The sequence below is a fragment of the Phoenix dactylifera genome, chromosome 8 (genome assembly GCF_009389715.1).
Source record: "Phoenix dactylifera cultivar Barhee BC4 chromosome 8, palm_55x_up_171113_PBpolish2nd_filt_p, whole genome shotgun sequence".
Lineage (NCBI taxonomy): Eukaryota > Viridiplantae > Streptophyta > Magnoliopsida > Arecales > Arecaceae > Phoenix > Phoenix dactylifera.
The window spans coordinates 22,964,823-23,036,911 of record NC_052399.1 but is presented as its reverse complement, the minus strand read 5'-3'; the positions used below and the strand labels follow the sequence as shown (position 1 = coordinate 23,036,911).

Below are 72,089 nucleotides of genomic sequence, written 5' to 3'. Positions count from 1 at the left end.
AAAGAGTATCTTGGTCGGACTTTGTATAGCCAAGTTATAGCTTTTAAAAGTTTAGTGCATGATTCGGCTTTCCGATATGACAGATCTCGCTTTTGAACTTTGATACTCTTTTCTAATGACTAAAATGGTTTAAATTGACTCTAGTGATCATCTTGGATTATAGATCACAAAGAGATTGTAGAATTATAATTATAATAATTTTGAAGCCTTTTTTTCCTCCTTAGGTATAGTATAAGCTACAACATTCAACATTTTAAGCCATAAACCTTAAGGTTATGAGTGGATCATTTATCTATATGTGCCGTGCACGTGTGTGCATGCATGCGAGCATGTGTATCCAATCTAGGAGAAAAAGGATATGGTTAATGTGAATCTAGTTATCATGCGTAGATGTCACATTCATGATCCATCTCACATGCCAAGTGCTGCTAAGAATCAAGATTTTTGTCTAAGAATGAGAAAAAAAAGTCTGCTAGCATTCTATAGCAACAAGTTTCACATTCAACGCCTTCCAACATACTCAAATCTGTACACGAGCAGTGAATGGCCCTTCACCCTAATTAATTATTACTTCAGAACTTTCTTTGCTTTGTGGAGTTGATTGCAGGGTTCCTTGCTCATTGCTACATCAGTCATTTCTCCTAGTTGGTACTCTTGACTGAGATCATAGTAAAGGTTTATCTAGCATAAAAGTTATATTATTATTTTTTAAATATCAATTGAAAGTAAAAAAATATAACTAGTAAAACAAACTTTATAATTATACTAAAAAATAATTTTAGTGGCTTTTTTCAGGTAAATATCGATCGTTTCTGGGGATATAAATGTAAGTTCGCTCAGCCTGTCAATTCAAGAAGATTTCCCGTTCGAATAATCCCCCGGCCCTCCTCCCGGCTCTATAAATACCACCGCGCTGTGCGCCCGGGCGGGAACGGAAGCGAAACATCGCGAGAGGGCTCTGATGGCGATTCCGAGCGATCAAGAAACCCTAGAGGGAGCCCCAGAGCCATCTCCGGCGTCGGACCTCCAATAATCTCTCCGGCGGAGGCTCCACTCCGCCGCCACGGCCGTAGTGGTGCCGGATTCCTCGTCCAAGACGAGCTTGCCGAGCGCCGAGGACTTGACCACTGATTCCATGGAGGACTCCGGCGTGGATACGAGCTCAGGTACTGATACGAGGGATCGCGTGGCGGATGGGTTTGATCGGGAGGAGGAGAAGAAGGCGGGCTCGGTCGATGATGGTGTGGGGTGGCCGGTGGGCCGAGGGACAAGGAGCCTGGGTTGCGGTTCCAGCGAAGTCCTTGTACCGGGCGTCTGCTTCCGCTCACCGGATGGTGAAAGAGAGCCCACTCAGTTCTGATGCTATTTTCAAACAGGTATATGCGGTTCTTTCTCATCGTGATTCTTCATGGGTTCTTGTGCATCTTAATATGATTGCAAACATGTGCTCAGTTTCTTGCCGAGCCAGTTCTTGATAATATTTTCTGAAGTTTGCTATGATTGAAAACACGATCCCCTGTTTCCCTGATCGTCGTTCTTGATCCGTTCTTGCTAATTTTACTATGAGTTCGTTTTCGTTTTGAGCTAGTTCTTGATAGGTTTTTGTGAATTTTCTATGATCGAAAACATGATCTCTGTTTAAGCACAAAAAAAACATGATCTCTGTTTTTTTTCCTGATCGTAATTCTTGATTGGTTTTTGCTAGTTTGCATATGATTGAAAACTTGAGCTCCATTTCCTTTTGAGCTAGTTCTTGGTCAGTTTTTGTGAATTTTTCCGTGATCGAAATATGATCTCTGTTTCCTCTGGATTGTTCTTGATTTTGTAAAAAAAAGTTTTTCCTATTACTGAGACGCTTATTAAGCTATTTCTTGATCGGTATTTGTGATTTTTTTATGATAAAAGACATTACTTATTAAGCTATTACTTATTAAGCGATTCCTCCTGATTGTTCTCTCCTAATTGTAGTTCTTGCTTGGGTTTTCTGAATTTTTCTATGATCAAAGACATAAGCTCCATTCAAAAACCTTTGCATATTAGTAATTTTGGAGTGCTGGAGGATGGAAAGTTATCTACAGTTTCTTAGATCAGCTTCAAGCTATATCTTTGATTTAAAGTATTATAAAATTATTTCTGCTCATTTAATGTAACTTAGGATTTCTATAATATTTTTTTCTTGGGTGACCTTGCATGTCCATTCAATATCCTAGTTTCAGTACTGATTATTATGTCTGCAAAGTCATTGCTCAATATGTCTAATTTCTTATGAAACTTTATTTTTCAGTAAATTTGATAGTTCATATATATAATATTATTTAATTGACATCCTTAGAATTCTGCAGTAAATTGTTACTTAGTGGTCACTATGAAATCTATGCAATAAGTTTACTTATTGATCATAAAGAAATCAGCAAGAATAATTTCTTAGATCATTAAGACATGAACCAACTATTTATTTGTTGGAGAGACTGTTCCTTACTTTATGCCCGTGCAATTTATAAAGCACAATCCATAATGGATGGAATCAAATGGGCTTTTTCTTGCTTTATTTATAGAAATTAAAATGCTGATAGGCCACGGGCATCATATTTTCTATATGAAAACTTTACAAACGGGGGAAACTATATTCATTAAAAGAACGGTGAGGCTTAGAAAAGTTGACAGTAGTTCAACGTTCAAGATTTCTTAATGAAATACAGCACAATAAATGGAGGCTTAGAAAAGTTGACAGTAGTTCAACGTTCAAGATTTCTTAATGAAATACAGCACAATAAATGGTGGACTGAATTACGTATATCAATGAAAACTTACTGAAAGCATCAAGAGTCAGTATGCTAATGGATTAGTTGCTTAAGATGTAACTTTTCCACTATACTATATAACATTGCTGTTAGCTGCAGAGGCACTTATTTTAATCTGGGATTGTTCTAAAAGCTGCTGATCTCCTACATAATCTTTAAAAGAAGAAATCATTCATATTCTAAAACGTGGACTAAATAACTGATATTGCTTTCCGTGTCTTCCTTAACTAGTTGTCTTGTTATATGCTGATGTCCCTAACCAAATGTATATACAGAAAGGAATTGTAGAAAATATTATCTGATTTGACAGTTTTCTTGTAAGTTATAATGATATTTGCATAAACTCAAATAGTGTTGGGAGTTCTCTGATATTAAGACTTGATATTTGTGCCAATATTTTAGAGATTAATTTGCATCCTTTTGTCAAAATCATTTGTACATTCATGATGTTTTTATGTTCATGTATTAAATTTGGGCATTTCTCCTTATATTGTAATCTTCTTAAGCAGCATTGACATCCACTATTTAATAACATCTAATGAAAATCATAGCTAATGATTCATAGTCCATTCATACTGTTAACATGAAAATCATACTGTTAAATCACAATGTTCTATTCACTATTAACACAAGCTCTATCTTTCTATCATGTAGACAATATATATGGTTAAAAGGGAATAGGACATGCATTTATTTGGAGTTGCAATCTTCTTAGTCGGTGTTAGCCTGGATATCAATAGAGTGACTTGCGTATTTAGGGAAAGTAAATTTTGAATTTGGCTGTTCTACTTGAAATTATAATCATTTGCATGAAAGAAATATGATCATTTACCTGAAAATTTGATAGATATGTTTGATGATAATCATGTATGCGTGTGGGTAGGAGGTGGTCGAGATTGATTATTTGCTTTATTTATTGGGGTATAGGATGCTACCATTCACCACCTTCATGTACATTCATTTGTGTGAAATTTATGGTTTTACATATGATCTCCGTTTCCCATAGATAATGGTTTGTGCACAATAAACAATTGTTGCAGTAGTATTCTTTGAATAATTGTGGATGGGGATTGAAATTACAGCCCTGCAATCTAGGGTTTATATAGACAGTTGGATGTTATTACTTAATCATGGCAAATTGGTTTTGTTATTGCAACTGTACCATAATTATGCTGGCTTATTTGAGTCTATTATTTTTATTTTCATAATCATCTTTTTTCTTCTTTATGACAGTCTTTCACCTTTTATCTCCCGATAAGGAGAGCTCTAGAACCATACTTCTTTTTTCTCCTTGAATATGATTGCTGATTTTTTTAGTGGAAATTTTACCATTCAACATAAAAGAAAAATGGTGGAAAAACTGATTGTAGACTAGACTCTTAAGCCACTTGTATTATTTTCCTGAAAGACTTCAAATTTCTAGATTTGAGCGGTTCTCTTTTTAATTTTTTGTCCTTGAGCAACTAGGAATCTAAACATATGAAGTTTTATCAACCTTATACTAGAAAAACCTCTTGCTTAGAACTTTTAAAGAACGAAGTAAATATTACAATCTGCTAAGTACTAACGTAAATGTTGAAGGTTTATGACTGGTTCCCTGATAATTTATATGCTTCTAATTGAATTTAATGCTAAGAGAAATTAGAAGTTAGAGGACTTGTAAAATACCACAACCCATTTCTTGTAAATCCTTATGCCAGAGCGGAAATCATTGATATATCATATATGTGTGTCTGTGCACATACATTTATGCATATATATGGTGTATGCATGTTGTATGATAATGTATTCCACGTTGGTCTAATAAAAGTTGATACTATTGGCTCATTGTTGACTTGCATGCAAGTACAGCTGGACCTACCAAAGTCAGTAGGTCATTCAATGACTCCTTATTTTTCTTCTTATGGATCTTTGGAATGTTTTCTGAGTTTATTTCTTTTCTTTTCTTTCTTTCTTGTCCCTCTTTTTTTTTTTGCGGTAATCTTTGTTTGATCTATATAGTTGCTTTGTGTAGACTATTTCAGAAAATGTAGAACTTGTTATTTAGGATCAGCAAGTTTCAGTAGAATTTTAGACTTCACGGTCTCCTATGTCTCCCCACCATGCTCTGACAAAAATATAACCAACTATTAGACCACTTTCTTTGAAGTTAAACCTAGAAACCATAAATTTTTGTCCATTCCTGCGTCTAATCGGTATTGAAGTTTCACAGACTATATATGTTGTATATTCGCATTAGCAAGCTATATTATTATGACTTTTTATATAGAGGCCTGCCACACAATCTTGAAATGATGGCGAGCCGAAAACCAGAACTTAAAGTCATGGATACCACATCATATTCCTGGAAGATATTGACAAACAAAGAACATAGTTATATAGTTCATTAGCCTGCTAAACTCGGTGTTGAACGCAATGTTCAAATTGGCGGATACACTGATATATCTGGCAGATAAATCTCGTAATAAAAGCTCCAATTTTAATTAAATAAAAGAAAAACGCATAATATAGGGCTGGGAAGGGATTTTTTACATCCTTTCCCGCTGTCGCAAGTAATGAGCTGGAAATGTGATGCAAAATCTCCTCGACTCCCTGACAAGAAGACTTGACCCGCAGCCAGGTGATCCAAACTCATCACCTGTAATGTATCATAATAATTGATTCAAAATTCCAAACATGCTTTGGAATGCAATCAATTGAAAATTCAAAGTCATGAATTCTGGTTCTTCGCCTGGAAGTCATAAGAACCTAGTAAGAGCAAATGCAGATTGCGAAAAGGATTTCTCAAACCTAGCATTTCTAATGTCCTAGTTATGTTCGATGAAGCTAAAATCTTCTTGTTGCAAGTAGCATTAAGCTGAAAAAGGGCCCACAACCAGCACATTCAAAAGCTAACATTTTGAATACAATGCCCACATTTTTCTTTACATATCAATCCCCCAAAATTTCATGTTATAACATTGTTGCAATTTCTATGCATGATCATCAGCATCCTATAAACATACAAGAACACATTTATGGAAAATTAATGCTGTTACTGCAGAACAACATCATTGGAGCATGACACACCGTTTTAAATGAAACCGATCAGTGAGCATTGTTACTAGTTCAACGAATCAAGCTGTCACTTTTTATCGATAAAATAACCATTAAAAAAAGAGCAAAAAATGAAAAGAAAGGACATAAAACATATTGATGCCAAATGCAGATATGAATAAAAGCAACTCGTAGAATGATCATATACAGGTTACACAGTTCAATCCTAGATAGCCAAAACAAACCAGCAAGTTTCACCAAAAATGTCCAGACCAATTTATACGATGGATAGACTTGATATGACTAGAATATACCAGATCTGATTTGCTTCTGGGGCTAGTTGGCCTTTCGTGATGGCCAAGCCCATTCCTATAGTATTACAAAACTGATACAATTGCTAATGAAAAGAAAAAAAAATATAAATAACAATCTTGAGATAATCAGAGTTCCCTCGATGCATTTGCACGTAAGAGAGGTAATGGTGATGTAGGAAGCCATGGTGCAAAGTTTCTCTCTGATTTCTAGTATCATAAACTAACCAGGACCCAATTATTAAAGACTGCCAACACAAACGAAACAAAAACAACTCCATAACTTAGGTTACTTGAATACTCCCTGATAGTTGTGTGTTCTTTTTAAGCAACATATATGCTCTGTGCAGTATTAAACTATAAGCTGGAAAAGAACTTGTCGACAGAAAACATAACCATGACCGCCATGCCTTGTCCTAACCATTTGGGGTCAGCTTCATCATCCTTTCACCAAAACCCATGAGACCTTATTTATGGGAAATAGAAGGCAAAACCCTTGAATACTAAAAAGCAGAAGAGTACGAATGTATGCAATTAAGAAGTAATCATCCCGAACCCCCCACCCCCCAACCCCTAACCCAGCAGCTTAATTTACCTTGGTAATAGAAGTTATGTTCCTGAAATCACTATGTTGAATATATCTAATGAACAAGCAGCGCAAAAACATACATCATGACTTAACTGCCTTATCTAATCGATACATGAGAACGACAAAATAAAGATCAAATGATGCACCTAACTTCTTGCAATACAATCTTCATATCACAAATATTTGCCAGAGATACCAACATGCCCAAAATTTTTTCTTAACAAGTTTGGCTTTATAAACCCACAGAAGGTTGTAGATAGACTTCCTAAGAAAATCCCTTGTTGCTCATTGAGTCATTTCTAAAATCTCCAAGAACCCTATTATTTATTAGTCAATAAAACGAGATGTCGATTGCCTTACAGCAAGAACCAGATCAACAAATAAAAGGTCAAAGGTCATATGAAAGTAAGAAGTAAATGTGAAAAGGAATGAGACAAAAGAGACCTAGTCAATAAAAGCAGAGAGGCAAACAACAAGATATCTCAAGCATAGACTTCCAGTCATCATCTTAAAAGAACAAGACTTTTGACACTCATCAATACAGATACATCCCAGAAACCAAAACAAGAGAACCCCCCCAAGACGAAATCTTCTAGAGTCTTTCAGAAAGCATTCCTATAACACATGTCAACAACTATTCAAATCACATAGAAATAGATAATCCCAACAAGTATCTTACATAAATTTATATCATGTACTTCAGGATTTTTGTTCAGTGAGAAACAAGTACATTGAGTATGGGAAGAAGTAATATAAAAAGCGCTGCATGGACTTCCTACAGAGTGTAATGGAACCCAACTCAGCTCCGCCGAGCCAAAGCCAGAGGCGAACAGTAGAGTACAGCCAAGAGGCTTTCACCATCATAAAGAACCTAAAGGAAGACCATGCCCAAAGCTCACCTGGAGTTTTGTTTTAAGAACATTGGACCTCCAAAAAAGGAGGAGAATGGAAACTGGCTGCACAAGATTGCATTCCATATATGTGCAGAAATAGTTCCGCATAAGCAAATGGTTTTGCAAGATATTGGCTTCTCAAATAGTAGGATAAAGAAACTACAATCCAAAACTTATGATGACATAAGCTCCCTAGAAATACAAAACATATGAAAGCAAGACCGATTAGATAGTTGCTGGTTTCCCATTACTCTATTATAATACCTAATAAATGCCAATGAACTACAGTATTTTTTTGCCATGTTTCACATTCGACCAGCCATGATAAGGCTTAATCAACCCAAACACAATGTCAGACTAATCACACTCCAATCATTTTTTTTTGGTTGGGGGGGAGGGAAACCTTTCCTGAAAGATATATAACGCTAATTCTAGGGATATCTTTGTTCAGAAAATATAGATTGCTATTTTTAGATCAATTAGGATGTATTAGCTGGTCTTTCCAAGCTGACTGTATAACACAAACTAGCAGCAGGAGCAACAAGAACAGCAACAAACTGAAGAATTGATAAAACGTTTTAAGTTCAATTTCTTAGTTTTAGCATTCTTTTCAAAAAAATCATTGTGTCAAAGTCCAAAATGAATAGCAATGATGATATCAACTCACAGTTTCATATAGGGGAACAAATCATGCACCCAATATGAATCTCATAACTTGTACTGTCCATTTATCGAATTATGGAACCAAACAGATAGCAAACAACAACGTATACCTCGAGTTGCAGAAACCCATAAGGAAGACATTATGTCTAATATTCAAGAAATGCATAAATATTCATTTCTTTTCTTTGACTCTTTTATTTACTTCTGGTCATGTGATGTATCACATATATCTTGACCAAACAGTATACAATAGAAACCATGAAAACACATAAAAACAAGGGATCTCTGAAATCAATCCTCTTTTCTTTTATTTTTTTGAAAAATCTGAAGCTGGAAGTAGCTGATAGGCCGCTAAGAAAAATGTGGCAATTTGCGAAGTCAAAAAATCAACTAAATAATATATGTTTAGTGAATGTGGCCGATGACCAGCATATTTCAACGGCATCAAACAGTACTAAAACCTTAAATGCCAAAAGTTACCAATTCTTTTTCCAAATTTCCAGTCGAATCTGGGGCTTCAAATCAGGCCCACAAGTAATGAACTGCAGATGAAAAGATACACACGATAATCATCTTAATAAGAGAAACAAACCACAGTGTTTGTTTGGGTCTTGCTGCAACAGAAAGCACAGAATACACACATAACGTAACCAATTATCCTCAACTCCAGAACAAAGTATTCACGCAAACCATGATTATTTACGAAACATAGACTCCAGTTAAAATAATGGAACTCATCGTTCCAAGAAATTGTAGCTACGAGAATTTATTACTTCATGCGGAAGCTTATTAAATCATGAGGACTTAATAAAAAAGGAGGAAAAAAGAGAGCAAATGATCCGATGATCGTAATAAACAAAAAGGCAGAATTTTTTTTTTCAGAAGAAGCAACTTTTGTGATGAGATCAGATTCGGGGACCTGGATCAAGGCCACATCCAGCACATGATAGCAGGAGAGACGAAAGAATTCCTTTTTTTTTTATGAGGTCAGATTCATGACCCTGGAAAATGGTTGCGTTCAAAACAAGGCAGCTGAGAAAGAGTTTTCTTTTCATTTTTTTAATGAGGTCGTATCGATAGAGCGGAAAAGAGGAGCTTTCTGAGAGCAGAATTCAATAGATGGAGTGGGGGAAAGAGAGAGAGAGCGTGATATATACCGAGAGAAGAGGAATCACGACCAGCCGTAGACCGCCTGGGTGTATCTCTCCTTGAGCCACCTGAAGCTCTTCCTCAGAGACCCCTTCATCTTCCCCTCCACAGCGTAGGCCTTGTAGCCTACCACCCTCTTCTTTCTCTGCAGTTCCGGGTCACTGAGGCTCCACCCACTCTTGGAGGAAGACGAACCCACGGTGCTCTTCCCCTTCTTGAACTTGATCTCCTTGGGGACCTCGTAGCTGTTCTGCTGCGACGACGCATAAGAGGCGCTGTAGCACCGCAGCTCGTGGAGGCCCGAGGCCGGAGGGACCGCCCGGCTCCCGTAGACCTCCAGCTCCATCCTCCCGTCCCCGCACGACCTCGATCTGAATTCCTCCATGGAAGCCAAAGGTGATATCTTCCCCCCCTCTCTCTCGTTCTGTGGGTGGAGATTGAGAAAGAGAGCAGGGGGAAGGGAGGCAGGTGGGGCTCGGCTCCTGTTTTTTGCTCGATTGCGAACAGCTCACGGTGGGGTTCGGCTTTTAATTTTACCGTCCTTTTATGAGCTCTCTCGATGGTCCCACCGTGAAGGTGAAGGGAGTGAGCTTTTTTTTTTTTTTTTGGTTTTTTTTATGAATATTTTTTAAAAAAATTAAATTTGCATGACCATCCCTTCAAATTTTTTGGGGTAATTAATTCCCCATCTTCCAAAAGACCGCGCCATAACAAAAAGTCCCGGTTGACCAGTCTTAAAATCTTCCGTCCAATATCTTTATCAAGTTTAATTCTCGGTCCTTGAGCTCTTGCCCGAGCTCCCTCCTGCAGCCGCCGACGGCCCCAGCTCGCCTCCTCTCGAACTCCCTCCTACGGCCCCGCCCCCTTTCAAGCTCTCTCTCGCGGCCGCGCCGCCAGGATTGCCTCCGCCCCTGCCCCCCCAAGAGCCCTCTCCTGCGACCGTCGCTGGCCGCAGCCTGCCTTCCTCCTGCGTCCGCCACGGCCCGGCCTCTTTCCAGAGCCGTCGGCCTCGCGAGAGGGGAGATGTTCTCCGCTGCAGCCGCGGCGGCCGCTGGCGGCGGCCCTGCCCCCTCCCGCAGCGCCCTCCTGCGGCCGCCGCGACCCGACTCCCTTCCGGCGCTGCCGGCTCGCGGGAGGAGAAGAAAGAAGAAGAAGGGAAGAAGAGAAGAAAAAAAGAAAAGGAGAAAAAAAAGAAAAGAAAGAAAAGAAAAATAAATAAATAAATAAATGCATCAATATATATATATATATATATGAATGAACGAATAAATAAATATATAATATATTTTAATAAAATAAAATAATTATAAATAAATAAAGCTGCCGCGGCTGGACCCCCTCGTGCGGCCGCCACGGCTTGGTCCCCTTCTGGCGCCACCGGCCTCACGGGAGGAGAAAATAGAAGAAAAAAAAGAAGAAAAAGAAAAAAGAAAAGGAAATAAAAAGAAAAAAAGAAAAAAAAAGAAAAAAAGAAAGAAAAATAAATAAATAAATAAATATATCCATAAATATATATATATATATATATATATATATATATATATATATATATATATATATATATGTGTGTGTGTGTGTGTGTGTGAATGAACGAACAAATAAAGAAATAAATAAATATATAATATATTGTAATAAAATAATAAATAAATAAATAAAGTGGCCATGATCGGGCCCCCTTCCGCTGCCACCATGGCATGGCCCTCTTTTGGCGCCGTCGGCCTCACGAGAGAAGAAAATAAAAAAAAAGAAAAAAAGAAAAAAATAGAAGAAAAGAAGGAAAAAGAAGATTTAAGTGTGTGCAGAGAAGAAAAGGAAAGAAAAAGAAGAAAAGGAAAAAGAAAAAAAAAAGAAGAAGAAAAAGGAAAGAAAAAGAAAAAGAAAGAAAAAGAAGCGAAGGAAGAAAAGGAAAAGAAAAAAAGAAGAAAAAGGAAAGAAAAAGAAAAAGAAAGAAAAAGAAGAGAAGGAAAGAAAAAGAAAAAAAAGGAAAGGAAAAGAAGAAAAAGGAAAGAATTGAAAAAAAAGAAGAAGAAAAAGGAAAGAAAAAAAAAAGAAAGAAATGAAAAGAAAAAAAAGGAAAGAAAGAGAAGAGAAGAAAAGAAAAAGAAAAAAAATAAAGAAAAAGAAGAAAAGAAAAAAAAAATTAAAATATTGATTAATTGTGTGCCACACTTATTTAAATGTGTGCCATACTATATTACCTATATACCAAGTTTACTAACCTAACTACTACACACTCTTTTTTTTTTCTTTCTTTTCTTTTCTTCTTTTTCTTTCCCTCCCTTCTTTTTCTTCTTTTTCTTTCCTTTTCTTCCCTTTCCTTTCCTTTTTCTTCTTTTTCTTTCCTTTTTCTTCTTTTTTTTCTTTCGTTTTTTCTTTTCTTTTTTTCTTCTTTTCATTCATTCATATATATATATATATATATATATATATATATATATATATATATATATATATATATATATATATATGTGTATGTATATATGTATATGTATATGTATATATGTATATGTATATATATGTGTGTGTATATATATATATATATGTATGTATATATGTATGTATGTATTTTTTTTCTTCTTTTTCTTTTTTTTCTTTCTTTTTCTTTTTTTTCTTTCTTTTTCTTTTTTTTTTTCTTCTCTTCTTTCCTTCTTTTTTTTTCTTCTTTCTTCTCCCCCATGCAATATCGCCGGCGTCGGAAGGGGCTCGAGCCGTGGCGGACGTAAGAGGGAGCCATGGGAGAGGGCCAGGCCGCCATCGGCAGTGGCCGTGGCCACAGCATTTGCAGAGAATTCTTCTCCTCCTGCAAGGTCGTCGGCGCCGGAAAGGGTTCGGGCCGCGGCGGATGCGAGAGGAGGGCGGGTTGTGGCTGGCAACGGCCGCAGGACACCACGGCCGCCCTTCTTTCTCTTCTTCGGCGTCTCCCCACCGTGGGGCTGGGGCGGGAGCATTCTCGGCAGCGCGGCCGCGGGAGAAGGCTCGGGAGGGGGCTGGGGCGGGGGTATTTCTGGCGGCGCGGCCGCAGTAAGAGATTCGGGAGAGGTCGGGCCGTGGCCGACCCCCTTTTTTCTTTCTCTTCTCCGATGGGATTGGAGATAAAGCAATAGAAACTAAAATATCCTTAGGGGGCGTTTTCGTCTCATAATAAAGTATTGAAATATGGCTGGACTGATTGTAAACAACCAGTCAACAGGGATTAAACGTTAGAGACTAGTCAATAAATGTACCGGTGATTAATTACCCCAAATTTTTATTTATTTTTATTTTCTTATAAAACACTATTTTTCATAAATATACCTAATACAATGATCCTTCTAACATCATTAATAAAAATTATATTTATTTTAATTAAAAACAATTAAATTAATTTTTTTTATCCTGATCGTTTTATAAATATTTTCTTACACGTCTACTTATGAAAAAATTTTTAATTATTTGAATTTAAAATTATTAATTTTTTAACAATGGTATATATATACAAAAATAAGAATAAAAAAAATACACTAGTAAAATAAGAATTTACGAGAATATATATATAAATATTAATTTGAAAGAATATGTATGTAAAATTCGATATTTAGAAAGTATTTATGTTTTTTTTTTTTTCCCACAAGAGCAACGAGAGGGAAGTTTAAGCGAGAAGAGGCTGGAGTCAGTAATTTCTGTGTCTTTTATTTCCCCTTAATTTGAGCCCCAGTGAAGGTGGGCAGAGTATGAATGAAAGGAAGAAATACGGATTATGAAATGCGTCACTGGTGTACCTTCCTAATTTTTATTTATTTTATTTTACTTTTTCTTTTGGCTGTCTTGAGTCTTGACTCTCTTAAGGTAATTTTTGATTACCTAAAATTGCGGGCTAAAAACTGCGGCAAAACTTTTCTCAAAAAGATTATTAATTAAATAAATTTAATATTTAAAAAATTAAAATTGAAATTTAATGTACGGTAAAATTTCAATAATATCTCAAATCTTACATTATATTTTAAAAAATTCTAATCTAGAATGAAAAAAATCAAACTCTGCTTCTACTCACTCTTTTAAAATAAAACTCCATGCTAACTTAGTTCTCAAGGTCTATAAAAAATATATCAAATAACGAGCTAGACGACCTACTAAGCAATGAATACTTTAACTAGATTGATCAGATAATAAGATAAATAAAAATTCTAAGTATTCATATGTTTATCATCTCCCTTGAGTGGCACATCTTGCATTATTAGATATAAAAAATGTGAAGAATCTTAGCACTAGATTTGTGCTATATATATTATGCATGTTGATGATTATATTTATGGGCACGTTTGATTCGTGATCAAAATTGGAATTAGGATTAGAATCGGAATGGATTGGAATAGAAATCAGATGATTGTATTTCAGACATGTTTGATTTGTGACTGGAATCAGAATCAGAATCAGAATGGAATATGAATATTAAAGAATAGTAAGAATTGAGTTATGGAAGATTGCGATATTTTCATTCCCTCTAGAATCAGAATAGATATGAAACTCCCATCAACTAAATGGTTGAAATAGAAATCATTTATTTTTATTTTTATTTCAGAGTTCAATCCCTTCCAACCAAGCATGCCCTGCATTTCTTGCTTTTTGATTGCATCCTTTATTCACCATCTTGGCATCTACCCGGGTCTAGGAGCCAGGGTTTGTAGGAGGTGCTTTAGTGCTTAATTCATTGCTCGTGAATTGCTATTGCAGGCGTTCATATCAGCGCGGTTACTTCTGGTTTACGTCTGAACTAGTCCCGGCAACCGCATTGCCGAAACGAGGTTAAAGTCAGTACGCGCAGCTTGACCGTAATATTTTTATGGGTTCCGACTTCGGTGAAAAAGGTTGGCGTCGTTAACCTCTGCGGCATGAGGCATCGGGCGTCTCGAGTTTCAATAACATGTTTACACAAAACCCCTCACAGAGATAAATATTTAACGTGCACTACTGGCCTTCTTCCGTTCTGTCCCAGACTCCCAGTCGATCCAACTCCCTTCCCCTTGCGAGCGCCGTCCCCTCCTCCCCCGGTTCCGATATCTCCGGCGTTGGTCCGCTGCTCCGCCGCCGTCGCGCCACGGCCGCGAAGTTCCCCGCCGCCGCCGCCAAGGCTATTCTCCTCTCTGCCCTACCACGCCTGTCTCTTCTGGAGATGGGACGAATAGCCGTTGCAGCGGTGGTGAGCTTGTGGGCCATTCCCATCTCGATCTTGGTCAATAGAATCGTTCCCGATCCCTACATGGTACAGCCGTGGCTTTCTTGATCTTGTCTTCCTCTTGGCTGCTGTATTGGTTTCTGGCATCACTGTTAATCCGTGATGTAATGGTTGGCAGGATGAGATATTCCACGTCCCTCAGGCGCAGCGGTACTGCAGAGGAGATTTCACATCTTGGGATCCAATGATCACCACTCCTCCTGGCCTGTGAGTTTCCACGCTCCAAACCTAAACCTTTTCTCTATTGATTTCTTGTTTCTTGTTCATCTTAAATACCCTCCGTGCATGGGAGAAGACAGAAACATCAGCCATTTTTTGGCATTGGTAACAATGGGATGAACTTGATGATCTAAAGAGAAGTATGTTAAGCAAATCGGTTTTGATGGCTTGTGCCATGTTCTAATAGTGGAATGCATGAACCCAGTGGAAAACTATGGAGAGTTGTTAAGTAATTAAAACTATATATGGGCATATCCGTAAAAAATATAGATCTCTAGTGTATTCTTTTTGATGTGAATCGGAGGAGGTGAGCAACTTCCCCCTTTTTATTACATTAGTAAAGAATGTACAGATCTCTAGTGCAAACTCTGAGGTTTTTAACGTTGAAACAAAAGAACATTCCGATATGATGCATTGTTTGACAAAATTTAAGCTTCAATAAGTATATAAGTAAATATTCATGTGATAGCACAGATCAAGATTAGGTAACTGAGGGCCCTTTAATAAATTTAAGGGATTTATGCATGAAAATCCCCTTCAGTTTAGGTTGATGGTGAAATTGTAACTCATAGGAACAACAGGGTGTTCATCAAAGATTGTGTTTATGGCCTCATGATTGCATCCATCAATGAAGGTGTTTGCCATAAACTTAACAGAGCAAAAAACAGCTTGCAAGGGCATATCAGAATCCACATATCATTTTTGTGAGATTGTGTTTGAGTTTCTTTTTCTCCTATGCATGTTGCAGTGTTCCAGTTAGTAGCATCATATCAATAGTAATATAGTTATATCCTTCAGTAGTCCGTATTATCCTGCATTCTAAATTGGCAGTGCTTTTGCTTTCTTATTTATCTCCAACAATTATGGCCAATGACCATCATTTTTTTTTGAAACATTATTTTAACATTTTGCTGTTGTGCAGGTATTATCTTTCACTTGCCTATGTTGCTTCTTTGTTTCCGGGCATGTGGTTTGCTAAGGCAGTCCAATCTTTCCCTTTACTCTGTTCGACCACAATTCTTCGATCTACCAATGCTGTTTTTGCCATTATTTGTAGCATTCTTGTTTATGACTTGCTTATCCTCTTGAGACCTACTATGAGCGAAAGGAAGGCAACGTTATATGCAATTGTGTTAACACTCTATCCAGTTCACTGGTTCTTCACATTTCTGTACTATACAGATGTTGCTTCACTAACTGCAGTTCTTGCAATGTACATGGCCAGTTTGAAGGAGGAGTATTGGATCAGTGCAATGGTACGCATTTCATCTGACATTCTCATGGATTTCGTAAAAATATTACTTTTTATTTTTGCCAGGACTGGTATCTTGCCAGTGTACTGTATCAGCTGTGTAGAGTATATTAATATCAATGCTTTGCATGCTTTGTATACGAACCTGTTCACCGTTTGGCTATATAAATTTGGTCAAAAAATCAATAAGCAGTTGGCATTTCCACTAAATGATCAGGAACTGACATCCTTAAGCTATGTGATTCAAAAAATAGTAGTAGATTTTGAACTTCTCACAAATACCAGCAACTGTAGAAGAATTTCATACATGTTTAGGCTGGACAGTTGATGTAATTTAAATTGGAAAAGTCATACCAAAGGGAGAAAGAGAGGGAATTTCCATATCCAGATCCAAGAAAGGAACACAGATTTCATGTGACAAATTAGAACTCTGATTGTTTTCATATTCCTGTTATCTGATGATTGCAAAATTGTATGAAGAGAAGGAAGAGAGATATCAATAACTTTGCTATGAAAATCTCAAATATACATAATTAAATCTCATGTTATCTTTGGAGCTCCATGGCACCTTAAAGATTCTTTGGCCTCTCCAAATTCTAATCCTTGTGAGTAAGACCTCCTTGATCCAGTTTATAACCACCCTTGGATTCCCCTAATAATACAATCTTAGGCATATTTATTTTTCACAACAACTTCTCTAACCAAATAATCACTCTATGAATATTGAGGTTACATTCAATGTGATTGTGCCAAGTGAAAATATTTTTCATGTAATGTCTTTTATGCCTACCATGATCAGGTGAAAAGGGAGATAACCCCTTTGCTTCGCTCACTTTATCTCTGGAATCTACACATAGCCACTATGATGCATCTTTAATTAGTGAAGACAGGAAGCTGGTGGCTGAATCCATCCAATTTTGCTGCCCTGTTGCCATACCAGCGGATAATTAATCTTACAGCATTCACTTATTTGAGATCACTTTCTTACCAGTAATTGCATTAGCAAATAAAAGTTCAAACCCCAAAGATGGCCAGATTAAATAGTTCAATGTTCAAACCTTCATATAATTGCTCCATATATTATCTTTTGCACCTTGTGTCTCATGCACGTGGTTGATCTCACTTCTTTATCTCACTTTGATCTATTAATAGGGCCCTGCCAATTATCTGTAGCATTCTTACTTCTTTTTTCGGTCAGACACTTAATTCCTGCTGTTATCAAAAGAAGGGCACCTATATGCAGTTTTATTAGCAGAGATACTTGTTAAAGTTTTTCCAGCTTTGACTTGTTGACCCTGGATTTCTATGTCCATCCTAATGTGCCACCTCCACCAATTTCTAAACTACCAAAGGAAAACCCTAAATGCTATGACTTTGATACAAGGCAACTACGATGAATGCATATTAGGTGAGCATCTGCCTCTGTGAAGTTTTTGCATGTTCAATTTGAAACATATTCTTGCACAAGTTATTTCTATGGTCTGTGTATCTTCTTGTTATATGAAATATAGCAAAACTGGAAAAGGGTTTTCTAAGTGCTTTTGTTCTACAAACAGTCGTCTTACATACATCCTCTTTTTGTGCAGCTTGGGGCATTTGCCATACTTATTCGGCAAACAAATGCAGTGTGGATGGTTTTTGTTGCTGCTAATGGTGCTATCACATATGCCGAGAACTCATATGAAAAGGTTTTTGTTCCAAGGAACCCTAAGGGAATAGTGTTTGAGGGCAATAATTTGCTATTAGACAGAAAAGACATTCCAACAGATCAAGGATTGAGGAAGCGAAAGATGAGTAGCTCCGTTAATACCACTGACCTATCTAAATTCGAGACTAGTGGACATTCCTTGTGCCATGCTCCAGGTTTTATATCAATCTTCGAGAACTTATGTTTGATCTATACATTTGGGTGTAGTTTGTCTTGCATGAACAGTTATAGATCATTCTTTCTAACTTCAGGCAAAAGGATATGATAGTTCATAGCATCCCATGCCATTTTATGAGTTAAAGTGCCGAATTTTTCAATATTAAGCAGTCTCAATCTTATTAGAACATCAGCATCCTTTTGCAACAGAAATGCCCATCTGGACTTGTTATTTTAGATGATGGAAAAGAATATTAGAATATTTATTTCTTTTCATTCTTGCACTTCTGTTTGTTTAGTTGCAAAATTTTGTTTAACACTATATAACGAGAGAAAGTAGATTACAGCATATATATTTCTTTCCATCCAGTACCTTGTCTAGCAATATTTTTTATCATTTTGTTGGCATCACTTAGTAAATGAGTTGGGGATGCTACCACCTACAAAAAAGTTTCCCACATGTAGAGGTGCATCTGTAAGGAGCCTTTCCATTGTTAGACCAATGAATAAAATTATTAAAATTCTTCAATTTCCTCAGTTTCATCGGAGCATGTATGTTATCATCAAACTCTTCAATCGAGCAATGTATGAAGTTAATATCGCTGTGACATTATGGTCCTCATTTCTGTGCGAATATAACTATTTAAGATTGGCCTTGATTTCCTATTCAGCTGCCTCAAATTTGAGTTTGAGTTGCTGTATCTGTTGTCATATCTGATTTGGGAATTATGTGTGATGAACAAGGAAACATGAAAAAAAATTTCCCTTGTAATTTTCTTTGTGATTGTACCCAAGACATGATTTTTTCCTCAAACTTATTTTTTCCTTATATGTGCTATTTATTATTTTCCATGATATTTTTCATCTCATCATTAAAATTGTACAATATTACCCTTCAAAAGGGACCTGTATAGATTACATGATAATTCCCAGGCAAGCCTTCTGATTATAAGTAAAGGAGCTTTCCTATTGGGCTGTATCAATTGATAACAGTCTTTTTCAGTTTATTCAGTCCCCTGTGTTTTAACACTCCTTGTTTTAGATCTTTAATAGGTGGTGCATTACAGCACACACGACAGCTGTTTGTATTGTTTGTATTGTTAGTGTTGCTATAAGGTTAGTGCTGAAGTTTATTTGTTATTTTGAAAAAAAAAAACTGTTAAGACCTTCACCTGTCACCTTTAATCCTTCACCAGCTTTCTTATTGAATTTAATCAAAACCCTCCACTTACTACTGGGCATAGTCTTTTTTACGTTAACTCTTTAGCCAGATAAAAAGTATATCCAATTTATTCATGCAACTCATAAAAGTGTAATTATAATCTTTGTTTGATATTATGGATCTTGCTAATTGAAGGGTTTTTATCAGCTAATAGACATGTGGCAGGTTTTATTGACGAAATCCTGGATACCACTTTAAAGTTATGGTGTTCGAAGTGGAAAGTCTTGATTTCTTTTGCACCATTTATCATGGTAGCATTGGCTTTTTTAGCTTTTGTCATCTGGAATGGGAGTATAGTTCTTGGTACCACATCTTATCTCTCTTTACTTGTGAATTGATGAGCTTATCCATTTTGAAATCTGAAAGCAGTGTATAATGGTTTAAAGAACTAAAAATGTACCTCTCATAATACCGCAGGTGCAAAAGAAGCTCATGTAGTTTCTCCCCACCTTGCCCAGTTGATGTATTTTGGTCTGGTTTCTGGAGCTGCCTTTGCTCCCTTGTACTTTAATTTAGGCCAAGCTGCAGCTCTGTACCATTCATTTAGGAGGAATAAAGTTCTTGGTTCTTTACTCATATTGGTGGCTCTTACTGTAGGCTTTACTTCAATACACTTTTTCAGGTGAGACCGATTTAAGCATCTTAAAGAAATGGAACTTGTTGTGTGTTATAATAGTGGCTACATCCAGTTTTTGATCGCTGAGATTATTTAAGTTGCTTCTCTTGAACAAACTGTTAGAAACCAATGGAATTGATTCATTCTTGAAATCCATGACATGAACTTTTTTTTCTAGCCGCGGCGAGGATTCACTATTATATATTGAAAAAGACTGAAGTAGTACAGGAATTTGCACAAATAATAAAGAAGAGGAACAAGAGCACCAATAATACTATTTATACAAAAATTAGTTTTATGATCATATATTAGTGTTGATGCTGATCACATCACGCACATGATGACTCCTATCCCCTGAAAAATGTGCAAACGCTCCTTGATGATCTGAGTCAAACATATAGCTCTCATGTAAAAGCATGAGCCCATGAGATCTCGTGCTATCTTTGATTCTTATTATCTCCTTATCAAATCTGGTATTTCCAGTGGTAAGACATAGCCATGAGCCAAACTTATAAATCTCTTGTTATACGTTTTTCTTCAGGGTAATCCAATTTGTTTGTGGTTGTCTTTAACATTTCAATTTGTCAATGCAGCATAGCCCATCCGTATCTGCTGGCAGACAACCGGCACTACACCTTCTATATTTGGCGAAAAGTGATCCAAGTTCACTGGATGATGAAATACCTTTTAGTCCCACTTTATGTATATTCATGGTTTTCCATCATCAGCATACTAGGTCTGCAGCGAAGCTTATTCAGTGAACTCATTTCTGTGTTGCAAACTTTCGACTGAGACGCGTCTTTTGTTCACTTTACAGGGAAAGCTCAGAATAGGATTTGGGTGTTCTCTTTCTTCATATCTTGCGCACTGGTTCTCATACCTGCACCACTTATTGAGTTCAGATATTATACTATACCGTTCTACTTCTTGATTCTTCATTCTCAGGTTACTGATTATGACCAGTGGCTGACCGTTGGTACTCTATATGTGGCTGTAAATATCTTCACAATGACTATGTTTCTGTTCCGTCCTTTCCATTGGGATCACGAGCCTGGAACTCAGAGGTTTATATGGTAGTCTAGTGGCAGATCTGAAGAGACTGACTAGTTTGTACAATCACACTCAGAATAGTACCGGCTAACCTGCATGTCTGCTTATCATGATTCCCAAGCAAAATTTGCCTGATCTTCCAAGAACGTGGTAGATCATAAATTCCAAATCACAGTTTACAGCAGCTAGATTCTCACAACTTTTCATCATGATGGATCATGGGAGGATATCTTGTAAATCAGGTTTTGCATCTTTCCTTTTCCAAGTAATGCTTATCAACTAACATCCTGAGTTAAAAATTAAAATATTTATTACTTATTCCTGTTATAACATAGAATTGTGTCATTAATCTTCTTATTGGCTCTTTTATCTTCCAGTTAACACTTATTTTTGCTTTAAATTTTCTAGTAGTTTGTTTGTTAAATGGATATTTGAAAACAAGTTTGTCCAATCCTGGCAAGTGTTGATAAATTTTCTTCCTCAAATGATTTGTTGATGAATTTGCTTCCTCAAATGATAGGCATTCACTGCAAATTGTTGTTTATCAGCAGAAAAAGGCTGAAGACTTATAGAACTGAATTTTATTCTTCGAGAACTATGAACAAAAAATGCTTGGATCAGACAAGGAATATTAAGTAACTTAACCAACATTCAGGGCAAGCACGACAGACACGGTCTTACTGTTCACATGATTGTTGTTGTCAAATACGCTATTTTCGTTTATTTCTTGAGATGCCGAGCTCAAAAGTAAATCTTAGACTCATAGACGTCCAAATTTCAATGTTGCAATCACTATGTGTGTAGTTGTCTACTTAATAAAGACATCTGTACACAAAGTCCCCGCTTCAAACCTCGATTGCTGCTTCATGATCTTTATCATAGGTGAAGTAGAAAATTAAGATAGTTTGTAGTGAAGTTCTCTCAAACTTTTTATAAAGCCTTCTCAACATGAAGTTGTACTTAAACCAAATATGTGATAATTTTTGAGGCTTGGATGATGATGGACTTATATGTGTTCATAATTTGAAGAATAGCTCTCTTAAAAATCTAAGGCTATGTTCAGTTCAAGAATATGACAAATGGAAGTAGCGAAAATTGTGCCCATGAAATCCATGAGTTATACCAATTTTTGTTTGATTGCACTTTTGAATAGCAAAGATATTTCTTTGGAGCAACCTTTGAATGATAAAAAGGTAAAAAGTATACATAAGAAGTACCATTATGCCAAAGAATACATCAAAACCCTTCTTGGAATAGATATTTCTATCATAAGCAAGTTTGATTGGCATAATTGCTCAATTGTTATGCCTCTTTCCTGATTGTTGTTTGACTAGGATTTATTTCAAGTCATGACTGTTGAACCAAACACAACCTAATTATATTTAAAAATTTCTTGAAACGCATAGATAAACAAGGGATTGATGGGGAATAGATGGGATACATCAACCGCATGATATGCAGTTGTGTACCCACTCCGATATACACCAATGTTGTCACCGATGCGTGCAGCTACATGAGTGACGCCTGCATGCCAGAGTTACGCCGGCGGATGCATGGATTAGCATCCGAGAGAAAGAGAGAGAGAGAGCGAGCGAGCGCTTCCCTGCGTTCCCATACCAGAAGGCACGTCGCTGGGTTTCGCAAACGAGGTGTTTCGCGACACTGGCACCGATCTTGGAGTCCTTGGATGGTAGACTAGATCATTTGTCGGTTCCCCTTGCCGTTGCCCACCACCACCAATCTCCTCCAAGTCGTCGCCGTCGTCGTTCGGCACCTTGCACTTCTCCCCGAGGATGATGGCTTCTTCTCTGACGCCGCCCCCTCTTGCTCTTTATTTTCTGTGGGAGCCTCGTGCCCAAGCTGATTGAAAGCTTTCACCACCGTCGGAAGGATAGGACCATGTGCTGCTGCTGCGGCCTCAGGCATCCCTTTCTATCTCCGTCGTCTCCCCCTCTTCTTAGGAAGGTGATAATGGTGATGGAGGCAATAGGCCACGCAACCACGACGTAGAGAGGACGAGCACCGGATGGAAGAAAGGGCTGCTGGCTTCAGGAGAACAAGGTCAGGTATCCTTCTTCCCACCCACGATAGTAAAGTGGAGGTTGCGGATGTTCCTTAATTTGATTGACAAAGGAATCAACTAGGAGCAATTAGTACAATGAACTTAACTAGGAACACGCCTTCTTTTTGAAAATTTTTTGAAAATTGTCACTCGTTTTTTTTGTTTCTCCCGTTTTTATTTCTTTTCTTCATTCGGAATTGGCGAGTGGAAGGTGAGAGGGGAATCCAGTCTAGGAGACAAGACTGCGTTCGCCTCTTCTGTTTTTTTAGATACAACAAGGAGGCTTCGCTTTTCTGATTTGAGGACGAGTTCGTTATACATCCTAACGGGTGATACATACCAAGAATTGCCAAAGTCATACTTAACGCAATTCCTTAGCAAGCTATACAAAAGTTTCAAGGCAAGCAAAAGGTAAGTTACTTGACATTGGACAACATGCTAAAGGAGAATTCTTCACTCAAAGAAACAAAAAAGAAGAAGAAAGTAAACAGAAAAATGAGTCACCATGGGATTGTCAAAAATACTCCACTATTATTTGGAGCAAAGTGGCACGCTTGTTAAGCCTTTTTCTTGTTTCTTGGCAGCAGCAACTCTTATAGGCCTTTCTAGTTTTTGTTAGCAACATCTGTTATTAAGCTTCAAATAGAACAAGGTTTTACAAAGATCGTGTTTACAGATATGCGATGTCCGCGAGAAATGTATTGACTTGAGACATAAATGAAAAATGATGTCTTTCAGAAAGTCATACTGATACATTCCTCTCGCACATTGTTGAAGAGTATCCAGGTTTCTTGGAGCAAAACCAGGCCCTATTAGTTGGCATACTCCTATAATCTAAATTAATAAAGCCTGTAAATTAATAAATATACCTGAGATAACTGCGCTTTCTGCATGTTCAACACAGATGATCTTCAGAGCTGGATTTTTCATCTTGAAATATATGCCCACTTTGCCTGTTGTGTCTTTCCACATTTCAGGCCCCAAAGCGAGCAAAAACCAATTCCGATGAGCATAGGAGAAAACAGCAGATTCGAGACTAAGCTAATAGAAAGGTTATAGCTTAACCAAAGTAGAACAGTATAAAAAGTCAAGACAGATAAAGAAGGCCTGACATAGGAAATAGGTGAGAATGTGAACATCTTATAAAGACTAATCTTTATCTCATTCTACAAATTCTAGTATCATCTTACCACTAAGCTAATTTTCACAGGTGAATACATTTGAGTACTGTAAAATTAAGTAGAAAGGACCAACTTTTCAATTTTCATGGCAGGGAAGTGGGTTTGACTACAGTTGCTACCAGGTACGTATGAAACCGTCATATATTTCACATTATTCATGACATAATTCTGGAATACTATGCAAACAAATAGGTTAAGATTGCGAGACAAGATAGCCTTCTAAGTTACCATAATCATAATGAAGAAGCTTTCACATGGTATTTGGAGTTGGCCTTTCGCCACTCCATCTTAATATATTCAAGATACTCCAGTTAGTGACAGTTACATAACATAAGTATCTATATTAAGTAGAGCCTATTAATCCAGCCATGAGATTCCCCATGCTTATTTCATGCAAGGGGGGAAAAAAGAAAATGCAAATTGCAAACATCTTGTCCCGTGACGGACACTCCTAAACATGGGTTTGAAATGCCCGTCATCAAATTTCTACGAGAAGTGCTTCCTAAATTGGAGTGAGAACTAAAAGATATCGCCTAAAGGATGTAGAACTAGAGGTGGATGCCATGCAACCAATGTTAGGAAAGCGACAAAAAAAACTGGTTACCCGATCAACTTGACATCAAAATCAGACTACTACGCTACAAAGAAGGTTTGAAGGAATAAATGAAAGAACAAATGAAAGAAACTGATGATAAAAGAAGGAATGCTATTAGAAAGAGAGAATTTCTGTGAATCAAAAATGGCGATAGGACATTGAACAATTGTTTGTGCAGAAACCTAGACGGTAATAAACTGAAATGGTGTAAAAAAATTATTCCCTAAAAAATGTACCAGTGCTTGTGAAGTGTGCTTCAGGATTTGCTGCCTTGTTGAGCTGATCAAGGGACATATACATTTGGCAATGTTCTCCTTTTGACTGCTCTACCCTTTGACCAGCCCCTGAAACCCGAAGTTTAGGATCTTGAAAAGCATTTGTAGCAGCACAAATATTGTTTAGATAAAATAAGGGATGATTCTAGAAGGAAAAAAGGGCAGTTTAGTATGCACTCAGAATTTGCTTACAAATAAAATAGCTACTGCAGAAAGCATGCACCAGCTAAGGCTTTTGTGATGCTTTTCGCCTAATACCTAGATGCATTATTATCTAAGATATCATGAAAGCCCTCAAAATCACTATACCATTTTAGAAAGAGAAATTGCATAGCACAGCCAAAAATTTCTCCATGCATTACTACAATGAAGCTCACTTAGATTTCTAAAGTGGATTAGAGCAAGTCCATATAGAGCTAACATAGGCACAAAGCTCCAGTAAAAAAAGATAGAAAGGAGTCAATGAAGGTGCTCTAGGTGTATTATGAAATGCACCAATAGTGCCAAAGTGTAGAAACAAGAACGTTGTTTGGTCATGGCACTAACAAGAAGAATCATGAGGCGATTTCCCTTAATGGCGTGAAACTTCACATAGATCGCCACTGAACTGTTTGAAATGCTGAGGGAGAAAAAACACATGGTTGATCAATTAGAGATGCAATTTAGTCAATTTATGTCCATGAGAAGAGAAGGTAACCTTGTTTTTTGATCTCAATGAACACATGAAAATGGAGGTTTGAAAACATAGTAGTGGAGGCACCAGTATGGCAAAATTGTGGCATATGCAACAAGGTACTAAAGCTGCATTTTGGTGCAAGGCCAAACTCAATCAATCTAAAAGTTAATCATAGTATTTCTAGAGAATTTGTAAGTTGAGATTTATTTGGTCCATGTTCAAATTTACAAAAGGCAAGATGTGAGCCCCAACCAACTAATTCACGATTGCTGGCTTGAGTTTTTTTAATTTCAATAAATCTCAAGTCTAGGAGCAATTTGGAATATAATAACGTTTAGGCAAAACCATGCACACCAAGAAATTGTTTTTATATTTGAAAATATTGAAAAGCACAACTATCTTACCTCTCAACAGTATACAGCAAGATTTTGCCACATTTCATAAAAAAACCCAAATTTAGGATAACTGTCCATAGGCAAACAGAATTAATATTAATATTCTTTTCCATTTCTGAAAGCAAAGATTTTGGGCCTAAGCTTTATCTCATGTATAAAATTCTCAGAAGACAGTGAATTATGAGCTTATGACTAAAAATGATTTCTGATATACTTTTTAAAAGTATTAGTATTTTATATTTTCCAATATCTTCTTTGCATTTACCAGTATTTTCCTTTATCTTAAAAAATATTGACCAGACCCAAAGATTTTCAGAAACATCAAAGATTTTCCTCCCACTATTTCTCCACTATTTCTCAAAAGAAGGGGGAAAAAAAACAGAGAGATTTTCACTATACTGAAATTCATTATTGGCAAGAAACTAGTAAGATCTTGTCTTTTGGGAGATGCAGCTTCTTGGATAACCAATTTCATGCTTCCCTCCAAAATACAGAGACCCAATATTTGAATCCCCAAACACCTCAGAAATAATTTAATATCCAGACTAAGCCAAATGCCTGCAAATGGGACGCGGAAGTCCTTGGGGGGAAATATCATGAAAGGACTGTAGATTTCTAAGAACGACATGAGAAATGCCTTCAATGGAAAGAATATCAAACCTTCTTGACCAGCTTTAAACATTTTAATCACAATCAATTCGATATGCTGTCTACCTGTTCTTGATTCCAATGAACCCTTGATCTGATAGCATTTATCAAAACCTACAAACCCAAAAAGAAACACATCAATTCTACCACAATAATGAACAAAAAAACATCATAACAAGAAAAACCAATTGAGAAACACACGAAACAACTTCTCTCATCATGTTCTTTTGTTTTTCAACCCAAATTCAAATGAAGAAAACCTCTGAACAAGTAGATCCAGACAGAGCCATATATCTTCACGGAGAGAGAGGAAAAAAAAATTAAACTGCTTCACCAGTCTTAGGCTTTGTCTGCATAACAGAAACCCTCCAGTTTTTAACTTCTCAATCAGTTTAAACACAAAAAAAAATACAATCAATAGGACAAGAAACAAGACTCACATCAATAAACAAACCCTCGAAATACACTGATCAAACCTGGAAAACATCAAGAAACAGTAGACCAAGAAAGGATAAAAAAGCACTCGCATCAAGAAACAGCATACACGGCTAAATCTATCACGAGCTTAGAGTTGGACCCAAATTGAAGCTTAAAAGAAGCCGAGCAAAGCAAGAAAGAGGGATACCTCTGTAATGCCGGAGGCTATCTTCTCCCTCCCGTCGTCTTGCTCTTGCGGCGAGGAAGAAATTATCAGCGAAGGAAACCCTCCCTCGCCCCTTCCCATTCCCTCGCTGCTACTGTTGAAAAAGAAAGGGAATTTGTTTTATTATTTTTTTTAGGGCTACTCCTACTGTGCTTATATTTACAGATGGAGGTCGTCCGAATTCCGAACGTTGAGAAAACTTAGGCAGCACGTCACCGTTCTCAGTGCCGGTTATAAGCGAGACGCCGGGTGGCGCGTCCGCCCATTTGAAGTGGTTGTATCCTTCGTGCCCATCCACCGTTGGATCATCCACTGGTCGCTTTTGAGAGCTGTGCATGCGGATGACGGAGTTCGGAGAGCTTTGAGAGCTGTGCAGTGGGTGATCCAGCGGCGGATGGACGCAAAGAAACATGAATCCTTTTTTCGCGTGAAGGATACAGCCGCGATCCCCGTTTTTAAGGGCGAGGGCACAGAACGAATGCACAAATCTGCCTCCAAGCAAGTATGCACACATCGCGTCCGCACTGGGATTAAGACAAATTAGGGTCATTATGAATAGTGCTTTTTTTTTTTTGGGGGGGGGGGCGGGGGGGGGGGGGGCGGGCGTCCATGCTGCCCGGCGCACTTGTCAAGCCACCAGCCTACATGGCACTAACGTGGCGAGAACGCATCTATTCTGTTAATAATTTTTTTTATGTCATTTTTTATTAATTAAAATGTTGTGATATGAGATGTAAAGCCTTGAATAGATCAGCAACATCAATAAAGCACAAAGTCATGGCTGTTAGACCAGAAGATCTTTAGATGATATCTAACCAATATCATTGTTTACCAATATATATATATATATATATATATCATTCGAAACATTAATGTGATGCCTGAATAAAACTAGGTACAACATCTACATCACGCAAAACGGTAAGTTTATTTGACATTAAATAAGATAGGAAGATGAGCAGCAAGGATAAAAGGCGACGTTCGCATACACTGCATACACATGGGTGTAGGGGTAGAATATGGTGATCTGATGCAAGATCCGCGCAAAATGCCGGTTTAGAAAGTCATATTAATGCATTCTTCTCTGACACTGTCAAAGAGTTCTGTGCTCAATGTATCTTTCGCCACCACTAGGAAACATTGTTACAATCATCTTCCCACTGTTTTCTTCTCTACTCGCAACCTGTAAACACTTCAGTCAGAAGAATGGTAGGGAGTGGAAATTGTGAAAACCGGATAACAGAATCCACAGGAAATATAACAACCACCTTTAAGCAAGCCGCTAAATTGGCTCCAGAAAGATTATGCCAGACAAGCAAGCCTTCTTCTCTTGCCAACCTTCTAGCATAAGTCATTGCTTTCTGCTGTGGATACAGCAACGGCCTCATCAAATGTACGCGGTGTCCAAGTTTTCTGGAATAAAACCTGGACCTATACCCTGGATATTGTGTGATTCCTGGATTGCCACCTGCACACCACCATTGGAATCGATAGTCATGGGGCGCCCATCTTCTGAATAAACATGATAAAAATGTTTCTATCCCTATGTTTGGAAATATCCGAGAGGACATTGTTCACCGAGAAATTTCACAAGATTAAGCTTATGCTTATCAGCATTCTGCCTCATGGGCAGGTAGAATTTGTGTCTTCATGAATGAAGAACCAGGGTACGCAAAGAAACAGTTTCCAAATAAAGCGCATCAGCCAAGATGTGTGATACATGAATAAAAATGGCAAATAGATGTAAGCTCATTGAAGTGAAACAGGTTTATGCAAAATACAAACTCTATCATTAAGAAACATCCAATTTTTAAGGTCAAGTTGTGAAAACCTCTAGGACTGACAAATGTGAAACCGAAAATGCAGAAATATAGCCCTAATAAGACCCAGCCCTCGTAGTCATATGGCAATGAAAGAGGCACAATGAGCATGGTATCTGATATGGAGATAAACAACTACTCATCATATTTGTATGCTAATTCCTACATAATCAGTTCCCTTGTCACATCACCACCTGCAAATGGTAACCTGATCTATAAGGACCATTTTTCACCAAGCAATCAGAATTCAAATGTTGGGAAACATCAGATGCCAATTGCAATGGAACAATTCCTCGTAGAATAGGCTTCGAGGGACCCAAAATGTTATATGAAGAAAATAAGTCTATCCAACCTAGTGATTTGGAAAGAACATCAAGCACAACTGTTCTCATAGGTTGCACACAAAGCATTGTAAGCTCGTGGGCACATCATAGATATCGCATGAGGGAATAGTGATGCTGGTCATAAGTTCAAGTGTTTGCCCTCTGTTAAATAAAATACAAACCTTTGTCATCCATATGCTAGGAGCTAAGGCTGATTAATACAAATTATTCCAGTTTAGCAAATTTCATCCACTGCCAGCTGGTTCTCAAAAGTTTCTAAGAAACAAGAACGTCTTATTGTCTTATTTGCTACATAGTACAGGGCATTACTAGTAAGACACATATCCAAAATGGGAGCCGGAGTTTTTAATATGATCATTTAATATTTGGGTCTGCCAAGCAATATATTTAGATGTTATGCAAGTTGCTTAACTAAGATCCATTTTCTTGATATTCTACGGACTATGTTGGAGAAGGAAGGGGAAATTACATCAGAGCAGTTATGCCCACTTTACACAACCAACGGAAATTGTCATTTCCAACTATTCTAGCTACATTGGGCACATTCTCAATTATCAGCTGCAGAAAATATCCTCTCTCTCTGTGTGTGTGTGTGTGTGTGTGTGTGTGTGTGTGTGTGTGTGTGCATGTCAGTGATAATAGCTTCTTGTTGATAAATATGAAAGAAGTAATAAAATTGGTGGAAGGAAAATTGCAAGAATTGGAATTGCCCTAATAGTACCAATGCAAATAAGAAACCCTTTTAGAACTAGAGACTAATAAATTTTCCGGCCAAACAAATAATCTTCCTCTCTAAAGGCTATTTTGAGGCAGACATGTCCATTTGAGGTGTGTATTACTCATTTTGAAGCTGACTTCAAGCCCTACAAGTTTTTTACATGATTTTATCATTTTCTTTTTTTAAGATTGTTGGGTTGGGAATGTGGTGTTTTAGGGGGGCTATCTTAGTTGGTAGCTTGTTTGGCAAGTATTACCATTGATGCTAGGATTTGTTTTATCGCCTTTTAGGTAGAGTAATGTCCATACCAACCATTTTGTGGTCAAATGGATGCTGTTAAAGCAGTAACACAAAACATGAATTCCTTAAAAACCCTGAATTTCAGGTTGCTTTATTTGTTTGAAAGTGATGATATTACTGGGTATAAACCCCTATAAGCTAAAACAGAAAAAAATCCTACCTGAGATAACTGCACTTTCAGCAGGTTCAACACAAATGATCTTGACAGACGGTTTTTTTTTATCTTGAGATACTTCCCAACACCAGTTACAGTGCCTCCTGAACCAGAACCACATACAAAAATGTCCACTTTGCCTGCTGTGTCCTTCCATATTTCCGGACCTGACAATCATACAAATAGAGGCAATATATTTATGCTAATATTGAGGTGAGGCATAGACAGAATATTATGTAAAGCAAGATGGGTAAAGGTTCCAAATATAGAAAATGGTGATAGCATAAATATCCTTGATAGACCATATTTCTATTTCTTTCTAGAAAAGTTGGATCATTAACTCATTCAAGCTAATCTTCACAAGTAGATACAATGGAGTAAGCACCAACTTTCATTTTCACAGAATATGTTTATAAACCAACATATATATCACAATCTTATGGAACAAAATTCTAAGCAACCAGGTAAAGTAAACAGAGTGTCACACCACATTCGGAACAAAGAAGGACCTCTACTGGTACTTGTAGTTGGGCTTTCTGAATCCTGTCTTATTATATTGAGTAGGGATGCAAAATTGGCCAGCCTGCAGGCTAACTTTTACACTGTTCAGCCAGGATTTTGGGCCAGCTACATGATTGCAAATCCCTGTCCCTGACCCGGGCCATTTGCATCCCTACTTCGAGGGCCTTTTGGTTTTTACGAGTGTCTATGGTCTTTAAGATGATCCTCTACGAGTGGTAATTGGCCTTAAAAATTAACTATCTATTTAAATCATTGTATCAAAGATAATCCTTTGAATAGGCAGGTAAGAGATGTATTGAACCCCTAAACCCCTACTGCATTTCATATATATACTTGGCTTCTGCAACCCTTACATTTTCCATTCTCTCTAAGTTCTAAACTTCCTAAGCCATTCGACAATAAAATTCATTCATATGTTTCATATGTTTAACTCATAAGGCCCCTCTAAAATATATTTATTAACTTCTAACTATTTCACAACATTTTATTTGAATAACTACAACTCAATTTCCTCCTCACCACTGCCTCCTAGAGGAAGCCCATTGACAAGATCTAGTGTTTCTCATATTGGGGCAAAGAATATAGATAAATTGCAATTGGAGCAAATATAAAGACTAAAGTGCACTGATCCAAAAAGGAGTCTTAGACTAAAATTCATGGTAAGTTTTCCTTATTCAATCTTTCAAAAATGGAATGTTCAACTTTCCTATGCAACTGAGGCAGGAGAAGAACCTAGTCAGTCAAATAATGCACTAATCTATATCCCCATAATCAAGCATATTTATTTGATGATTATCATCGAACATTTATTTGTTAGAAACATGATTCCATCATGTTTAAGGATGTTAAAGCTCATCAGGCAGATATTTGTTAAAACATATGTAACCAGGCCATAACAAAAAAAAAAGGTTTTTCCAACCAATTTTAGGAGGATTATAAATGTTATTAGACTAGCTATCGGGGAATGAGAATTCATAAAGCTGTGACCCCAAATAGATGGGACAGGGATTGATGATTACATTATTAATTTTAGTGATGTTACCATCCTGCCACATCAACAAAGGCATTTTGATCATTACGCTCTTAGAGTGTGAGTACCTCAATGTGTCATTTATAACATAGACTGATAGACATATAGCTAGATAAGGAAGACCATATCTCATTCTTCTCTTCTTTCCTCTTTTTCTTCTTGTCCTACCACATAGATTTGCTGATTTTATTCATATCTCATAATATTGTTTCAAATAAGTTATGGGAGGAAACACCACTTGCTGATTTTAGAAAGCTACGGATGCTCTCCTAATTGATTTCAGGCCTTCAAAGCTTCTTATGATTCTCACTATATCTTGTCCAGTGCTCTGGGAATGAATCAAACATGTTGAGGTGGATTGACATTTTAAATGACACAAATGCACAACATCTTTATTTCATTCTAATAATCAAGTGGCCTTTTTTTCTGAGGGCCTGGGACACAGTGAAGGGGAGTATCAGAGAACATAAAAACACCGATCCAATGGATCCTTTGAGTTATCTTCCTACCGGCTTTTCCTACCTCTATCTGTTTCTACTCCATGACTCAGCCTATTTATTCCCCCCCTTCTCCCTAAGCCCTTTCCCCTTTATTGTTCCTTTTGAGGCATCTACACTCTGAACTGCCAATTAGTTGTCCCCTTAACAGATTATTATACTTCTTCCTAAATCTATACAAAGGATTTCCAATGATATATGCCCCTTAGCTTTGAGCTTGCTGCTAGCCATATGCGTAAACATATAGTTGATACCATGAGAAGGGCATTGGTACACAAAACCATCACGTAAGTTGAAAAAGAACAATAAAATACAGATTTCAAGCTAAATTAATAACTTAATCATGCTATGTAATATAAAAACATCAGGAAAGAAATCCACTGATGAAAAGAATAAGCACATATGAGCAAACAAACGAGCATGGAGGAAGCCAACAAGACATAATCCATTTGAAAGCACCCTGAGATTACTTGAGCTTCAAACATAAGTAAAGATAGAGCAAGAATTGCACCAATTCTTTTCACAAATGTATAGAGGGAATGCCACATTTTGGATTTGAAACAAGAACCTCTCTCCCCTAGTACTCAGAGGAGTGTCAACCAACAGACCCATGTCATGTTGGCAAACTGAGAATTACATTAACCAAACATCAAATAACTAAATAGCTCGATAAATGTGAGGATTACAGTAACAGAATTGGATATTTAAGGCTCCCAAGTAAAAACTGATTCATATCTCACCAGAAATTATCTTTCAAAGATTAAATATTTATGACGCAAAACTTTGAAGGGGAACAAAAAGATAAACTAAGAAAGAGGAGGAAAAAGAAGGGGGCAAAGGTGACACTGCATGAACAAATTTGGGGAAACCTTCTCATCTAATATACAAGTGAAGCATTGTGATGAGAGCACAAAAGTGCGATCTACATATCACTTAAATTAATATTATTGCTAACAAATAATGATAAAAGTACTGCATTAATATTATATTGTTGTGGGGTGCAGGTGATCGTAAATCAAAGTTAAAATGCGCATCAGGTCCAAAAAGATGCATCACCGCAGGTGACCAGCCAACCGCATGGGTCAACCCTAGTTGCACACTAGAAGGAGGCTAAGTTCAGCCGTCCAATTCACTGCAACCAAATCCCAGCAGCCAGCAGCCCGTGCATCTCATCCCGATGGAGCCCTCGTGCAACCCATTCTCTTCTCCCGCGTGTGGATTTTCCAAGTCTCACTCATCCCAAATCCTCAGCTTCCTTCCCGCGTCATCCTCGCAATTCCACACGTCCGTCTGAGTCCGAGATCCCGCATCCCAGCTCCATTTTCCTCCTTCCATTCGCCGTCTGGCTTCTGAGCCCGTGTGCGATCCCAGCATCCCGTGAAGCATCGCAGCCGTCCGCTAGTCTTCCGCACCCGTGATCAACTCCTTCCCGCGATGCATGCCAAGTAATCCGCGGCCAACACCCTCTCCGCGTCTGTGAGCCAGCGTTGGATCCTCCCCACGTCCGATTTTCCGTCTTCCGCGTCCATTCTCAGCGTTGGATCCGCCCGCGTGCATATCCAGCATCCTCCCAGCGTCCGTGTCCAACTCTTCATCTTCCACGTTTGCTTCTCCCAAGCGTCCAAGCCTCACCCGTCCGAGCTTCATTTCCAGCTCATCCACGCCTAGCATTCCCAGCTTTCCGTGGCCAAAGAAAGAAACCAGAAGCAGCATTTCAATCATCCGAATCCCAGAAATTCCGGCTCAACATTCCGGATTGATCCCAAGCGCCCGCGTCCATGATTCACTTCCCGAATTTCACCCGTTCGCGTGCAATCCTCCGCTATCAGCTTCTTCCCGTGACACATGCCAAAGATCCTGCCGCAGCTCTCATCCATTACCATCTCCCAGCCGTCCGCCTCCTACTCAGCGTCCATTCCTCTCGTGTCCATCCATCCCTTCCACGTTCCCAGCAAACGAGATTTAGGGAGATTCATTTGATTCGTTAAGGAGGAGAGTGGGATATATAGGATATCTCTCGCTCAAGGGGAGTGGGCTCTCATTTGAAAGAGGAGTCGGGAGCCATTGAAAAATAAAAAGAAGAGAGAAACAGGGGATGCCCTATTTCCGAAAAGAAGAAAAGAAAAAAAAAAAGGGGAGAGATGCTGGCGCTTGTAATGGGAGGCTAACTTCTTTGGTCAAGGGTGATGGAAGATCCCTGGCTTATTGCTTTCATGAAGTAAACTCTGAACTTTGATTTTAATTAATTTACATCTTTTCATATGTTCTGATTCTCTCATATTTATTTATTAAATAGTTTAGTCATGTTTTATATTTATTGATGCACGGATCACTCTGATATTTGATTTGTCGTAGACATAACTAGCACGATGAATGCTTAGATATTGAGTTCCTGTATTCAATCGATATATTTCATGATTAAAACTATTTTATTTATTCAATCCTTAATCGAGAATCGTCGAGTTTATTTGTTGAAAGTAATATTGTCAAGGAGGATTCCGGATCCCTAGCCATCTCCATATTATCGAACTTACTCTATTAATTAGTTTCTCTAAACTTTTATAAACCATCTGAAATCACATCTGAAATTAAACTGATAATTCATAGACCACTCCCTGAGGAATCGACCTCGGACTCCCGAGTTTTACTGCTTATGCGATCTCCTGCACTTGGGAGATTAGTTTCGCGAAAGCATTTTTGCGAACACATCAAGTTTTTGGCGCCGTTGCCGGAGAACGGCTGATTTATTAGCATACTTTCAGATCCAATTAGAGATTTAGTTTAGGTAAGTTTCTGTTTTCTATTAATAAAAAATAAAAATAAAAAAAGGGGAGAACTTTAAATTTCAAATATCAGAATTCAAATTTCAAATTTTAACTAATAAAGAAATAAATAATTTGCTTGATCAACTATTCAATATAATTTAATGTCACGTCATAAAACATTAAAAAAAAAATCTTTTGATTGTTGCATATAGTATAAGGCATTAGCATAAAATATTCTAAGGGCTGAACCCATTAAAAAAAAGATAAGATCGGAATTTCATCACTCGTCCTTAGCCCAAAAATCACCCCAGTGCATAAATATCCTAAGCTTAACTAAAATCAACTAGACGTTGGCCCCTAAGGACATTCGAGCTCAATAGGACGAAGACCACCGAAAGTTGCACCAATTTCGCTCTATGGCCCAGTCAATGTCTAGGCAAGCTTTGTCCCTTTAAGGGAGACAATCTCTGTTCGAGGAAAGTGGGTTTTAAGTGGGACCTTTGCTAAACACATCGTGACCCCTCCACTTACCTGGTCGACTAGGTTACTAGACCGGATTGAAGGCTTAGGTGCCCTCTTCAAACCAGTTAGGAGCTGTCTAGAAATTTAAGAAAAATATTAGGAATTAAGGTGTAATGTTTTGATGCATGCTTGATTGTGAATAGATTTTTGTTTTACGGTATTAGGGTGTCGTTTTAGATATCTTTAGGTGGTACTTGTACTTACAAAAAAAAAAAGAGAACTATTTTGCATGCTAAAGTGGAATAGGGACAACACCAGTCGATTAAATCGTACAACTTTAGATCATCCCTTAGGACACATCCCTGAAATTCCTTCGCAGTATCTCACACCTTGTGAGATGGCTGATTTAAATGAAGATGCAGGGAGTCACCACGATCGAGAACGTGAACCCCATGTTATGACTCTGAGACAATACCTACAACCGACTAGGACTAGTCAGCCTTCATGCACAATTTTTCTTGATAATGTAGGACATTTTGACATCAAACCAAGGGTAATCCAATTGCTGCCCAAGTTTCATGGGTTAGAGTCCGAGAGTCCGTATCTTCATTTAAAGAATTTTGAAGAATTGAGCATTACATTTAGAGTGCCGAACGTCACCGAGGATGTCCTCAAGCTGACGTTGTTCCCTTTCTCTTTAAAGGATAAGGCCAAAACATGGCTAAACTCCTTGCGACCTAGATCAATAAGAACTTGGCAAGATATGCAGAGAGAATTTTTGAAAAAGTTCTTTCCCGCACAAAGGACCAACTTTTTGAAAAGACATATCAGCAATTTCCAACAAAAAGACAATGAAACATTTTATGAATGTTGGGAAAGATTTAAAGACCTCTCATGCCCTCATCACGGGTTCGAAACTTGGAGAACTATTAGCTTCTTTTATGAAAGTTTATCTCCACAGTTGAAACAATTTGTAGAGACCATGTGCAATGGTAGATTTTTAGAAAAACAACCTGATGAGGCGTGGGAGTATTTGGATTTCCTTGCTGAGACTGCCCAACTTTGGAATAACGGGGATAGAAACAATAAGTCTTTGCCTAAGCCTACTAGCTCTGTACAGGGAGGCCTTTACAACCTCAGAACTGAGGATGATCTTCATGCTAAAATGGCAGCCCTCACTAGGAAGGTAGAAGAAATTAAGCTTAGGAAGGTTGAGCCTGTCAAGACTATAGAGCTTAGAAACGAGTGTTGTGGTATCTGCGATATGTCTGGTCATACCACTACAGATTGCCCTACCATACCGGCATTCAAGGAAGTCTTGCACGATCAAGCAAATGCTATGAACTCCTGATAAGTGCTAAATAATGAATAAAGTTATCTATTTTACATAGCACTTATTATTTTTAGGCACATATTTTAAATTTAAACATAAGAAAATGTGTTTCCCTTCATCATTGCATTATTAAAAATAATTCGAGTTTGCTTGATTTTATTGGTCGAATCTAATGTATGCAGGTCAAGTCAAACTCAATTGAGATGATCCTTGAACCCAAATCGTATGCACCCTGCAAATTAGATCCTCTCAGATTTTGATTCAGCCATTCATCCCAATTCCTCTGCATCACATCTCAGCCACTTGCATACGCGTTCACCCATTAAAACAAGTCCCCTTCATTCCATATTTCAACCTCCCTTGTCATCCTAGACGTAAGCACGTTCGAATCCAAACCAGCTTAAATCCTCATTCGGTGTGTCCACGTTTCTAGCTTCCGACCCCTCTTCCAAACTAAACAGAGTCCTCTCATATCCAACCTTCCTCTTGTTCCAAATTCCTCCCGTTCACGAACAGATTTCAGCACCCCGTATGCCTCTTCCGGATCCCCTAATCCCAGCCGTTAACGAAGTCCCAAGCTACTTATCCCGTATCCAGCTTAATTCCCATGCTTCCCGCATTCACATTCTCCAAGTATCCCACGTTCGGCCGACCCATTAGATCTCCTGTTCAAAGACCAAAGCCAATCTCCTCCGAATTACGTCGACGAACAAATCCCATCTTTTCCGTGATCAACTCCAAGAACAAACTTCCTCTTCTTCCGGATCAATCTCACGGTCATTCCGTTCGTAACTTCATCCAAGATCATCCCCTGTTACGCATATCTCCCAGCGTCTCAATCCTCTCAACGTTCCACCATCCGCATGGATCCAGACCCCATCCGGATTTCCTCCCAGCCACATCCAACCATCGGCAACATCCCAAAATCAGATCTCAGCCTTCCTTCAATCTCACGTTCCTAGCTTCCGCATCATCCTTATCCCACGTTCCTAGCTTCTGCATCCCCTGCATCTGAGAACAAGTTCGTCTTCTCCGAAAATCAAGCAGCCCAGCATCCGCGGTTGATCCCAAAAATCCCATGTGAAGTCTCGAATCCCGCTCTCATCCACGGACGAGCTCATGCGTGTATCTCCGTGTCGTCCACATCCTCTGCAGCATTCCTCCCATGTGCATTTCATTCGGATCCATGAACAGAGCCTTCCACATAACAGAGTTTCCTCTTCTTCCGTGATCCAACTCCATCCGCAAGTGATCTCCCGCATCCAAGATCTTCGTCCGTGATGAAATGGCATCAACTCCTCTTCCGGATAAGATCATCTCCCAGCTTGGATTGGTTCCACTCCCACGGATCAACTTCGTTTGCATCTTCCACGCGTTCCTCCTAGCTTCCTCTTCTTCATCGAAACTGAATCCCCTGCTTCAACTGTTCCGAGTTTCACATCCACGGATCACAGCCAGCAGCAGCCGTGGATCAACCTCTCGCGGATCAGCATCTTCAGCCGTCCAACCTCTCTTCCGCGTCTTGCCCGCGTCTGCGAAACAGAGCCGTTCAGCCGTCCTTATCTTCCCATTCGGAAGACCATATCCACGTGATGAAACAGGGGGATTACCGAGCCTATATAAGGAGAGACTTCTTTGATCAGGGGGCATCTCTTCCGAGGCTGAGTTCCCACCGAAGTAAAAAGAAAAGAGAGGATTTGGGGTATTGTGGGAAGAACTTCCCACGGAAAAAGAAAAAAAAAGATGAAATGCTGAGGGAGTCCCACGGGAGAGGAAAGAGCCGGAAGGGAAAAGAGAAGAGCCAGTCACAATGAAGGACCTCTGCGCTGCTGCTGTCGTCCACGATTCCATGGAAGGCTGAGCTCTTCACTAGGGTTGGATGCAGCCCTAACAAAGGGCCAAGGGTTTTGTATTTTTGATTTCTATTCTTGAAGTTGTATAAACTTTATTTTGTTCTTAATGAATATTTTATTTCATCTCATATTTAATTTTGGTGATTTTAAGTATGACGTTTATACAATTGTTCTTCATGATCACTAAGTTAATAAAAGATCACCCATGCTTAGGGAAGATGCAATGTCCTGCCACATTAGTTTAGGGTAGACATTTCATGCCAACCGAAGATGGATGTTCCTAAATTACTTTTGTGAGATTTTATTTAAATGCTTATTAGGCTTGTAGCCAATTTGCATGTTAATCCAAGAATGAATTAAAATACAATTAATCCTTGTTGCTTTGTTAGTGGTGAACTTCTTGCCCTAGGTTCCATCAAACTGATATCATTTTAATTGCATTTCTTATTAAATTGCTTAGTTTAATAGTCTTCACAAACTCTCTCTTTCACATTATTTTTAAGAAAACAACTGTACCCCAATCCCTGTGTATCGATACCCGTAATCACTATCCTACCAGATACGTGCTATTGCGTGGTCTTTTAAGTTGACTATCAATTTTTTGGTGTCGTTGCCGAAGATTGAAAGCACGGTTGTTTTCTTTTTATTTATTTATTTTTATTTGTTTCTTTTTAGCGATTGGATACATCTACTTCCTTATATTGCTATATTTTTGAGATATGCTAATCATTATTTGTTTTTTTTAGGACTATCGAAAAAAAAAGAAGGAAAGAATTCTGGACGACTAGAGGATACGTACGGAAAAGGTTTGATCAATTAGCCTACTGCAATTGTTGCTTGGTAACCTCTAAACCTCTCCTGTCTTTTCTCATGCATTTGAATCCTTGTTATGATTGTTTGATTTAATTTGAGCAAGGCATGTATGATTGCTTGACACACCACTTAATATATCATGCACATAGTAAGGGCAATCACCCCAACAAGATAAGAACTGGATTTCATCACCAGATTCTTGCCCAAATTAGGTGAACCACTTCTCACATAGCTATCACTTTAATTAAAATTAATTAGACGTTGGCCCCTAGGAACATTCGAGCTCAATAGGACGAAGATCACCGGAAGTTGCACCAATTTCGCTCTGTGGCTTAATTGATGTCTAGGCAAGCTTTGTCCCTATAAGGGAGACAGTTCATCTGTTCGAGGCAAGTGGGACCTTTGCGAATGCATCGTGACCCCCTCACTTACCTAAAAGCTTACCTGGTCAACTCAGTTCATTAGACCGGATTGGAGGCTTAAGTGCCCTCTTCAAATAAGTTAGGAGCTGTCTAGTGATTTTAGGGCAAATACAAGAATTTGATGTGTTTTCCTTTTAGTGCATGCTTGACTGTACTTGACTGATTAGAAGAGTATTAGTGTATGCTAGGGTGTCGTTCCAGATCTCCTGAATTAGTACCTTTTGATTCTGAAATAGAGCATTCTATTAGGGCCCTTCGAGCCGAAATCCGCACCTATAGAACCATAGGATCTGCTCCACCTGTCGAGATGGCTGAAGAACAATCCAAGCTGTTAAAGGAGTACTTTACTCCTTCCATTTATACCTCTCCATCTTGTATCCGACTATCTGATACCACTGCTGCTGTACAGTTTGAAATTAAGTCTAGTGTCATCCAAATGCTTTCCTCTTTTTATGGACTCAACAATGAAGACCCATACAAACATTTAGATGAGTTCCTTGAGATTTGCACCACTGTCAAAATTCAGAACTTCACTGATGATGCTCTGAAACTTAGATTGTTCCCTTTCTCCCTTAAGGATAGAGCTAAGCAGTGGCTCCATTCATTAGAAGCTAATTCCATTCTTTCATGGGCCCAAATGCAACATGAATTTCTAAAAAAATATTTTTCCATAGGAAGAACGAACCAATTTAGGCGTGCTATCACGAGCTTCTCCCAATCTGACGGTGAAGAATTTCATGAAACTTGGAAAAAATTTAGAGACTTACTCCGAAAATGCCCGCATCATCAAATACCCAAATGGCAATTAGTGCAATGCTTTTATGACGGATTATCTGAACGAAACCGTCAGATGATTGATGCTTCTTGTGGGGAAACTTTCGTGCTTAAGAATGAGCATGAGGCATGGCAGTTGTTTGAAAACCTTAATGAAAATTTCCTCCACCATGCCTCCTCCGCTCGTCAAGCACCCTCGAGTTCTCAAAGAAAAGGGACCATATATGAAGTTAGCCAGTCCATAGGTCTATCTGACAAAGTAGATGCACTATCCCGCAAGTTGGACCAGCTAATGTCTAGAGAACAGCTTCCAAACTTTCCCCAAGCACAAGTTTGTGCTCTCTGTTCTAGCCCGTCTCATCTTATTCATGAATGCCCTTCGGCAGCTCAATTTTCTGAATTTGTGCAAGAACAAGTTAATGCAGCCCAAGCACAGTCCCGACCGGGTAATGATCCATATTCTAACACTTATAATCCGGGATGGCGCAACCATCCAAACTTCTCTTGGAAGCAACAGACTCCCAATACCTCCCAACCTTATTTCCAAAACTTTCAACCCTTCCTGAATGTTCATCCGAACCGACCTCCTACTCACTATTCACAATTCCAGCATGTCCCTCCTCCACCCCAGAGAGATACTGCTTTTGAGCAGAAAGTATTAACTGCTCTTCAAGGACTAGAAGCCAATACACAACTGTTGCACTCACATACCCAGTCGATTGCCAAATTAGAAATCCAGCTAGGGCAGCTAGCGAGTGCACTAAATAAGAGAGAGGAAGGCAAGCTTCCAAGTCAACCAGTGAGTAACCCGAGGGGGCAGTACATGGCTCAAGAGACTCACCTGAATGATGTTCACCATGAACAAGCTAACGCCATAACTACCTTAAGAAGCGGACGCGTAGTGGACAATAAGGTTGGAGAAAAAGAACATAAGGAAAATGAAAACAGGAGTCTGACTGTGCCTAAAGAGAACCCAAACTCTTCTTTGTCACCATCTAGTCCATTATCGACCACACCTCTTACACCAAAGGCCCCTTTCCCTCAATGTCTAAAAGCACCTTCTCCCTTTGGCATGAAAGGAACTTCGTTGGAAGAAATAATGGAGGTCTTCAAACAAGTCAAAATCAACCTCCCTCTCCTTGATGCCATAAAACAAGTTCCGTCCTATGCCAAATTTCTCAAAGACCTTTGTACCCAAAAACGAAAATCTAGGACACATGTGCCTAAAAAGGTCTTCCTAACTGAACAAATAAGCTCCATCCTCCAACACAAAACCCCTCCTAAGTTCAAGGATCCTGGTGCACCTACCATCTCTTGCGTGGTAGGAGACAATTCTATTGATCAAGCACTATTAGATTTAGGGGCAAGTGTTAATTTTCTTCCTTATTCAGTATATGAGAAGTTTGGATTAGGTGAATTAAAGCCTACTTCGGTGTCCCTGCAATTGGCTGATCGATCTGTTAAAATACCACGAGAAACAACTGAAGATGTCCTAGTCAAGGTAGATAAATTTTATTTTTCAGTCGTTTTCATCGTCCTTGATATGGAACCTGTGCCGAACCTTAAGAAACAGATCCCTATGATTCTTGGTCGTCCCTTCTTAGCTACAGCCAACGCATGTATTAACTGTAGAACTGGGGTGATGGATATATGCTTTGGGAGCATGAAAGTCAAACTGAATGTATTCCACGCCTCTGATCAACCCGAAAGGAAAGATGAGTGCTTCCTAGTAGACAAAATGGACGATCTTGTAGAAGAAGCCCTTCCCTATATTATGGCAGATGACCCTTTGGAAGCATGTTTAGCCCATTTTGATATTGATAACTTTGATTTAGACAAAGCCATAGAAGAAGTCAATGTCCTGCTCGACAATCCGTCTTCCACGAATTCTCATCCTTGGCAAATCCGATATGAACCTCTTCCTACCCTTTCTAGTGCGCCACAGTGCCCCTCCATCGAGTCCCCTCCCAAACTTGAGTTAAAGCCACTTCCGGTAACGCTTAAGTATGCTTTTCTAGGACCAAAAGACATCCTACCTATAATCATCGCGGCTGACCTGTCGGACAAACAGGAAAGTCAACTTTTGAGTGTGCTAGGGGAACACAAACATGCAATTGGATGGTCCGTAACCGATCTAAAGGGGATTAACCCTTCCATCTGCATGCATCAAATTCACCTAGAAGAAGATGCGAAACGTACCCGTGAAATGCAAAGGAGACTCAATCCTAACATGAAAGAGGCAGTCAAGAAAGAAGTAGTAAAGCTGTTGGATGTCGGAATCATTTACCCTATCTCTGATAGCAACTGGGTGAGTCCTACTCAAGTAGTACCAAAGAAGTCGGGCATTACTGTAGTTGAAAATGCAGAAGAGTTGATGCCCACACGCACGACCACTAGCTGGCGTGTTTGCATCGACTATAGAAAGCTTAACTCCATGACTAGGAAGGACCATTTTTCTTTGCCTTTTATTGACCAAATATTAGAAAGGCTAGCCGATCAGAGTTTCTACTGTTTCTTGGATGGGTATTCTGGATATAACCAAGTGGTCGTGTATCCCGATGATCAAGAGAAAACCACTTTCACATGCCCATTTGGGATATTTGCGTATAGGAGAATGCCATTTGGATTATGTAATGCACCTGCAACATTTCAACGATGTATGATGGCAATTTTTTCTGACATGGTAGAAAAATTTCTGAAAGTATTCATGGATGATTTTTCAGTATTTGGCCCCTCATTTGATTGTCTCAATAATTTAGCTCTGGTTCTAAAAAGATGTAAGAAGACCAATCTAGTGTTAAGTTGGGAGAAGAGCCATTTCATGGTTCAAGAGGGTATAGTCTTGGAACACATTGTGTCCAAAAGGGGTATTGAGGTGGATAAAGCAAAAGTTGATCTTATTTCTAATCTTCCTCCACCCAAATCTGTGAAACAAATCCGTTCTTTTCTAGGCCATGCTAGTTTTTACCGACGCTTCATTAAAGACTTCAGCAAAATCTCTAGGCCCTTGTGCAATCTCCTTGCCAAGGATACACCCTTTGTCTTCAATGAAGCATGTAAAGAGGCCTTTGAAAAGCTCTGATCTAAGTTGTCTACAGCACCTGTCATACAACCTCCCAATTGGACCTTTCCATTTGAACTTGTGTGACGCTTCTAACTATGCCATTGGGGCGATTTTAGAGCAACGGCTAGATAAGTTACCTCATGTCATCTACTGCGCTAGTAAGACACTCTCAGATGCACAATTGAACTACACTACTACTGAGAAAGAATTACTAGCTGTAGTATTTGCTTTGGACAAGTTTCGGTCTTATCTCTTAGGGTCCAAGGTTATTGTATTCACTGATCAATCTGCTCTCCGGTACCTTCTTTCAAAGAAGTACACCAAGCCTCGCCTAATTCAATGGATCCTGTTGTTACAGAAATTTAATCTAGAAATTCGTGATAAAAAAGGCACCACAAATGTTGTAGCGGACCATTTGTCTAGAATCCTTCTCGAGCCTCCTCATAACATTTCACCACTTCATGACTCCTTTCCAGATGAACAATTGTTTGAGGTACAACAAATGAAAATACTTTGGTTTGCCAACATAGTGAACTATCTTGCCGTAGGACAAATTTCCGATCATTGGTCCAAGCAGGACAAGGATCGATTCTTTTCGCAAGTCAGGTTCTACTTTTGGGATGATCCAGACCTGTTTAAGTACTATCCTGATCAAGTAATCCATCGATGTGTGCCGAAATGTGAATTTCAGAGTATTCTTGATTTTTGTCATACCCAAGCCTGCGGGGAACATTTTGGGGGTAGAAAAACTGCAGCTAAAGTCTTACAAACTGAATTTTATTGGCCCTCATTGTTCAAAGATGCTCACAATTTTTACCAGACTTGTGAGCGCTGTCAGCGAATGGGTACAATCACTCGTAGAGATATGATGCCACTTAATCCCATTTTAATTATAGAAATTTTTGATGTCTGGGGTATTGACTTCATGGGTCCTTTTCCGCGTTCTTTTGGTTTTGAGTGCATTCTTGTCGGGGTAGATTATGTCTCGAAGTGGGTAGAAGCAATTGCCACTAGGACTAACGATCACAAGGTTGTGGTTAAGTTCTTACAAATAAATATATTTAGTCGCTTTGGCACACCCCGAGCTATCATTAGTGATGGGGGATCACATTTCTGCAACCAGCTTTTTGAGGCTTTGGTTCGCAAGTACTCAATCACCCACAAAGTTGCCACCCCGTACCATCTCCAAACAAGCGGGCAAGTTGAAGTTTTCAATAGGAAGATAAAACACATCTTAGAGAAAACAATACGTCCTGATAGGAAAGATTGGTCTCGAAGGTTAAACGATTCTCTCTGGGCTTATCGTACTACCTATAAGACTCCTATTGGCATGTCTCCCTACCGACTGATTTTTGGTAAAGCTTGCCACTTACCGGTAGAACTTGAGCATAGAGCTTTTTGGGCCATTAAAAAGTTTAACTTTAATATGGCCGCAGCTGGTTCTAACCGGAAACTTCAACTGAACGAGCTTGAAGAGTTACGCAATGAGGCGTATGAAAATGCCAAAATATACAAGGCAAGGACTAAGACTTTTCATGACAAATACATTAACCATAAGTCTTTCGAGCCTAATCAAAAGGTTTGGCTATTCAATTCTAAATTGCGTCTCTTCCCTGGTAAACTTCGCTCTAGGTGGGATGGTCCCTTTTTAGTTAAAAAAATTTTTCCCAATGGTGCGGTAGAAATTCAAAACCTCAGTGATGGTCGTGTCCTAAACATCAATGGTCAAAGATTGAAACCTTATATAGAGTGTTGCAGACGGACAATTGATTGAATCCTATTTATTAGGATAATTAAAGATGCACTGCGTCTGGCTGAAGACATTAAACTTAGCGCTTGTTGGGAGGCAACACAATTCTCAGAGGTTATTTTTGCACATTTTCTTGTCGCATTTTTTTCAGGAGTCCTCATATTACTAATGTAAAATGCTTCTATCCTCTATATGCATCATATTTTCGTCCAAAATAAAATAAAATAAAATAAAAAAATATATATATATAATATTAAAAAAAAATATTGCGGACAATGTCTGATCTAGGTTGGGGGGTATAGGATTCGAATTTTTGAAGCAATTTTTCGCATTTTTGAATAAGTTTTTCATTCAAAAAAAAACTAATTTCTATGTCTTAGTGCTGAAATGATAAACACACAAAGTATATAAAATCTAAAAAGCCCAATGACTAGTCAGGAGTAAGACAATTTGAGTTCTTTTTATTAAAAGTTCTTTTAGTGAGTTGTAAGATAATTTTTACTTTGGAATTTCACAACACACATGGCCTGCACTTCTAAGGGTTAGGTTCAACATTATGTTGTTAAGTCTGGTAGCAACCTTGAGTCCTGATGAATCATACCTATCTAATTCACTATTATCCCATATTTATTTAAAAAATAAAAAAAGAGTGAATTTAGTCAGGTACATCGAAAAGGGCTACCTATCGTCAAAGGTCAGCGGGCTTGTGATGATGAACCCGAGCATAGGTCCGTAGGGGAGTCTTGATGCCCAACACCTTATGCCATCTGGTGTGGGAGTTGTTGACTGAATGCTCGCTACACGGAGAATCATTACAAGAGTAAAAGTGCATAATTTATTTATAAATACAAAAAAATAAAAAATAAAAAGAGAAAGAGAAAATAATATTGACCTTGAAAAAGACGATAGTGTGAAAGCCGTTGTTGTAAAAATTTGAGTAAACTGGAATATTACAGATAAAGCCCATGAGGTATTAAAGTAAACATCCACAACTCTCGAAATCTTGCAAGATATGATGATTTTGAATCAGTGAATAGGTCTTATCTGACCAATTCTTGGAAACTACTAGCTTTAGCAGTATTTTGGGGAACCGAAAGTCTTAGCTCGTGTATGGTCCAGATTTCACCGAGCACCCAAGTATAAATACGCCTTACAACTCTCCAACTGAAACTTAATGACTTCAACTTAAGTTGCATACTGACCTAGGATTTGGGCTGACTTAGTAATTAAAACTGTGCGCTTTTGAAATTCTTGACATTAAGGCATTTGAAATTAAATTTTATAAAACAATAAAATAAATTCTTTCGACAGCAGTTTGTGGGTAGCTGCACCGAAAACCCTCACGAGACAAAACTCGTCCACTAGAGCCACCTAGGGGTGTAAAGCCTTATTGCATACGGTAAATGCAATCGCGATGCCTGCGAAAGTGAGTTTTTATTTTGCTCGAGGACTAGCAAAATGTAGGTTGGGGGTGTGATAAGTGCTAAATAATGAATTAAGTTATCTATTTTATATAGCACTTATTATTATTTTTAGGCACATTTTAAATTTAAACATAAGAAAATGTGTTTCCCTTCATCATTGCATTATTAAAAATAATTCGAGTTTGCTTGATTTTATTGGTCGAATCTAATGTATGCAGGACAAGTCAAACTCAGTTAAGATGATCTCTGGACCTAAATCGTATGCACCCTGCAAATTAGATCCTCTCGGATTTTGATTCAGCCATTCATCCCAATTCCTCTGCATCACATCTCAGCCACTTGCATACGCGTTCACCCATTAAAACAAGTCCCCTTCATTCCATATTTCAACCTCCCTTGTCATCCTAGCCGTAAGCACGTTCGAATCCGAACCAGCTTAAATCCTCATTCGGTGTGTCCACGTTTCTAGCTTCCGACCCCTCTCCCAAACTAAACAGAGTCCTCTCATATCCAACCTTCCTCTTGTTCCAAATTCCTCCCGTTCACGAACAGATTTCAGCACCCCGTATGCCTCTTCCGGATCCTTCGATCCCAGCCGTTAACGAAGTCCCAGGCTACTTATCCCGTATCCAACTTAATTCCCATGCTTCCCGCATTCACATTCTCCAAGAATCCCACGTTCGGCCGACCCATTAGATCTCCTGTTCAAAGACCAATGCCAATCTCCTCCAAATTACGTCGACGAACAGATCCCATCTTTTCTGTGATCAACTGATCAACTCCAAGAACAAACATCCTCTTCTTCCGGATCAATCTCACGGTCATTCCGTTCGTAACTTCATCCAAGATCATCCCCTGTTACGCATATCTCCCAGCGTCTCAATCCTCTCAACGTTCCACCATCCGCATGGATCCAGACCCCATCCGGATTTCCTCCCAGCCACATCCAACCATCGACAGCATCCCAAAATCAGATCTCAGCCTTCCTTCAATCTCACGTTCCTAGCTTCCGCATCATCCTTATCCCACGTTCCTAGCTTCTGCATCCCCTGCATACGAGAACAAGTTCGTCTTCTCCGAAAATCAAGCAGCCCAGCATCCGCGGTTGATCCCAGCCATCCCATGTGAAGTCTCGAATCCCGCTCCCATCCACGGACGAGCTCATGCGTGTATCACCGTGTCGTCCACATCCTCTGCAGCATTCCTCCCGTGTGCGTTTCATTCGGATCCATGAACAGAGCCTTCCACATAACAGAGTTTCCTCTTCTTCCGTGATCCAACTCCATCCGCAAGTGATCTCCCGCATCCAAGATCTTCGTCCGCGATGAAATGGCATCAACTCCTCTTCCGGATAAGATCATCTCCCAGCTTGGATTGGTTCCACTCCCACGGATCAACTTCGTTTGCATCTTCCACGCGTTCCTCCTAGCTTCCTCTTCTTCATCGAAACTGAATCCCCTGCTTCAACTGTTCCGAGTTTCACGTCCACGGATCACAGCCAGCAGCAGCCGTGGATCAACCTCTTGCGGATCAGCATCTTCAGTCGTCCAACCTCTCTTCCGCGTCTTGCCCGCGTCTGCGAAACAGAGCCGTTTCAGCCGTCCTTATCTTCCCATTCGGAAGACCATATCCACATGATGAAACAGGGGGATTACCGAGCCTATATAAGGAGAGACTTCTTTGATCAGGGGGCATCTCTTCCGAGGCTGAGTTCCCACCGAAGTAAAAAGAAAAGAGAGGATTTTGGGTATTGTGGGAAGAACCTCCCACGGAAAAAGAAAAAAAAAGATGAAATGCTGAGGGAGTCCCACGGGAGAGGAAAGAGCCGGAAGGGAAAAGAGAAGAGCCAGTCACAATGAAGGACCTCTGCGCTGCTGCTGTCGCCCACGACTCCATGGAAAGCTGAGCTCTTCCTTAGGGTTGGATGCAGCCATAACAAAGTGCCAAGGGTTTTGTATTTTTGATTTCTATTCTTGGAGTTGTATAAACTTTATTTTGTTCTTAATGAATATTTTATTTCATCTCATATTTAATTTCGGTGATTTTAAGTATGATGTTTATACAACTGTTCTTCATGATCACTAAGTTAATAAAAGATCACCCATGCTTAGGGAAGATGCAGTGTCCTGCCACATTAGTTTAGGGTAGACATTTCATGCCAACCGAAGATGGATGTTCCTAAATTACTTTTGTGAGATTTTATTTGAATGCTTATTAGGCTTGTACCAATTTGCATATTAATCCAAAAATGAATTAAAATACAATTAATCCTGTTGCTTTGTTAGTAGTGAATTCCTTGCCCTAGGTTCCATCAAACTAATATCATTTTAATTGCATTTCTTATTAAATTGCTTAGTTTAATAGTCTTCACAAACTCTCTCTTTCACATTATTTTTAAGAAAACACCTGTACCCCAATTCCTGTGGATCGATACCCATAATCACTATCCTACCAGAAACGTGCTATTGCGTGGTCTTTTAAGTTGACTATCAACTCCTACCAAAAGCCTTATAATGATCCACTCTCGAATACCTATAACCCTGGTTGGAAGAATCATCCAAATTTTAAGTGGAGAAACGATCACCCTCAGCAGTCATACCATTCAACTCCTCCACCTGCACATCCTACTTTTGCATCACCACCCTCTCAGAAGCCGAATATCGAAGATACCTTGCAATCTATACAATCTTTTCTACAAGGTCAAGCTAATATCAATGCTCAAAATACTCGAAATTTTGAAGATATAAGAAACCAATTATCAATGTTGACTACCGTCCTAGGTACCCAAGAGAAGGATAAGCTTCCAGCTCAACTCAAACCTAACCCACAAGTGCATGGTAGTAATAATACGGCTCCTTCTAGTTCGCATACAGAGCATGCAAAGAGCATCATGACTTTGCGTAATGAAAAAGTCATTGATCAGACCGTCCCATTGAGACCGCAGGTCACTTCTAATTTTGATGTTCCCAAAGCCAATGAAAGGGACAAAGAAGAAGTTGAGGTCCCAACTTCTACCGAGAAAGTGGAATGCCCTTTTCCTCCATCTTTTCCACAATGGTTAAAGCCGTTGCAAAAGCTCGAACCTAATTCTGAAATTCTTGAGCTTTTTAAGCAAGTAAAGATCAACATACTTCTTCTTGATGCAATCAAACAAGTACCCTTATATGCCAAAATTTTGAAGGACTTGTGTACTGTCAAGCGCCGATTAAATGTTAAGAAGAAGGCATTTTTAATTGAAAATGTGAGTGCTATTTTACAGCACAACATTCTTCCTAAATATAAGGATCCAGGTTGCCCAACCATCTCATGCATCATAGGCGACTTTAGGATAGAGCGAGCATTGTTAGATTTAGGGGCAAGTGTGAATTTGTTGCCATATTCTGTATATGAGCAACTTGGTTTAGGTGAGTTGAAGCCAACCTCCGTCACTTTGCAATTAGCTGACAGGTCAGTTAAAATTCCGAGGGGGATTATCGAGGATGTATTGGTCCAAGTAGAAAAGTTCTACTTTCCTGTCGATTTTATCGTATTGGACATACATCCGGTTTCGAACTCACAGTCTCATATTCTAGTCATTTTAGGACGTCCATTCCTTGCAACTTCTAATGCATTGATTAATTGTAGGAATGGCGTCATGAAGCTTTCTTTTGGTAACATGACCTTAGAACTGAACATTTTTAATGTGTGCAAACAACCTAATGATCCCGAAGAGAGTAAGGAGGTTGATTGGGTTGAAACCATCGCGGAAGAATATTTGTTAGCTGAAGCAATTAACGACCCATCCGATGATGGCTTAATTGATTGGTGTCCTAATGGCACCAATGATGATTTGTCAGTCACACCTATTGTGGATAGTTTGGATATCAAGATGGTCAATGGGTGGAGACCGAAAGTAGGGGAATTTGCGAGGTTGTCGGCTCGAGAGGCGAAAATAGTACCATCCCATAAGCAAGCACCCAAACTCGAATTGAAACCCTTACCAAGGAACTTAAGTATGCCTTTCTTGGACCCGAGGATACTTTTCCTGTAATCATCTCGTTTGGACTTGATCATACCCAAGAAAGAAAATTACTTGGTGTTCTAAAGAATCATAAAGGAGCCTTAGGGTGGTCTATGACGACTTGAAGGGGATTAGCCCCTTAGTTTGCACGCACCGGATATATTTGGAGGACAATGCCAAAACCACAAGGCAAATGCAATGAAGGTTGAATCCTACGATGAGAGATATGGTTAAGACAGAAGTCCTCAAGTTGCTTGACGTGGGTATCATTTACCTGATTTCCGACAACAAGTGGGTAAGCCCTACTCAAGTCGTTCCTAAGAAATCAGGTTTGACGGTAGTAGAAAATGAACAAGGTGAACTAGTTCCAACTTGTGTCCCGACGAGTTGGCGCATGTGTGTTGACAACCGAAAGCTGAATTTGGTCACACGAAAGGATCACTTTCCTCTACCCTTCCTAGACCAAGTGTTGGATAGAGTTGCAGGGCATGATTTCTATTGTTTTCTCGATGGCTATTCGGGATATTACCAAATTGAGATTTCTCCAGAAGATCAATAGAAGACTACCTTCACTTGTCCTTTTGGCACATTTGCTTTCCGCCGAATGTCATTTGGGTTGTGTAATGCACCTGCAACATTCCAAAGATGCATGCTCAGCATCTTTGAAGACATGAACGAGAAGTTTTTGAAAGTGTTCATGGACGACTTCTCCGTTTTTGGCGACTCATTTGATGATTGCTTGTCACATTTACAAGCAGTCTTAGCTCGATGTATAGAAAAAAATTTGATACTGAATTGGAAGAAATGCCACTTCATGGTGCCAAAAAAAATTGTCCTAGGACATTGTTTCATCGAAGGGCATGGAAGTAGATAGAGCTAAGATCGATTTAATTGCTAAGCTACCTGCACCCAAGACGGTTAGAGATGTTAGATCATTTTTGGGTCACGCCGGATTTTATAGGAGGTTCATCAATGACTTTAGTCTCATAGCTCGACCGTTATGTAACCTCCTATCCCTTGATACACCGTTCAATTGGACTGAAACCTGTCAAGATGCATTTGAAAAGTTGAAGTCTATGCTTAGCACTGCACCCATCGTGCGACCACCCAATTGGTCACTACCTTTTGAGATCATGTGCGACGCTAGCGACTATGCGATAGGAGCTGTCCTAGGACAACGCAAGAATAATAAGCCATATGTCATTTACAATGCAAGCAAAATCTTACTCGAATGAATTACACCACTACCGAAAAGGAATTACTTGCAGTAGTATTTGCATTAGACAAATTTCGTTCTTATATCCTTGGTGCTCCTATTGTTATCTTCATGGATCATGCAGCGCTAAAATATTTGCTGGATAAGAAAGAGGTCAAACCACGCTTAATACGATGGATACTTATACTCCAAGAATTTGACATCACTATCAAAGATAAAAAGGGAGTAGAGAATGTGGTTGCTGACCATTTATCACGGCTAGTTTTTCATGATTCGGTGCCACAGTTTTCCATCAAGGACTCATTCTCTGAAGAGCAGTTGTTTGCACTTTCTACTGTGCCATGGTACGCTGACATTGTAAATTTTCTTGTTACAAACCGGATTCCGGAGCATTGGGGGTCGACAGATAGAAAATTTTTTTTGCACGAAGTGAAGAGTTATTACTATGACGAACCCTATTTGTTTAAATATTGCAATGACCAAATTTTTAGATGATGCATACCAGATCATGATATACAAAGCGTACTTTCTTTTTGCCATACTGATGCTTGTGGTGGACACTTTGCTTCTAAGAAAACCACTACAAAGGTCTTGCAATGTGGTTTCTATTGGCCTACTATGTTCAAAGATGCCCACGAGTTCTGCAGGACATGTGATCCATGTCAACGTATTGGAAGTCTAACTCGTAGGCAAATGATGCCTCTTCAACCCATTACTATTATCGAAATTTTTGACTGTTGGGGCATCGATTTCATGGGCCCATTCCCACCATCTTTTGGATATGAGTACATTTTAGTTGGTGTCGAATATGTGTCCAAATGAGTAGAAGCTGTTGCCTGTAGAACCAATGATCACAAACCTATTTTGAAATTTCTGAAAGAAAATATTTTTTCACGATTTGGGATGCCTAAGGTTATAATTAGTGATGGTGGAAAGCACTTTTGTAATAAGCCTTTCGAGACCTTATTGAAAAAGTATGGTATCACTCATAGAGTTGCTACTCCATATCATCCGCAAACTAGTAGCCAAGTAGAGTTATCAAATAAGGAGATCAAGCGTATTTTAAACAAAACGGTGAACCCATCACGAAAAGATTGGTCCTTAAAACTATCAGATGCAATATGGGCTTATCGTACTGCATACAAAACCATTCTTGGCATGTCTTCCTACCAGCTAGTCTACGGAAAAGCGTGTCATCTGCCTGTAGAAATAGAGCAAAAATCATATTGGGCAATTAAAAAATTGAATTTTGATTTACATGATGCCGGTCTAGCTAGAAAATTGCAATTGAACGAGCTTAACAAGATTCGCAGAGATGCTTATGACAATGCTAAAATTTGCAAAGAACGAATGAAGATCTTACATGATAAATCAATTTTAAAAAAATCTTTTGAACCTTTGCAAAAAGTTCTTTTATACGACTCCCGCTTACATCTGTTTTCTGGTAAGTTGCGATCGAGATGGACAGGTCCTTACATTATAAAAACTGTTTTTCCATATGGGACAGTTGAAATTGAGAATCTACGAGATGGTACGATATTTAAGGTGAATGGACACAGGTTAAAACCTTTTCTTGAGAATTTTGCAGATAAAGAAGACTCCTTTTCCTTGGGGGAACCTTCTTATAACTAAGCCAGACGGCAAAGGTATGTGTATATTAGTTAGAATTATTTTTTTCCTTTTTTTTCTTCTCATTTTGTAGGTCTACTTTTCTGGATATTAACAGCTCAAGGTATTCCTCTTCTCTCCAATATTATTTTTTTTCTATTGTCTCTCATATATTGTTTCTTGTATCTATTACATTGAGGACAATGCAATGTTTAAGTTGGGGGAAGGGAAATATTAAAAAAAAAAACAAAACAAAACGAGAGCTTTTGTTTTTGCATTTGATTTATTCTATTCTGAGCAAATGCACATCTATTTTCATATCGAGTTTGTGCAACTATTAAGGCAAGGAACACATGCATACTATGACTGATCAGAGACCTATTATTAGATCCCCGCAAGTGTACTTAACGACAATAGGAATGCCTCAGGAGTTCACATTTGTTAACTACATTCTTGTTAACTTTATCCGTAAAAGAAGTACAAGTATCCTTGTTCGTACCATAAAGTTCATGATTTGGTTTTCACATAAAGATAGAGGTTGAATATCCCGACTAGATTACTTAGGTGCTTTATGATCCAACCTTGGTTGACCTATAGTCACGATGCAATCACGTATATAATAAAAATATCTATATAGTTCAGTCTACCTTCTCTTTTCTTGCATAATTATTATTCATTTTTAAAAAAAAAAAATCTTATGATGACAAGTCTGGCCTCGTGGCGTAGTCTGGTTCAAGTAATTAAGCCCGAGGGGTGTTTCACCTAATGCCTTGAGCCAACTGGATCAGGAGTCATTGGCCGAAAACTCGCTACATGGACCCACTAGAGCCTAAAGGGTTGGACTATTGTAATTGTCATATGTGTTTAAAAATAAAAATAAGCATAAATAGGGTTGGTTGGACTGAACCCAGTGACATGTGGTAATGGCTGGTTTGACTCCATTAATTTGAAACTCTGTTTACTTTGGATGTTTAGTTGGGATTAATAGCTCCTTTATATGTGAACCATTCTTGACAAATTTAGACAACATGAGATATTCTGAAAATTTGATGGATCAGGTTTTAATAAATTGTAGTAAACACTTGTGAACTTTAGTGCCCCTAAAACTCGGGCGGTGCCCTGTTGTGGTGGAGGTATTAGTTTTCTGAGAAAGTCATGCGATTTTATGCACACTACATGATCATATTTTCCTTGCTTTGATAGTTGCCATGCTTGAATATATATATATTAATTACATATGTATTGGCTTAGGATTTATTGCACATTTTTATTAGGATCTCATGTCATATCATATCATTCATGATGTTTGTGGGTAACATCTCTGCAAATCCTCACGAGACAACACTCATTCACTAGGATAACCTAGGAGTTTAACATCTTGTTGCACGTGCTAAGTGCAATCGTGATGCCCTACGAAAGTGGGTATATATCTTAGTTTTATGTCTTTAGCTTCAATAAAAAGTCAAAGGTTAAACCACACCTTTTGCACTCTCATTTTATTATTCGCTCGTTAATTGCTAGAAACTAGCAATAAGCTAGTTGGGGGGTGTGATGAGAGCACAAAAGTGCGATCTACACATCACTTAAATTAGTATTATTGCTAACAAATAATAATAAAAGTGCTGCATTAATATTATATTGTTGTGGGGTGCAGGTGACCGTAAATCAAAGTTAAAATGCGCATCGGGTTCAAAAAGATGCATCACCACAGGTGACCAGCCAACCGCATGGGTCAACCCCAGTTGCACACTAGGAGGCTAAGTTCAGTCATCCAGTTCACTGCAACCAAATCCCAGCAGCCAGCAGTCCGTGCATCTCATCCCGATGGAGCCCTCGTGCAGCCCATTCTCTTCTCCCGCGTGTGGATTTTCCAAGTCTCACTCATCCCGAATCTCGGCTTCCTTCCGCGTCTTCCTCGCATTCCACACGTCCGTCCGAGTCCGAGATCCCGCATCGCAGCTCCATTTTCCTCCTTCCATTTGCGTCTGTCTTCTGAGCCCGTGTGCGATCCCAGCATCCCGTGAAGCGTCGCAGCCGTCCGCGCGTCTTCCGCACCCGTGATCAACTCCTTCCCGGGATGCATGCCAAGTAATCCGCGGCCAGCACCCTCTCCGCGTCCGTGAGCCAGCATTGGATCCTCCCCACGTCCGATTTTCAGTCTTCCGCGTCCGTTCTCAGCGTTGGATCCGCCCGCATGCATATCCAGCATCCTCCCAGCGTCCGTGTCCAACTCTTCATCTTCCACATTTGCTTCTCCCAAGCGTCCAAGCCTCACCAGTCCGAGCTTCATTTCCAGCTCATCCACGCCTAGCATTCCCAGCTTTCCGTGGCCAAAGAAAGAAACCAAAAGCAGCGTTTCAATCATCCGAATCCCAGAAATTCCAGCTCAACATTCCGGATTGATCCCAAGCGCCCACGTCCGTGATTCACTTCCCGAATTTCACCCATTCGCGTGCAATCCTCCGCTATCAGCTTCTTCCCGTAACACATGCCAAAGATCCTGCCGCAGCTCTCATCCATTACCATCTCCCAGCCGTCCGCCTCCTCCTCAGCGTCCGTTCCTCCTCGCGTCCATCCATCCCTTCCACGTTCCCAGCCGAATCACAGCAAACGAGATTTAGGGAGATTCATTTGATTCGTTAAGGAGAAGAGTGGGATATATAGGATATCTCTCGGCTCAAGGGGAGTGGGCTCTCATTTGAAAGAGGAGTCGGGAGCCATTGAAAAAAAAAAGAAGAGAGAAACAGGGGATGCCCTGTTTCCGAAAAGAAGAAAAGAAAAAAAAAAGGGGGGGGGGAGAGATGCTGACGCTTGTAATGGGAGGCTAACTCCTTTGGTCAAGGGTGATGGAAGATCCCTGGCTTATTGCTTTCATGAAGTAAACTCTGAACTTTGATTTTAATTGATTTACATCTTTTCATATATTCTGATTCTCTCATATTTATTTATTAGATAGTTTAGTCGTGTTTTATATTTATTGATGCACGGATCACTCTGATATTTGATTTGTCGTAGACATAACTAGCACGATGAATGCTTAGACATTGAGTTCTTGTATTCAATCGATATATTTCATGATTAAAACTATTTTATTTATTCAATCCTTAATCGAGAATCGTCGAGTTTATTTGTTGAAAGTAATATTGTCAAGGGGGATTCCGGATCGCTAGCCATCTCCATATTATCGAACTTACTCTATTAATTAGTTTCTCTAAACTTCTATAAACCATCTGAAATCACAACTGAAATTAAACTGATAATTCATAAACCGCTCCCTGAGGAATCGACCTCGGACTCCCGAGTTTTACTGCCTGTGCGATTCTCCTGCACTTGGGAGATTAGTTTCGCAAAAGCATTTTTGCGAACACATCACATTGATTAGAAGAGAGAAACTGATACCCTCAACTAGTCCCCAATTACATAATGTCAGTACTAATTAAGAACCTTATTAGTGCACCAATGAAATTTTCCACATTTATCACAGGCATGAAAAAACAAAAAGGGAATAGGAAATGCAATTTGCAACATCTGGTTCTTATTGGCTTGGAGACACAAACTCCTAGGCCCAGTATCCAAATACCATCAGCAGATTTGTGCCATAAGTGTTCTTGACATGCTTTATTCAGAAAATAAGGTCAAAATTCAACATACCTACATTAGATTTTTTAAAAAGAAAGGAGTTCTGAATTTGTAAATCATTGTCATTTGATTCCATCAGATTTTTTAACAAAAATACCCTCAATCCCCTTAAGACAACCTGTTTTATGATGGCATATGATGTAACTACCTGGATTTTCGGGTTCCTCTCAAATCCATTTTCTGCTTTGTGAAAAGGTAAAGAGAGCAAACAAGAGCATGTGTTACATCTCTTCCCCCTTAATCACTCAAATCATCACAAAAAAGAAAGAAATTCCAAATCTTGTAATTCCATGACATAATGCAGTTATGGTGATCTCCCTCAGATTGTAATTGTGATAATGGTTTGTCTTCTAACCCAATTCATATCGTCTTGTACATAAGCCCTCAATTCTCTCTATAACCTAAATTTTGTGCAATATGTTATCATTTTAACAATCTCTCTCAATCCCATTAGTCTTAGAACCTTTCTCGATTACCAGAACTTGACTTATAATCATACTTTTTTATAAACTGCCATGGAGCATATCTTTTCATGAGACATGAGTTCATTTGAGTGATTGTAGGGGCAGGTGGTTCATGAACATGAAAAGTTCCTCTTGTCACGTGGAATGAGAACATTGGCGGGATTTGTGGGTGCAACACACATGGGTGTTAACTACTGAGTTGTCAAGCCAGCATTAAGTGGGCCCCAGGAACTTTTCGTGTGCACTAATGGATGCTCCAAAGCATTTTCTGGTTAGTTTTGTCCTCGCACCCTTACACCTAGATCTCTTTACTATTAAAAACTTACATTTCCTTAAATCTTTCCACTTACCAAATATAATGTTGAAAGGATATTCATACTGATAGCCAATAACATTTGAGTTTACATTTCCTAAAATTTATCCACTTACCAAATCAAGATATTGTTACACATTGTACTGGTAGATGATCTTCAGATGATTGCTACAGAATGTTAATACAATAGACAAGTAAAAGGCCATGAGTAAGAATATTGACTCTCTTTGGTACCTCTCAGACATATTCTCAATGATAGGAAGCAAGCCAATCTGATATGTCCTTTTAATTTTATTTGTCATCTGTGAATAGTAACTTTTAAAGAGTAGTTGAAAAGCGAAAAAAAAATCCAAAAAAGGCAACAAGGTAGAAGAAGGTAGGGCTGTTAACGAGCCGAGCCGAGCCCGAGCCTCCGCAGGCTCGGCTCGGCTCGTTTCACCAACTCCCCGGCTCGGGCTCGGGCTCGGGCGGCACAGCTCAGGCTCGGGCTTGGGCTCGTGAAGCTCGTTTGCCCGAGCCCGAGCCCGAGCGGTGAGCCCGAGCCCGAGCCCGCCCCATCCACATCCTCGTTCCTGTCTCCGTCGACCGTCGGAGAGAAGAACGAGCAGCCGCCAGCCGAGCTCGGTTCCGACGGTTCGTCGGAGAAGAATGAAGGAAGGAAAGAAAGAAAAGAAGAAGAAGAGAAGAAAGAAGGATAGAAAGAAAGAAATAATAAAAAAAAAGAGAAGAATGACTCACCTCGTCGCGTGCGGCAGCCGCCGGCTTCGGCCGCGAGCACCGCCGGCACGGGCTTCTGCCGCAGGCACGGCCGAGGACGCCACGGGCGCCGCGGGCTCGGCCGCGGGCGTCGCCGGCCGCGGCCCGACCATCCCGTGCGAGGGACTCCCCTCCTCTGTCGCAGTCTCGCCGCCGTCGCCGGTGGAGGAGTCGGCAAAGAGGGGAAAAGAGAGAGGGAGAAACGGAGAAGAAAGAGGGGGAGGGACAACCCTATCCAGTCTCCGATCGAAACCTCCGGAACCGAGCTCGGCATCGGCGGCGGAGGGAGGCAGCGAGGCATCGGCGGCGGAGGAGGAAGGCGAGAGGGGAGGGGAGGGACACCCGGAGGGGAGAAGGGGAGGGACATCCGGAAGAGGGGAGGGGAGGGACACCGGACACCCGGACGCTTCTGGAGAAACCCAGAAGAAAGGTCTGAAAGGAGAAGAGAAAAAAAAAAAAAAAGAAAGAGGAGGTGGGACCGTGGGACTGTGGGAGGGAAGGATTAAGTGATTAACGGATTGGGTTTGGGTTAACGGGCTAAGTCCGAACCCAAACCAATCCAATTCAATTTTGGAGCCCTCTTTTGGGCTCGTTTGGGCTCGCGAGCTGCTCGGGCTCGAGCTCGGGCTCGGGCTCAGATTTAAACGGGCCTCATTTTGGGCTCGGGCTCGGGCTCGTTTGACTAACGAGCCGAGCTCGAGCCGGGCTTTTACCGAGCCGGGCCCGAGCCGAGCCCGAGCAGCTCGGCCCGTTGACAGCCCTAGAAGAAGGCCAGCCAAATTCAGATTTTTAACCTTTTTTTTCCATTTTGTCTCATTTTGAGTCTCTGCAAGGTCTCCTACACAATAAACAGTTTTTTTTCCTTTCTCTCATTTCCATCAGATTTCTGGCTTGTTCATCTTAATGAGCTAAGTAGAAAGGGAGCTTGTCATTGTTGCACATTTTCAACCATATAAGATCCCCCTCCGACCAAATCTTCGATCATTTCTTTATTAATTTATTGGGTATCTGCACAAGGTTAAAAGATGAAGAAGATCAAGAGTAATTAATTAATTTTTTTTTGCATAAAAATGCATGGGTCATTTGCTTTTATTAATTATATTGTATAACATTTTCTAATTTTAACCTTCTAATCTAGTTGACATGCATTGTTATGTACCCAAATGCTAGCAATTTATAAAAGGATGAGGAAACATAGTCAAGTTGTCAAGCAAACAATTTAGCAAATGAGACAAAGTAGTCCTGCAGCCGATCAACTTAGCAAATGATCAAGCTATTAAATTGATGCAGAAAGTTTGAAGGCATAAATTGACGGAGCTAATAGTAAAGGGAACAAAAAAATCTTAGCATATTCTCGAGTAAAGTATATGTTGATCTAAAATTTTGCTATGATAAAGAATTACTTTATGGGAAATAGAAATTGGCAGGAGATAAGGGACTGCCATTTATATGATATCTAGACAATGAAAACTAATATAGTATGAGAATTTTTTTAAGAAAATATGTACCAGTGCCTATGAAGTGTGCTTCTGGATTAGCTGCATTACCGAACTGGTTAAGAACATATGCATTTGGAATGTTCTCCTTCAGCTGCTCTACCTTGTCAAACACCCCCTGGACCCCGAGTTTAGGATCTGAAAAGTAATTGAGCAACACATCTTACATTAAGTTGCTTCAGTTCACTTAGGCAGGGCATGGCAACATCCATTGAAGTCAATACTAAAAATCCATTTCTACAATTCGTATCAGTGAAACTCCTTTTACAGATATGGACTTACAAAACAACCAAATAGCCCCAGAGTGAAACACCATGGAACATGCACTTATTAAACTTTTGAGATGATCTTCTAAAAATTATAGATTTCAAGGACAGTAAAACCATCTGATATATCCTCAACAACCACTGCAAATGTGAGAAAGAAGACTGATGTCATTCAACTTCAAGTAAGTTGACATTTTCTTTCTTACCAGTCAGTGACACTTCGGCACCCAAATATCTCAACAAAATCCGTTTATCAAGTGAATAATGAGCTGGCATAACTGCAATGAACTTGTAACCTTTTTGAACAGCCATGTATGTTAAACCAATCCCGATATTTCCACTAGTAGCTTCTACTAAAGTTGTAATGCCAGGTGTAATCAGGCCCTTCTCCTCCGCATCTTCTATCATTCTGAAAAACAAGTTCATGTCAGACAAGAAGAAAGAACAACTACATACATCCAACCAAAAGCAGCAGTGTCACTTCAACAAACACTTGCAATCAGAAATGCTAAATAAAGGAATACACAAGATTATATTAAGTCAGAAAGTATGAAATGAAAAAAAAATGATCAATTGACTGAAATTACATAAAACTTAATCAAATAGTAAAAAAAATGCATGTCAGATTGAATAACATAGCTGGTGATAAATGAATCGGTCATAATTTGTATAAGAAAGAAAAGTTTCAGGTTCACAAGCTGGCATAATTAAGAATTTCTATTTACTAAGATGTTTAGCAACCGCCAATAATCATCAGCTATATAAAATGGAATAATCTGGCAAAAGGTGTAAGCCAACAGAACATGGTTCCAAGATTGCTCTACTCCTTAATTATCCATAAATATTTGTTATCATATTTTTGGGGTTCTCTTCTTTGCTAGAACATGATAAGCTAAAAGTTTTAGATGACCATAGTTTTAATGATTAGATATATTTAATTCATAGTGATGCAACCTCACTATACAAGTATATCGAGCATTTCACAGTTAGAACATTGAACATCCCCAATAATACAACGTATGTTAAATCAGAAATGGTAGGTCAAGCATCCAAAGGTTGTCAAATTCTGACCAAGGAAGTGCTTGTCCCTCCCTTGCATGGAGTTTTTGTCATGATTTCTAGATTTGTTTGTATTCAGCCACTTCATGATTTCTCTCACACTGTGCACTCTATAGTACATTCTTCTGATTTTATTTATTAATTTTTAATGGATTGCAAAAGCAAATGCAGGCACCATATGAATTATGCCGCATCTAGTAGAGTTGCATTTATATCTGACATAGCCTTCAGCATCATGAAGGTGAGCTCTTGAACCAGAAATTGTCTTCAAATAATTTTAGATGATCATGTGCGAGTCTTCTTTGCCCCTCTTCTTTTGTGAAGGTAAACCTCTTCTGGGATGGGGTGATTCATGTCCTCTGAATTATATGGACAGGTCATCAAAATTATTATCCCATATTTATCATTTATTCATGCTGTACCTTTGATCCCCTCTTTTTTTGTGAAGGTAAACCTCTTCCGGGATGGGGTGACTCATGTCCTCTGAATTACATGGGCAGGTCATCAAAATTATTATCCCATATTTATCCTTTATTCATGCTGTACCTTTGATCCCCACCAATGTCCACCTTTTCAACCAAATCCTTCTTGGTTTTACAATGTTAACACTTCAGCATCCTCATTTTTTCCCCTCATCTTGTGCTGATGACCCCTCTCCACTTCTTAGTTTCGAGGTAGTGAGGATTCTCTATCTAGGAAATCTATGGACTTTAATTTTTTATTGTATTTTAGACCTGAATTCAAAGGTCTATGCAGAAAAGTTGCATGTTTTCAGTAGCTTGTGGCATTTGAAAGCTACCAAACTTCTTTACTCCATGCTGAAGAACTGGGAACTAGCGGACGAAGAAAAATTGGATACACCCCTCTACTGTATATATACAAAACAGAAATAATCCATAGATAAGGAATGGTAAAGAGGACCCTTCTATGATGAAAGACATTAAGTTTCCAATTTTGACAAAGAAATTGCATTTGAGAGGGACGAGAGAGAGAGAGGGGGAGGGGGAGGCAAGAAGGATATCAAAGTGGCCAAATATAACCATTGCTATAGTGCAAAATGTTTTGAATCTACATATGATAAGCTCCAAAGAAAAGCTATAATATAGATTATAAATAGTGATTAATGAGGACAAGGATGGAGGAAATATAGCAGTCTGCATGGTTCATCAAGATTGCCTATGCCATTGGTCTTCAACCTCTCAACCAGCATCCCAGTCATTGGGGCAACCATTTTCTAAACCCAAAAATGAAAAAGGCTATGTGGCCTGTCCTTTAACCCTACATTTTTTTCAATCAGAAAATTCATAAAAAGGTCCCAGAAATTCTATAATCACCTATTCCTATATATCTGATCTGTTTAGTTCCAAGCAACATTTTAATTGGATGCAGTTCAGCATGATTCATTGATTGGAATGATACTCAACCTAAAATGCTAGTGCACCTTATGAGATACCAGACATTCAGATTTTGAAAGGAACTTAGCAGCATCAGATTTACGAGGGTCTAGAATACAGGAAATATGTAAAAGAAAGGTCCCAACAAAAAACTAGAATCAGGATACTACAGGAATGACTGGAGCTTATCTTTGTCACATCAAAGCAAGGTAAATAACAATTCATGACATGTAGCATGGTGGACCTGCCATCTTTTTGCTCAAAAAATAAAAAAGTGCAAGGAAGATAATTGGCTATCAGCTGTCAGAGTCATGAACTGTTAATCTTTTAACCAACATATGACTAGTAAATATCCTCTGCATGAATGATATTCAATTATTAAGAGTAAAATGATGTCTCATTTGGGAAAATTCTGAAATAATTCTGCCATACGACATGACAACTGATACCCTGGAATGTTTCGCAGTTTGGCTTTAATTTAAATCCATATATCACTTGTTTGGACAGAAAGAGGACCTAAGATAAGATAAAGGCTTCAAATATATAATTTAGAAAAATAAACATCATAAATAAAATTCCAAGTTAGAATACATATGCTACAAATACAATAGCAAAGATTAGAAAGAAACTGGTCACTGGAGGTATTGTGTGTCAAGTAAAGAATAGGTAGAATATTCACTTGCAAACCTGAGAGCACCACGATCCTTGACAGAGCAAAGGGGCTGGTATGATTCAATCTTTCCAACCAACCGGGCATCTATTCCATCTTTTCTCATGATCTGTTTCAGTTCTATCAGTGGCGTCCAACCTACAAGCTGAATGAAGTAACAAAATATGGTCGCATTTGTCTGGTCAAAATAAAATATATGGCACAAATATGGACTGAAAAATTAAATCAAACAATAAATAAATTGTTGCTTTCTGTTCATAGAATACAAGAATTACTCTAGCATTTTTAGATGCTTTCTCTTTGTGATTATTTTTAGATAAGACTTAAAAAAAAATGAATCCCTTCTAAAAGCACTCAACAGTGTTCCTTTGTGTATACACGCTAGTTTAAAAGTTAAAGGTTCTAATAATCTGAATGGAATGTGAAATGTTGGAAACAAAATCGACAAAAGCCAAAAGTCACGAGGAAATGAAAAAGACAAAAAACAGGCATAGTTAGCTGCACAAAAAAGGCTAACAAATTGAAAAGGACTCAATAATTTGATGCAATATGGTGCAGAATTGCAAATGTCCGGTATACATATGCATACAGTGCCATAAATTATTGTATCTAATGGAGAAATCTGCATACAAATGAAAGCATGCACATACAAATGAAATGTTCCTTTTTTATATAATTATTTTTTTATGTGGTTTTGTTACTTTTGTTGACTTCCCAAAAGATGAATCAAGTAAAATGATTCTGTAAATCTAATTATAAAAAATTCATCTGATGAAAAAAAACTTAGAGCATTTTATTATATAGCAAGTATACAAGCAAGATTATGTACATATAATAAAATCATTTTAGGAAAATTATCATAAACAAAGAATTCTTATTTAATTTCTTGATTTCGAATAACTAAATTTAGGGATTACTTAAATTTTAGATTAAACCATATACTTGGTGTGTCAAATTCTCACCAAACTATGTAATATGAAAAAGAAAAATGTTGTATGAATTTGTTTTCTGAAAAGTATTAATCATCTCGCTACTCTATACGTCTAGATTTTTTTCATTTTCCTAAAATTTGAAATATTTTCTTTTATTTATAAAAAAATGGACAGAGGCACTAAAATGTACATCGAAAGATTTTCATAATTCATAATATATCAACAGCAACAAACTTGGAAGAGCTTGCCCTTTGGGACAAGGCACTTAACTAATTTCATGCTTTCTTCCAAAAGTCAGAGACCAAATATTGCTGTCCCATGCACCTCTGGAAATAAAATATATGCCAGGGATAAGCCAAAACTCGGAACTGAGATACCTGATTTTTGAAAGAAAAAAAATCACAAAAGATTATCTTATTTCATCTCTTTTTCAGAAACAATTCAGGTCAAGGAACCTGCCTTTGACCAACCCAGACCCAGAAAATCGATGATCGACTCCACAGCTTCCTGGGAAAAGGATCAAACTACTTTATCAATTTTAAATTTCTAAACTGCAATCGATCAACAAAGGCACAGTTAGTCTCACGTTGTTCCCTTTATTCGGAGAAATTAAAATCAAGAAAGCCCTTTAAACAAGCAGACCCAGATCATTTATGATGAAACCATGCCCTTTTAATGGAAAAAAAAAAAGAAAATTATCAAAATTTTCGACCAGTTTTAAACTTTCGATCGCATTTTTTAAAAAAAACATCAACGCGCCCAATAGCTACTCTTTGTTCAAAGAATCCTTCCCTGCGTCGACCCTAAAAGTATCTGAAAACAGGAAAAGAACAAAAAGAATCCGTGCAACATCAAGAAAAAGAAAAAAATATATCCCGGTAAAAGAGATCATATGAACCGCTTCTCACATCTCAAATCTTCTTTATCGGAAACGAGATACCAGTCAAGAATAATATCATTCTTAAACTCCTCGTGAGAGTCGAGAAAACCAAGAAGCGAATAACAAGAACTCGCATCAAAAATCAAAAAAAAAAAAAAAACTAGAAGCGGAAAACAAGAACTCGCGTCAAGAAACAATATAAATTCATCGCAAGATCTCTCATCAGCGCAAACTTCAGACCAGACTGAGGCTTCAAAGAAGGGAAAGGAAGCAAGAAAAGATCTTCTTGGAGAGGCTATCTTCTCAGTAAGAAAGGGAAATTGATACCTGGATGATGCCGGAGGCGATTCTCTCCTTCCCGTCGTCTTGCTCTTGCGAAGAGGAAGAAGAAGAGATTATTAGCGAAGGAAGTCCTCTCCGCGGCCCCTCCATTCCCCTTGACCTTCCCCTGTGTTTTCTCTTCTCCCTCCGCTGCCGTCGACTTTCTATTAGCGAGTACCCGGTACTGCCTTGGGGGCCTGATCCATGTTTTTATGGATAGAGAGCGCTTGTCCGAACTTGCACTGCAAGCTGCCGTCCCCAATTCCCATATAAGAATCGGATTGGGTAGGTAGGTCAGTTCTTTAAAATTGGGACGAGCATAAAACTAACAGATTCGGCCAAATGAGTTCTGACATAAGTAGTTCCATACAATTTTTCCGCTAACGGCCATAAGATTAAGCATTTACTTTTGATGGACCAATAGGTGTTGGCCGTACGCCCGTAAATAGCTCGCAGGCGCCGCTTACGCCATTGTTGCTTTGGACAATCTAAAAATGAACTTGGATGGGAGTTTGCTCGGTAGTGCCGATCAAGCGGAAGTGGCTTTTGTCATCGAAGATCATAGCGCCATGCTGATTGCAGTAGAGGATTGCCGCTCCTTCGAGGCCTCAACTTTTGGAACGGAGCTTAGGGCAGCCTAGAAAGGGCTTTTTTATGCGAGATATGTTCTGCAGGCGGGTTGTATCATGCTGGAAGGAGACTCAGCTTCTCTGATAGCACACTTCAGAAAGGTGGGGCGGGAGGAGGTGGAGCATCCGCTTCTGATCAATATTCGTCGGATGCGACGGGAGTGTAGGGTTTTCTAGGTTGGGCATGTCTTTCGAGAGGCAAACCAGACGGCTGACTGGGTCGCCTTCTTCGCTGCACACCACTTCGGAGAGTTTTTCTGAACTCAGCAATCTTCTGTTCTTTTTGTTTTATATTGTTTTCTTGATGCTGATGTAGCTAGCTGTGCTCATGCTAGAATAGTGTGAGCAGCCGATTTATCAAAAAAAAAAAAAAAAAAAAACCGCCACTGAGTTAACCAATCCTATAAAAGTCGGGGCTTGGTGGAACGGGACCTATGACTTTGATGCATTGTGTTGCATTAATCCCCGGCTGCCACAGCTGGACCGAGGAACTAAATGATGAGTAGATAAGTGATTAATAGTAGATTTAGTAGTAGTACTTTTCCACGAAAGTGGGCGCCTGCAACGAAAAGTAGGATTACCAGGTATCTATTTCTTTGAACACTACTAGTATTTTACTGAGAGTGCTTGGATGGAGAATTACATTCCCAAGCAACTCTATTCTTGAGATATTTCTCATATTTTCTCTCAAATAGTTTTATTTTCTACACTTTTTTTTTGGTACAACGGCGATTCACGCACAATGGATATAGGTGCAGCTCACAGAATCAGAAAAAAAAATAGTGCAAAGAAGAAGAAACAGACACGTGGTTCTTCCAAATAAAACCTCCAGAGTGTGATCTGCATAGGATGCCATCTAGTTCGTAGTATTGTTTGTCTCTCTGTAGATATGTGTAACCTGATAAGAAGCACACTCACTCAAAATACTATATATGTCGTGCAGCAGTCACATCCTATCAGTAGCGTGCCCCAGACCCTGAACCCACTTGATAACTGTGGTTGAGTCCCCCTCAAAGAGAACACGGTCCGCATCCAAAACACGTTTCGCACAGGTGATGCTTTCCCATGTGGCTCTGAGCTCAACATTGACGACAGACTGATCAAAGATCTGCCGACCTCCGACCGCCACCAATCTGGCCTCATGGTCTCTGATGACAAACCCTACACCACCGCTACTCCCTCCCTTGTCGATACTGTCGTCGAAGTTCACTTTAAGAAAGCTAGAGGGTGGGGGCTCCTAGAAAACGAACACGGTCCTGGCTCCACAAGAGCAACATAGGAGCCTCAGATTTTTCTAGCCATCCCAAGGGACAACAATGCAGTAGTACCAATGACCTCTGCTGCATGAAGAAGAGCTCAGTCCACCACCACCTTCGGATACATTTCGTTGTCCTCAAAAATTCGGGTATTCATATCTAGCCAGCATTGGTAAGCCAGGTAAGCCGCCCTGATTTCTTGCTCCACAAGGCCGGGCCTCCGTGAGGAGTCCTCATTGGTAAGCCAGGAAGATTGGAAAATCCTCGGTCGACGTCCACCCCTATCGCGGGTCGAAGGGGGCCAAGGGATTTAAGTTGCCCGCGGGCATCCAAATCCAAAGAGGACATAAAAAATAGACTCTTCCACCTCGGGGCAGACCACACAACCTGAGGGGATGCTCACCTCTCGCTGAGACAGCACGCCCTTGGTGGGCAAGCAACCTCAAGCCAACTTCCAGGCAAATATGGCTACTCGGAGGTGGATGCGCAGCCTCCAGATCCAGCCCCCATCAATTCGCCGGGCCGACGTCCTCCTGACCAACCCGAATAAGTTTCTGACTTTCACCTCTGGCCTATTAGTCCCGCTCCAAACCCTTCTATCCTCAACCTCCCCTGCAGAAATCAACGGTGACAGGACCAGCTTGACCAGCTGCTTCTTCCCTGCCTCTTTCAACTCTCCATACTGTGCAAATATCTCCCACTCTCCCTATTCCATAAGCTAAGCATGAGCAAATAACTAGCATACCGGAAAGCATTATTAAGGTATAAAATAGTTATTATCATTTTTATTTATAAATTTTAAACTTCTAAATTCATTAGGGGAAAATAAATTGTCAAATTTATCTAATATTTTCATGTTATATAAATAATTATTTATTATCTAATTGCGCAAACAACATTAGAGGCTTTTTTTTAGTGGTCATGGAGGAAGTAAGGCACTTCCCCCAAATTTATTATTAAACAAAATATTTGCATATGGTATTAGTGATACAATCTTCAGTGAAGGGTACAAAAAAATGGCATTAGAGTTAATCCAACTTATTGGAGGGGATCTCCTCTAATTTTATATAATCTCCTTTACTATGTTCCACCTCTTATTTTGTTCCCTAAAATCTTTAGAGAATGTATTTTACCAAATCAACCAAATTGTAGTTATGAACTCTATGTTGTATTAAGGGCTTAAGCTTTGGACAAGAAGCAACAACCAATGAAATCCATTTCCAAGTGAAAAGACAAGTCAGCCTAGATTATGCATATGCTCATGAATATGGTTTGAAATTGAAAGCTAACTAAAAGCTTAGACTTGTTGTACTCTCAAATAAAGGAAGGAATAAGGCTCACCTATTGTTGATATGATGTTAACCATGCATCTCATGAAAGAATAATTAAATTCTACAAAAATTATATATGACAAGGAAAGACTTTAGGGTATAATATTTACTAAGTTCATTGAAGATCCTTCCATAAATGGTAGCATGATTATGCCTTTTTTTTTCCTTTTGTACTCAGCTGAGACTTAGACTTACCATCCCAAGTTGCTATATAACACTGAAATGAAAAAAAATCTTAAATTTTGATTTCATAATCTTTTCATGTCCATATCCTCCACTATAGTTTTTCTTTAGACACTACTTGACTAGATTGGTTTGCTGAAGGCAGGTTTTGTAGCTACAAGGAGGGGGCAAACTTTTGCTTTGGGCTTACAAAATAATTAAAGTAAAACATATATACTTCACCATGTGAATTCGAAATAGGTGGAATCCTCGGCTCTTTCTTTCTACTCTAAAATGGAAAACATTTAATAAATTTGTCTTGGCTTTGGTGCTTTAAGCTTTAGGCCTTGCTCTATGTACGGTAGTCATCTCTGTGCCCCTATATTTGCTCTCAATGAACTAAGAGTTTGCTCTTTTGGGTGCTCTCCGCTAGTTGGTTGATCTAGTGCTTGCCTTATATCAAATAGCTAAAATTGAAGTATAAAATCTTAATATCAGAAAACTCAACTTTATTTTTAAATTTATAGGGCAATCCAAGGCATCGAGAGTATATTTCTAAGAAAACATAGCCAAATAAGATTTTTTTGAATGGAACTAGGTTTGGAAGTACTGCACGTTGTAATCTGATAGTAATTTGATCGTAGAGAATTGGTTTTGTGTTTTGCCTTAGTGATAGAATAGAGTAATATACTTTTGATCCATGAGGATCACCGAACTCGATGTGTACTAGTTTGGCCATCATGAATATTCAGGAGGATCACCAAACTCGATGTAGAATACTTTGACTACTACGAGTATGCAAAAGAATCACCGGACTTGATTTGGATCACTTTGACCACTATGAGTATTCAGAAAGATCACTAAACTCGATGTGGATCACTTTGGCCACTTCGAGTATCCAAGGAGATCACCAAACTAGATGTAGAATACTTTGGCCACTACGGATATTTAGGAGGATCACTAGACTCGATGTAGAACACTTTGGCCACTACGAGTAGGATTGGACAGGGTTCAGAAGCGAGATTTCCGATGGAGATGATCTTTTTTTTAAAATTGGGTATCTTTTCAAGATCTACAATTTTGGGCCAACCTCAAGAGGTTAAATTGTATCGAAATTCTATCGTTTAGGCCTTCAAACGGACTGGTCAAACCGAAATTTCTTTTTCTAGTAAAACTTTGACTCGGCATAGCTCTCTATCTGAGAAGAATCAAGTAGAGCGACAAAAGGCAGATTTGATGTAAAAGTCGAGATCTACCTTCTCAAAAAAAATTTAGCTTTTGCTAGAATATTTTTTATTAATCATATTTATTTTAGGATTTCTAGTTCTATTCGATCTAGGAGAGGAATCTAATCCAAATTGTGAAAGGAGAACCTTACTAGTATTATAAATATAGACTATATGCCTCAGTTTAAGAGGTGTGGAGGATTAATCAAAGAAAAGGGAACTTAAAGCCCTACTTTTAAGATTTCTCCATCTTTTTCCACTTTTTTTTTTTTGAGAAATCCGAGTATAGCATCATGTCAAATACCTAATAGGCTTTCAAATGGTACATAGAAATGGTAAGAGGGGAGTAAGAAATAAATGATTACTAAAGTAACATCACATGCACCTAACCATTTCTGTAATATTTAATATGGGCCATGTCAACATATGCATAGTTGAAATCAACCACTGCGTAATAGGCATCTTTTATTAGTTCCAATATCAAATAAAAGCTATAACATTTTTTTTTTTAAGGAAAAAAGCTATAACAAAATATAACCATCCAGTATGACACTTCTTGACCCCTCTTTCATACCAAAGGATGGCATATGAGTTTCAAACTAACAGTGCAACGTAAGATAAAGGAAAAATGCGATGATGATCTTTATAACTATAATTACTCTTAATACTTTTATCGCGCATGAAATACCATGCTATGTATGTCATTTTTGACCTTCTCATATGACATGTAGTTCCAGATACTACTAATCAATATATATGTGCTCTTGAAAGAAGAATTCCTGAATGGTTGCTTGACATTATTTTTGAGTTAGACAAGTTACGTATAAAGCTAACCCCTTTATAAAGGAATTCATTTAGGGTGGCAAGGTGCACGTTAGATTATCTTTTTGGTTGGAAATATATGGTATAGATCGAGATATTTAATAACTAGCTATTGTCAAGGATGATTCAATAGGCACAATTTCTCCTACCTAGAGCACTTTCTACTTTGGGCGATCCTCTAGCCAAAATCCCCTTAGAATTTTTTTTGATTTCTTTGCTAGAATTTAGATGCACCGTTATCCACTTTGCTAG

The 72,089-nt window shown here is 38.9% G+C and overlaps 2 protein-coding genes, 1 long non-coding RNA gene and 1 pseudogene across 10 annotated transcripts; 1 reads left to right on the top strand and 3 right to left on the bottom strand.

Moving 5' to 3' along the window:
- Positions 1-5,117: 5,117 nt before the first annotated feature.
- On the bottom strand, positions 5,118-9,956 carry LOC103708229. 2 transcript variants are annotated; one of them, XR_005513056.1, is made up of 3 exons: positions 9,451-9,956; positions 8,774-8,835; positions 5,118-5,439 (listed from the first exon to the last, which is right to left on the bottom strand). XR_005513056.1 is itself a non-coding variant. In XM_039129287.1 (2 exons), the coding sequence occupies exon 1, from the start codon at positions 9,825-9,827 to the stop codon at positions 9,465-9,467; it is 363 nt and encodes a 120-aa protein (XP_038985215.1). In that variant the 5' UTR covers positions 9,828-9,956; the 3' UTR covers positions 5,118-5,439; positions 9,451-9,464. The 2 variants fall into 2 exon arrangements, 1 of the variants encoding a protein (XP_038985215.1); XM_039129287.1 differs by lacking the exon at positions 8,774-8,835.
- Positions 9,957-14,367: 4,411 nt separating this feature from the next.
- LOC103708230 (dol-P-Glc:Glc(2)Man(9)GlcNAc(2)-PP-Dol alpha-1,2-glucosyltransferase) lies at positions 14,368-21,986 on the top strand. Of its 6 annotated transcripts, none has more exons than XR_005513051.1 (9): positions 14,369-14,681; positions 14,773-14,861; positions 15,796-16,129; positions 17,712-17,988; positions 19,359-19,514; positions 19,629-19,833; positions 20,421-20,563; positions 20,645-21,119; positions 21,429-21,986. XR_005513051.1 is itself a non-coding variant. In XM_008793052.4 (8 exons), exons 1-8 carry the CDS (start codon positions 14,592-14,594, stop codon positions 20,902-20,904), a joined length of 1,554 nt encoding a protein of 517 aa, XP_008791274.2. In that variant the 5' UTR covers positions 14,369-14,591; the 3' UTR covers positions 20,905-21,234. The 6 variants fall into 6 exon arrangements, 3 of the variants coding, with proteins under 3 accessions (XP_038985214.1, XP_008791274.2, XP_008791275.2); XR_005513053.1 differs by having other exon boundaries at positions 21,426-21,986; XR_005513052.1 differs by having other exon boundaries at positions 21,398-21,986.
- Positions 21,987-23,548: 1,562 nt separating this feature from the next.
- LOC108511350 lies at positions 23,549-27,880 on the bottom strand. Of its 2 annotated transcripts, XR_005513055.1 has the most exons (5): positions 27,335-27,880; positions 27,150-27,185; positions 24,952-27,059; positions 23,809-23,901; positions 23,549-23,748 (listed from the first exon to the last, which is right to left on the bottom strand). It is a non-coding gene; the product is annotated as an uncharacterized LOC108511350 (long non-coding RNA). The 2 variants fall into 2 exon arrangements; XR_005513054.1 differs by having other exon boundaries at positions 23,809-27,059.
- Positions 27,881-28,176: 296 nt separating this feature from the next.
- LOC103708231 lies at positions 28,177-66,709 on the bottom strand (annotated as a pseudogene).
- Between the last annotated feature and the right edge of the window lie 5,380 nt (positions 66,710-72,089).

Bases quoted from the DNA above. Each gene is read 5' to 3' on its own strand.
- LOC103708229 (XM_039129287.1), bottom strand. From the start codon at position 9,827: ATGGAGGAATTCAGATCGAGGTCGTGCGGGGACGGGAGGATGGAGCTG.
- LOC103708230 (XM_008793052.4), top strand. From the start codon at position 14,592: ATGGGACGAATAGCCGTTGCAGCGGTGGTGAGCTTGTGGGCCATTCCC. The intron at 16,130-17,711 runs GTACGCATTTCA...CTTTTTGTGCAG, and splicing joins AGTATTGGATCAGTGCAATG to CTTGGGGCATTTGCCATACT. The intron at 20,564-20,644 runs GTCTGCAGCGAA...TTCACTTTACAG, and splicing joins TTCCATCATCAGCATACTAG to GGAAAGCTCAGAATAGGATT.